Source organism: Lissotriton helveticus, chromosome 9, assembly GCF_964261635.1.
Source record: "Lissotriton helveticus chromosome 9, aLisHel1.1, whole genome shotgun sequence".
Classification (NCBI taxonomy): domain Eukaryota; kingdom Metazoa; phylum Chordata; class Amphibia; order Caudata; family Salamandridae; genus Lissotriton; species Lissotriton helveticus.
The window spans coordinates 1005418493-1005490581 of record NC_136070.1 but is presented as its reverse complement, the minus strand read 5'-3'; positions in this window follow the sequence as shown (position 1 = coordinate 1005490581).

Here is a 72089-nt window from a genome sequence, read left to right as displayed (position 1 = left end):
CGGGCAGGCCTAGCTCAGCACATGCACTCAGAGTGCGCACGCACTTTCCACTGGGACACAGTAAAAGTGCGCAGAATCCAAAAATCACCATCTCCAGGTCACCATTTCAAGCAAAAAGTCTAGGGGTGAACCTGCCCTAAGGGCCAAAGTCCAACATAACCCCCTTCCAGCCAAAACGCAGGGGAGAACAATCACCACCGTGATGGACTTCCCTGCTTGGGGCGATAGAACACGGACGCGGGCCCGCAACTGCAGGGACACCCTCCTGTTCTATGCCACGGTGAACCCATGGGATTCCTTCTAAACACACTGTCTGGACCAACTGGGCTACCCCACTGGCACTCCCAAGTTGTCCGCGGCCAGGACCAGGCCCTGGGCCACCCAGGTCCCACTGGTCCATGCCAATTCGCAGAGCGGGGGGTAGTAACCCCTGGCACATAGGAGCCATTTTCCACTCTTCCTGTCCGCAAGACAGGACTAGACTGCCACTGGTTCTCCAGCCTAAGGCCTACAACCTCAGGCGGACCAGGAGTCTCAGGGAAGGCTCTCCTCCCCTTACCTCTTCTTCTAGGGTTCCTCCTCCCTCTGCGAGGGGTACCCCTAGAACGCCATTCCAACCCAGGACTTATCCACTCAGGTTGCACCGGGGTCAGAGGTGGGCTCTCCCACCCTCTGCACCCCCTTCCAGAGGTCTGCCCTCTCCCACCTGGAGAAGTTCCTCTGGACGAAGAACCGGTCAGGACACTGGTTACAGTCGTCCTACCCTTCAGGTCAGGCTGATCCTGAACCTGGCCTCCCAACCTCTGGTCTAGAACCTTCGGTGGAACAATTGCCTGGCACTCCAGGACTTCTGGGGATTCACACGCAATCCCCCTGAGGCTAACAAATGTCACATCTGTTGCGTGACTGTCTGTCTGGCGCAGATCTCCCGCCCTCTGTCCACCTGACAGTGCGTGACGATCCCCCAGACCAGAAGTGGTGTTACCATGGTCACTACACGGGAACCTAGCCCAACTGGGTAGTCCCTGACCCACTGGTCCTTCCACTGGGGAACTCCCCCAATCACTCCTCACTCTGGACTCCTGTACCCTCCCTATCGGAGCGGTACTGCCAGACTCTAGAACCACAGGAGCTCTGGTTACAGACGCTCCAGGTCCTCTACTCACTAGGAGATCCTCCTCAACTGGGTTAACAGGACAGCCTAGGTCCCCAACCTGGTGTTCCCTCAAGAAACCACCCAGGTTCTGAGACAGGGCTTCGGGCCTCTGGGGGCTCTCAGCCACCCACTGACTCCTGCTCCACTGAGCCAGGCAGTCAGCCCCTCCACCCTTCTCACTATACTGGGACCTCGCTGGGCTACACTGAGCCTCTTCCACCACGCTGGGCTGGAAGATCCCTGACCCACTACTTTTGGAGTCACTCACCAATGACTCTACAGAACCTCTGGTCCCTTCCCAGTGGTCTGCTTCCTCTGCCAGCTCACATGGTTCAGACAATCCACACCCTAACAGGTGTTGGCGCAACCCTGGTGAACAACAACTGAGCAACTGCTCTCTGAGAAACATATCGAACAGTAGGTCCCAATCACATTTCGTGGGCTCCCGTACCCAATCACACAGGGCTTCACAACAGTCATCCTCAAAGTCTTCCCAAGACTGATGAGACGGTTTCCTAAGGTTCCTAAACCTCAACCTATTCTCCTCCTCTGGGGAAACAGGAACCATACTCTGGGAACTGGGACTTTCTAGACTGAGATTTAAATAGCTGCCACCACTGGACCCAACCCTCCCTGGGGGATCCAGACACTCAACACTGCGCGCAGGGGATAGTCTACCCTCCAGAGCTACTTCGCCTCTGGTGGAGGCCCTCTCAGCCTCCTCTATCCTTTCCTGCGCTAAGACCCTCTCGGTCTCTAGCTGTTGCTTCTTAACCTCCAGCTGTTGCCTTCTAATGCCCAGCTGTGCCATAGCCTGGGCATGCTCCAACCTGAGCTTTTCTAAAGCCAGCTGGTGCTCCCTTTCTCTCCTCCTATCTTCCAGCTCCTCTGGGGACAGGGAAAGGGATGAGGCGCTGCCTCCTAAACTGGACCCAGCAAGGGACTCCCTATCTATGGGGTCCTCACTATCTGCTGGCGTCCCTGTGCTATCATCTTCTTCCTCCTCAGACTCTTCAGGGCTCCCCTCTGACCCACCACCCTCATGGTGTGAGACCCGGGCCCTCTCCGCACTGTGCTCACGCTCCCAGTCCTCCTTCTGCCATTGGATCAGGTTACCCCTAAGTTGGGACTGGGTGTCTGACTCATTCACTGCAATGTCTCTCTCTTCGCAAAACTCTCTCAGTTCATGCAAAAACAGACCCCAGACATTAAAAGCAGACTCCATCTTGGCAAGATGATCACAGACACGTGCAACACAGGGGACTGAACAATCTGAAGTAAGAGGACACAATTCCAAAACTTCAACAATCTCCTTATCAAAGAGAACTCATACTCATGCGTCCAGGAAAACACACCATTCATCCACACACACCCTCCCCTCGGATCGGTAAGGCAGTTTCTACCACCCCTGACTTCTCAACCTGACCAAAAGCGACACAGGTACCAAACTCTGGAAGCAGGGCGGGGGACAAATGTACTGAACACAATCAAATGACACTCTTCAGGAGAAGAAACAATGGAATTTCAAAAACAATCCCCTAAAATGTGGTCATCTAAAATGCAGAGTTTTGTGGTATGGCCAGTTACTACTAAGGTACAACGCAAACACAAATCCTTATCCCGCCGCTTGCCGCCAATGTTGGAAATGGGATCCCCGGCTGGCCAGGGCTTTCGCCAAAGTCAGTCAGAGACCACCACACCCAAGTCAGGGCAAGGGAGTTACACGCCAAGATAACCCCTACTCACCCTCTAGGTAACGTGGCGCGAGCAGCAAGGCTAAACTTGGAGGCGATGTAGGCTAAGTATTTGCGCACGCACCCCAGCAACAACAACCAAAGGCCCACCACAAAGGAAACTCCACACAAGGTTATATAAAAATAGCCTTTGTATTACACCAAAACACATTAGATAAAACACACACTTTACAATGTGCCAGAGGCACGGGCAGAATTTACAAGGGATTATTTACAAGACAGGGCCACCTGGACCACTGTCAGGAATCAGAAGTAGCACTTTCAGAAATAGCACTTAGTACATAGAATATAGCACAAAATAGCACACAACCAGTAATCACTGGTAACCAGGATCACACTAGCACCACCTGTACTAGGGAGAAAACAACCACCTATGTATTACAATACCTGTAGGGGTGTAAGAGGAAAACACATGATGCAATGCATAACATTCATTCAGAGGTGTAAAGGCACATGACGCATAAACAATACATTCAGAGGTGCATAGAAAGTACAATTGCGCCAAACTCACGTAAGTCACCACCTGTGACTGTCCCTGTGTCCAAAGTGTCAGGGCCTAAACGTGGCAGTTGCCCACAAAGTGCTGGGCAACTGGAGCAGGGGAAGTTAGGGCAACGTTGGAGCCTCTCTGGGCTCGAAGAACCACCACTGTGGCACTGGTGAGCCTCTCTCAGGCTCTCTTACACAAGTAAGGGGGCTGCTGAGCCTCTCAGGGCTCCAGCAACAAAAGGTGCAGCCTCGCTGGGCTGTGGGGTCCCTCGCTCTGGGGACCCAAAGCAATGATGCTTGCCAAGAGCCTCGCTGGGCTGTGGGGTCCCCCTCTCTGGGGACCCAAAGGGATGAAGTTTGCCCAGAGCCTCGCTGGGCTCTAACTCAACTGGTGCCCCCGGGGCCCCTCGTGACTCAACAGGAGCGCTCCCACTCGTTGGAGCCTCTCTTAGGCTCGGGACGCGGTGCCGGCAATCGATCCTTGCAAGGCTTTGCAACAGAAAATGCCCCCAGAGCCTCTCTCAGGCTCCAAACACGTGGGCGCGAGGTCGCGCTGCCGAGGGCGGCAGGGGGGGGGCGGACACCGACAATGTGTCCCGGCGCCCCTCCCTCCAGAACGGCCACACTCACCGGCTGGTCTCCAGCGGAGGCGGGTCTCTCCCGCTGGTCCCGGGGCTCTCCTCTTCACACGGGAGCCTCGGGGACCCGGCCGGCAGCTTCTCTCTCCCCGGCTCGTCGGAGGAGGCGGGACTTCCGGTCGGCCTTTCCTGGGCCGCGCTGCGATTGGCCGGGCGCTTTACTACTTCCGGGTCGCCGCGGGCAGCGCGGCGGCTCGCTTCTAGGCAGGCAGGCGGCTTCCCAGATGATCCGAGGAGTGGGCTCCCTCGTAGATCGATAACCACGGGCACAACAAAGCGGCGAGGAGCGGGGTGGCACCCGCGCCGCCAAAGCAAATATAAAGCGAGGTAGGCACTCGCTAGGCCACCACGAGCAGGGTGGGCACCTGCACAGCAATTGGCGCCCTCCCAAGCGCTAGGCAGATAATCACAGCGCTCCAAGCGCTATAATTCAAAATAAAGCGCTCTCAGCGCTGGGGTGAAGGCACAGCGCTCCCAAGCGCTACAAGCCAAATAAAGCGCTCTTAAGCGCTATGAGTAAAATAAAGCGCTCCCAGGTGCCCTCAGCAAGCAGGGCAGATTCCCAGCAGTCCTTGGGCAGGCAGGGGGGACAAGGCTGGGCCCAGAGCCAGCACACTGGGTCTCCAGGCAGGGAGACAGCCCAAGTGGCGGTCCTCTGACCCAGCAGCAGCAACAGCCCCCTCAGGATCCTGGAAGAGAACAAACTCTGTGGGGACACAGCCCCATTTTTATACAGTGCATTCCTTTGTTCAAGGGTGCAGAGTGGGGGCGGAACCAGTCGCAGCTGGTTCTTGAGTACTCTGTTTACCTCAACCACCCTCTCTATTCACTGGCAGGGCTTGGGTCATTAGACACACCACAGGGGGGCGGAGCCAGCATTGTGTGGGGAAAACCCAGCCCATCCAGGACACAGGTACACTCCTCCCACACATCACTCATGCTAATCTCCCACTCACCACCGGGCAGACCCATCCAGACTTCCTGGAGCCTGGCATGCCAGCCAGCTCCAGCCAATCACACGCCAGCACCCTCACAGCACACGTACAGCCATGTCTAGAAATGGCGCTTCGCTACTAGACACATACATGCTGCATACACCATCTCGCAGCATTCACTCTCACGAGTTCACACATACCAGACTCAAGCCTGTACACCCCACGCATCAGGAACTACCAGGGACACATACATTCCCCATGCATTCCTATGGGCGGGCAGGCCTAGCTCAGCACATGCACTCAGAGTGCGCACGCACTTTCCACTGGGACACAGTAAAAGTGCGCAGAATCCAAAAATCACCATCTCCAGGTCACCATTTCAAGCAAAAAGTCTAGGGGTGAACCTGCCCTAAGGGCCAAAGTCCAACACCTTGTATGTGACCATTCACAATTTGCAAATGCTTTGTGCATACCAGTCACAATTAGCTCTTTCGGGGGGACGTTTATGTGTATTGCTTTTTCAGTTCTTATTTAGTATGGATCACAATTTTTGCGAAAGCAGGATTTTAATGCGTCTGTACATCGTGAGTTCTCCATTTTGCTTGCGTTAACTAGTTTATAACAGATTACTGAGTTGCACAAATGTTGCACATTACACATTCCTATGGTTTCGCTATGAGGTTGCCATCAGACCAGTATTTTCCTGGCCTTTCTGATATTTTCATATAAAGAAGAGTCAAATTATCAGGGAAATTATTCTAATCCAGAATTTTTCCCCTTTCAAATATAAACTGAAAACAACACACTCAACATGAAAACACTCCAAAATAATGTTAATGCAGACTAGAATTTTCCTAAATGAGAGATTAAAGTAAATGGAAACAGAATTGCTCTGATAAAAAGGAACACAGAGGATTGTACATAAACTGTTCCAGGACCAGCTCCTTGCTCTGTCAGAACTCAAACACATGCATCAATGATAGGTATTTTTCTATGAAAATAAGAGCAACCCTGTTTTGGTCTGGCACTAAAAAAGCAAAACAGGAGTCACTCAACCTCTGACAAGAATTTCAAGCTACTATTGGATGCAAGGCCTCCCCTTTTCCTGGGGCTCTTGGCAGGGCACTTGACAGCGCGTACTTTCAACCGGTGGTTGCCTGTGGGGGCCACCAAAACTTATTTTTGTGGACCAGCACTTATTTTTCCATATCAGATATTTACTGGGAGCAAGAAAGGGAAAAACACATAGGTCCGAAAGACAGAGGAAGAGACAGATAGCAAAACAGTCACCATGGGAGAAAGCAGGAACCTACGGAGCGAGGAAAGGGGGATGGGAGTGTCTGGTGGTGGATTAAAGCGCTTAGTATTGGGTGCACCAACATTTAATTGTACTTCTGAGCCGAGCTTCGGGCACCGGTCTGCTTTCTTTCTCCAATTAAGCACTGGCACATGACACTATGGAACTGAGATCTGAGTGAGAGAAGGTTACCTGGTTAATTTTAAACAAGTCTCAGAACAAAAGTTTAAGCAAGTCTTAGAACGACAGTTCAAGCAAGTCTTAGAACAACAATTTAAACAGGTCTTAGAATAACAGTTTAAGATTACATAATTTGTTTGAGACATGTAACTATTTGCTATTAAGCACATCATCTTGGTGGCAGTTTCTTATCAGCTGTCTACAACTGACTGAGCAAGATTAAGGGCCTGATATAGATATTGGCGGACAGGTTACTATACCACGACGGTGACGGATATCCTGTCCGCCAAAATATAAATCCCATAGGATATGATGGGATTCATATTTCGGCGGACAAGATATCGTTCACCGTTGTGATGGAGTGATCCGTTCGCCATGATCTAAATCAGGCCCTAAGATTTTCAGTTTAATTTAGGAAAATTCAGTCTGTGCTGGAAGATTAGTGCATTTGAAACCAGTTGCCAGTCTTGGTACTTGCCTGCGTTCTGTGCTGTTGCCTCACATTGCCATCACTTATTATTCTGGAGAGAACTTTGCCTAATGGCTAGAGCTGCCGATTTCGGAGCTAGGGAACCGGGTTCGAGTCTCAGCGTGGCTCAGCATCCTGTGATTCTGTGGAAAATCAGGCTGCCTTCCAAATGAGTGTGTCCTTAACTGGTGCTATAAGCACCGGTGCTGAGGATTAGGTGCCGGTGCTGAGCGCCTTCAAGCACCTGCTCAAATTAAGCACTGCAAGGAACCAATTCAGTTCCGACAATGTGGTTTAGGTTGATTTCTGAAGTACAGGAAGTGTTTTTTTCTGCATGTTTTATTAAGTTTGTGTTTTTTTCTAAATGTTGATTAATGTATGCATGCTGCTAATGTTTCTATTTGCTGTTTTCTCAAATAGGTTTTTTAGTGCAGCTCTGTAGGTCCACATAGACAAAAATCGACCATTTCACCGGTCAATTCTGAATGTTTTGGGGAGTGAGGCTCAGTGAGAGTGAAAGGAGCTGAATTACAATGTGAATAATACCTGGCAAACTTTGACTTGGGACCGGACATGAAGCAAAAAGTGCATGCATAGTGTGGACATTGCTCAGTGGAACGCTAGCAGCACTTTTAGTCAGGGCACGAGTCGGGTGTCCACGCGGGTGGACGGCGTTCCCCCACTTCTTTCACCGGTTGGATGCCGTCCACCCTGCCAAGAAGTTGGGCTCCACTGAAAAAGATGCTGAATTCGCCCCGGTGTAATTTCCAAACACCAGGACACATTCAGCAGTGCCTGCACGTTGTTGTCTACTTTCGATCCCAACGTGCAGGCGGGGACGGGGCTCTCTTATTTCTGACTTCTGCTGGTCCTTAACAAAGGCTGAGTCTGAGAGGTCATCAGGCCTCCTTTTGTTTGCGTTTCCTGACTGGCAGCTGTCAGGGGGCTCACACCTGATGCAAATGCAGCAGAGGGGAAACAAAGGCTCGCACCTTGTTAGCACTTCACACATACTTAAGAAAGGCAGCTTTTTACTTTGTTCAGGCTCTGTTTAGGAGATTTGCATGCACTGTTAGAACGTCAGATGTGTTGATCTTTCCCAGTATTTTCACAAAATAAACAGCATTTATATAAGCTTACTACCCTTGAGGAGGCATTGTAATAATTTAAATATCACTATTTCTTTTAAAGCACTATGGCTATAGAGAGCTTAACGCTGACAAAAGGTAACATTTTTTATGTGTGGCGTACAAAAATGTGAATCTTCTGCTTAAATCAGGAGGGTTTGCAAGTATACTCGAAATGTGCTCAAATGTACTCATGATACACCTGCTAAACATATATGTGAGGGCGTAGGATCTGATATCACTTCTTGTGATGCCAGTTCCTGTGATGTCACGTGCTGTGATGTCACGCGCGTGATGTTACACGCTGCGATGACACTTACATACTGATTAACTAGGTTGGTCCCCCCAATTCTTTTTTTAGGACTTGTGTCCTGCTTTTAGTTGATCTTCCTTGTTGTTCTCATATTTCATTTCATTTTGATAAAGTTGAATATAGGATCTTTCCTCAACCTCCCCACTTTTCCTAATTTCATGTTCACCAGTTTTCATTTCGTAAACTGGAGGAAAGGAGCATTGCATTTACAAATGTAGTCTTTTTTACAGCTCTAGGGAATATACTACATTTCAAACAGTTTGTGACCTTCTCAGGCTGCCAAACTGGTTTTGTTTGGTTCTTTCAGTGTGACCTTCTCAGGCTCCCTGCCTTTGTGTATAGTGATGCTTCTCACAGCAGACAGCTCTTGGGCTGGCTCTTGGCTGGACTACCCACAACATGAGCACAATGATGTGTGAGATCTGTGCACAAGGCATTCATTATCTTTTCTAAAGCAGTAATTAGGGGCTTTTGATGGGCAGGCCTGGCATGGCATAGAAACGTCCTCACATTGAACATCTGAAACTACAGTCCTGCCTTTCACTCCTAACATCTACCATATAGCAGAGATTGGAAAGAATTAATCAGCACCTCCTTGCTAACAGGGTTTGTAGAATTACTTAAATTTGCCCTGTCTACATTCTCCTCCTTTCACTGTCAGGGCTTCCACCCTCCAGTTACAGGAATGCAGGTAATAGTCATTGTCTGAGAAGCTATCCTTATTCCCATTTTGTGCCATGCCACAGCCAGGAGCACCCCATACAGATCCCACTTCACTTTGGTAATTAATACTGTCAGACAAACTTTGGGGCATATCATCAAGGGCAGTATCGCCGCTTTAGCTGCACTTTTTGCCACTAAAGCGGCGATAATCTTTACGCCCTATCAGCATGGACACGTTAGCACGTGCTTCCATGCCTTTTCGCCATTTCCCTGAACGCCCAGCTGTGCATCTCTAATGATATGCAAAGTGGGCGTTCCTCCCCCAAATAACGTTTGAAATGTCGCTAACCGACATTTCTCCTATCATCAATCTGAACACTAACCCGCAGAGCGATAAGAAAAGTATTGCTAACCGCGGTTATCGCTACTTTCCTTACGCCTCCTTTCAGTCTGACTTAGCCATTATATCCAATGGAAGGTGGATATAATGGCTAAGTCTGCCCTGCCCTATTATCAATCTATCACCAAGCATTGTGCGATTATCGCTGGATTCCCAGCGATAATCGCACATTTGGCAGCTTGCGCATGGGATTTTATAGATTTGGAGATAAGCGTTGCTGATAGCGATGAAATCCTGCGATAGCGGCGATAATTATCCTCGCGCTAAGCGCGCTGATTGATAATTATCGCCGGCCCTTGCTGATATGCCCCTTTGAGTGTGATCATGAAAGGACATCCGCTCCAGCATTTGCAGAATCTCCTTTTTGATGTTTGGATTATTTACCCTGTATTCTCTTTCACGTTGCTTTGATTATGAGGTTACTCCTGCCTTTGAGTGTAGCCTAAATTGCTTGATATTTCCTTATATATGTGCCTAGGCGTTACTTTATGCTTCTAGCACTAGAACTGATCAGTTCTTCTTCTTCAGCTAATATGGTGGTAGCCTGATTTTAGTGTCTAGCAAAGTACCTAATATAGTATTATTTTACACGCAAATAGTGTTGTTTCTTTCTCCTGCTTTGAAGCCGCCCGTGTTTCACAGTACAGGCGGCAACCCGCCTGCACTTTTAAAGTCAATGTGCCAACTGACAGCTTCTTTGCCTCTGCACCCGCATCTGTAATACGGCGCAGAGGCAAAGGGATTCCCTCATTAGCATGGGGCCATATCATGGGGCCATGTCCCCTTGCAAATGAGGGAACACCCTCTGAGGAGAGCACTGGCACTTTATTTATTTATTTATTTAGAAAGTTTTATAGAGCGCGAACAAGATCCTTGCGGATATCAGAGCGCTTTACAGTAAGTACATACATCAATTAAATGCAAGCCAAACATATATAAATAATATCTTATAAAAGTAAAGTAGTAAGGTACAACACAGAACTATCCTGTTGAGTCAGGTAAAGGGTAGATATAATATCTAGGATGCCTAGATGGTTTCTTGTCATAATAAGGATTAGTAGTGAAGGTACGTTTGGTCTCGAAATTTCTTTGGACCTTGCTCTGGTGAATTACACAGACAGTTTAGAAAAATTTCCCTCTACCAGACATCTGTATGGGCTTAGTTGAATGGAAATAAGGTTTTAGAGGGGCAGCGCCCAGCTGATGCATCTCCACTAAGACATTTTCTTGACTGCCTCCAAGGGTAGCTGAAGGTCCAGGACCTCAGCCAACCTCCGCATTGGCAACAGCAAAAGAGGCTTCCTCCTCCACAGTCACAGCATGAGGAGATACCAAGCCAGTGAGGTGTCCAAACCACTTGAATTGGCCAGTTCCTCATACCAGCTGTCCTATGGTTCCTCCGGGGTGACGGTATCCATAAGGGTCCTCAGACCCCTCCCAATCGTCTTGCTCGCCAGACCTATCCCACAAGTGTCTGAGGCCCTTTCTGTAAAACCAAAATGCCTGTGGGCACGGAAAGCGGGCGCAAGAGCATGTTGTGCCCCCAGGGACTACCATAATACGGCCCCTGATTGTTGCCTCTTGTTGTCTTTCAAATGAACCTCCCCTTAATTTCTATCCTCTAAATGCCTCCTCTCTCTCTGAGCACAGCCCACTCTAAGTCACATGCTTGTTTGCTTGAATCCCTAATATTGTATTTTTGAAAGTGTGCACACCACATCTCAAAGATCACCTCTCTTTTTTGAAGTCAAACCCCTGCAATCTAACAGCTTCTAATCTCCTGCAGCTCATCTATTATTATTTGCATGAATTCACATTTACCATCCCACCAATGTTCACACAAAAAAATATTTAAACTAGCATATAGAAACTGGAGTAAATGCATGGAATGTTTTCTTTAAGAGCTCAAGACTAATAACCAACAATAACCTCTGAGAAAACCATGGGGATCAGAGGAGTGTATTCTCAGGTGTACAGTGCTTCAACACCTCATCAGAGGTCTGGGTAGTAAGAACACTATAAATGCAATGACAAAACAATACAATATATAATTCACTGTCCCCATTAATACTTATAAAATAACAAAGCAATTAGGCAGTTAGTTCAATTTCATTCAGACTACATGACATTTCCTTATACTGCTTGACACTCGTACTCACGTAAAACTAAAATGCTAAGGGTCATGTCCGTTACCCAGTCTACACACTGGCAATAACCTTCCCATCACTGCCTGAACATGCATGGAACACGAGAAGAAGAGATTTGTCACATGTCACTGGCCAACAGAGGATGTTAATTTAGTCCACCACGGCAGGTCTTAACAAGCTACATCTTGACATCTCACAATACTACCAATGTCTATCCCTCCAGATCTTTCCACCATGTCTTACTCCAACCTATGCAAATGTTTCAGAATGGGTATTACTAGCAGTAACCAGCTAAATAGGCTACAAGCATAAGAAATACCATACAAGAACCTGCAGAGCTGTTCAAAGCTTCCAGTTTACTGAAAAACATAAACTGCACACCTCTCACTCATACATCCATGGGCCTCATTTATGAGGCTGTGCATAACATTTATGCAGCCAGTGCGTCACTTTTTGTGACGCACCAGTGGCGTAAAAAATGCGCCTTGTTGCGCCATATTTACAAAGTGACGCATCTAGGAAGATGCGTCACTTTGTAAACCCCTGCGCCCAATTATACCTGCGCCAGGTATATTGTATGCAGGGGGGGGCGTTTTGACGCAAGAAAAGGTCATGGAAGTGACCCAGTGAAATCTATAAGATTTCACTGCGCCACTTCTAGGACACAAATGTGTCAATTTCTTATGCCTGCCTCACAGGCCGCAGGCGTAAGACTGACGTAGACCCTTCCACATGGGGCTTGCCCCATGTGAAAGAACACATTGCTGGAGTTGCGTCACTTTTGTGACACACTCCAGCAATGCGTCACTTTTGCGCCATTTTGCGCTATAACTCCTTGCGGCATGATGCGTCATACTGTAAATATGACGCATCATTGGTGTCGCAAGGAGGGCGCAATGAAAAGTGACGCTTCGCTGCTTTCACGCAGCGATGCATCACTTTTCATAAATGAGGCCCCATATATTTATTTACATTCATTACACTGCTAAACACTGTGTCTCATAATACAATATCCACATCTCAGTGGTCACAATGCATGACAAGCCAACACGTTCCTCATAGGATCAAAACAAAGACAACACACTTCCAACCACGTAGCCTACATGGTGCAGTATTCTACGTATGCAGGCAAACACTTCAGCACCTGCCGTTGGGGTAGCAATTGCTATTAAATGTTGGTACACAATGCAATATAACTCAACCGTCGCAAGTTTATTACTTATTACCATCGTTCTTCAGGCTGGGAATTTGAGTCTGCTGTGACACAGTTCAACTTTGCATGCAATTAATATGGGAATCTATAAAAGTTATGAATGTGGTTCCGGTCACAGTTGGAGGTACCGACGGACAGAGCGGGGCCTCTCTATCCGAGCCGTTGCCGGGTGAGGTGAGGCTTGACTCCCACACAATGCTGGGAAAGGACTGAATTCTACATGGTTGTTGTACCAGATACGGTAGGGTGGCCGATTTGGCCACATAATTCAACTTACCTTGACAACCGTGCCATAAAGTTGGTTTTTGATTTCTCTTATTTCATAATATAGTGAACTCATAGATGTTGCAGTAGCCGTTTTTACAGCCTGGCCCTGACGAATGCCTGTAAATTATACATCATAGGCTTACTTGACAGTGATATTGTCACACTGTTGCCACATCTGTTTTAATCTGACGTCCAGGGAGATACTAATAAACACATTTTTTCTACCTTGACCGCCATTTTAATCACATATTTTTTCCTTGAGCACTGCACCCTATCAGTACGACTCATCTTCTTTCAGCATGGGAACTGTTGGCACCAAGCTAATACATTGGAGCTTGGCTACATAAGCACCTGCTGATAAGGTCCTAGATGACGAGGTTCCGCCAAATGGGTGGGCTGATAGGATTCTTTCATCATTGATGGACCCTCACCGTCAGTCGTGATAGAGGTGTGAGTTGGTTCTCGTGGTTACTTCTTCTTCACTCATAGACCTCTTAGTTTTTCTCTGTTGTTATTGTGGTACAATAGGTCACATATAATTAGAGATAAAATTGAATGCCGTTGATTTTACATTTTTATGACAGATTTCCCATGACTAAAATATATTTTAATGTATTTTCGCAAACCTGGGGTTCAGTATTTAAAAACTGCTGTTTATGAAACAAATTAGGAATGTTTTATGGAGAATTTTAATTAGATGTTATATATTCTAACAAATGGTTTCATTTTATGGATGTTATACTTGTATGGATGCAGATACTAGATGCAGCTGAACAAAAAAAAATGCCATTGAACGCTTAAACTCCACCTAGGCCAAGGGGAAGCTGCGATACTGTGCACACTCCTAATTATGATACGAGACTGCCACCATTAAGGAGGACCTGAGAAATCTCCATATACGCACTTGGAAAGGGTTCTCAATAACGTCTCCATAGTAGTACCACCCAGACAGAATATGAAGCCGGGCAGAACGCATAAATTACATTGAGAACTTTGTGTAAGTAAGAACAAAGCAATTTTTACTTGATAGCAATTTAACGGTTTTAACCTTTTAAGGAGCTATGAATTTTTGGAAATGTGTAATTTTATCTTATCATGATTTTATTGTATTGCAATGGTTTTAAGTAACTATGCAATTGTAATAAATTCAAATTCAAATTCAAATACTTTTATGGCTTTTCGCTGAAATAAAGTAAATATTGATTGGAACTGCTATGGTTCATCTTCAAAGTAATTTGTTGACATAGTTTTAGTATTAAATCTTTTTTATTGAGAAAAGAAAGACATCAAAGGCGGTACAGCGGCTCACATTCGAAGTGGCATGGGCCCATCGGTGATAATACAGGCATGTAGGCAGTTCTGGAACAAGCTCCACTTAGTTGCATTTATACACAGCAAGCCGCCTACAACCCAGCTGGGCCGGCCGCGTAGTAAAGGATCAGGAGCCATCTTTAGTTGCGTTATGACATAGAACAAAGGAAGAACAACCCCAACGAACCCCCGCCCAACACCTCCCGCCCCACCCCCCTCCCTGTCCATCGAGCAAATAAACAGCGGAAACCTAACAGCACTTCAAGGGTTGCACGGAGAATGTCTCATTTCTGAGATTTCGTCTTATGTGATTGTTTTGCGCGGTCTGCAAGAGGGGTATCTGCCAGTCGCAGCAATCGCAGGTAGCGGGGGCAGCTCAATTCCCTAAATTCCTCTGTGAGCAGGGTCAAGAATGGTCGCCAGAGTTCCGCGAACTCAGCACCCTTCCCTGCTTTTGCCAGCGACAACTTCTCCATACCCAGTATCATCCAGAGTCTATGCAGCCATCCAAGCTGCAGAGGGGGTTGAGTGTCTCGCCAGTGCGCCACAATGTTCTGTATCGCTGCCCCCAGTGCGATCGCTATAAGTCTCCCCCTCATGGACTTCAGGGGGTACATCAAGGGGTTGGGGAGGCCAAGCAGCACATAGGCGGGGAATCGGGGAAGTTGCGTGTCTAGGTGCATGTCTATTAGATCTAAAATGGAGGTCCAGTAAGGTCGTAAGCGGTCACAACTCCATAGCAGGTGTTCTAGTGTGCCGAGGCCCCCGCATTCTCTCCAGCAGCGGTCACTGGCTCGGGGGTCCCAGCGGTGTAGGCGCTCGGGGGTGTGGTACCAATAGGTGGCGACTTTGGTCAGTGTTTCAGTTAGGCCCATGTGGTAGGCTGAGTGTCTGGCTCTGTGGTATATGCCCTCCCACTCCTTCCGTGTGAGCTCTCTCCCCAGATCTCTCTCCCACCGGGTTCTCCCAGCATTGTATGAATGGATGTTGGTGAGGAGTAAGTGTTGGTACAAATCGGAAAGCAGCTTTTTGTCAGAAGTGCGTGTCAGCAGCCATTTTTCGTACGGCGTGAGGAGTCGTTGCGCTCCAGGCATAATGGACGGGTGTAGGACCCAGTGACGGACCTGCAGATAGGGCAGGCGGTCCGTCTCCGGTATGCCGTAGTCCTCCTTCACCTTCTTGAAGGGAAGGATGCCGTTGAGGTCAAACATGTGTCCCACTGCTCTGCAAGGTGTCTTCCTCCAAGTCTCAAACGCCTGCGGGTCGAGACCCGGGGAAAAATCTGGGTTGCCGAAGATCGGTGTCATAGGGGAGGGGAACGAGGTGAGACCCCGCCGCACCGCCGCGTTGTCCCATGTGGTCAGGACCATGCTTGTGATCTGCGACGCATAGAGGTTGGGCGGTCTGTGGTGGCGTGGTAAGAACGGGACGCCCTGGAGCGGTCGACCCGCCACCGCCTGGTCCTGGAAGAGCCAGTGTTTGCTGGATTCCAGTTGGTGCCATTCTACCAGCGTGCGTAACTGGGCAGCCTGAAAATATAAAGCGAGATTGGGTATTCCTACTCCGCCATGCACAGGGGGAAGCGTAGCGATCAGATGCTTAAAGCGTGGATGGCGGCCATTCCAGATATAGCGAGCCAAGTCTGATTGTGTCTTTTGGAGCCAACCAGCTGGTGGGCGGAGGGGAAGGGTCTGGAAGATATAGAGAATCTGCGGCAGCAGGGTCATTTTAGTGGCCGCTATGCGTCCCAGCCAGGAGAGTGTGAGGTGTTTCCATCTCCTAAGTTCCTCGCCGAGGCACGAGCTGAGCCTCTCGTAGTTGGCGTTTGCCGTTTCCCGCACAGTCGGCGCCAATAGGACTCCCAGGTACTAGATGGGAGAGTCCGGCCATTGTAAGTCAAATTCAGCCTTAGCTTCCGTCAGTACCTCCGTCGGTAAGGATATGTTAAGGGCCACCGACTTCCCTAGATTGACTTTGAAGCCCGAGGCCAGCGCAAATGTATGGAGCTCCACAAAGAGCGACCGCAGGGACTGCATCGGATTCATCAGAGAGAGTAGAACGTCGTCAGCGTAGAGGCTGACTTTATGCGTGTCACCGCCAAACGGGATGCCCTCAATTAGGTCGTGCTGTCGTATACGTTGCGCCAGTGGTTCCATGTATAACGCGAACAGTAGGGGGGAGAGCGGGCAGCCCTGCCTGGTACCACGTTCGATTGGGAATTGTGGGGAGGTGTGGCCATTGACTCTAACCGTTGCGGTCGGTTGCCGATAACAATTAAGAATACGGTTGCGGAGAGTCTCGCCCAGGCCGAACTTCTGCAGTGTCAAGTCTAAGTACGGCCAGTGCACCCGGTCGAACGCTTTCTCAGCGTAGATGGTGAGCAACATGCAACCCGGTTTCGTTCGGGACCCCGCCTCTATTAAGTGAAGGACACGGCTAGTATTATCACTGGTTTGCCGTTGCGGAATAAACCCGGCTTGGTCGGGTTCCACCAGTTGCGTCATATATGGGGCAAGTCTGCTCGCGATGATTCCCGTGTAGAGCTTGAGGTCAATATTTAACAGGGAGATCTGTCTGTAGGAGCCACACCGGGTGGGATCCCGGCCTGCCTTGGGGATCACTGAGATCGCGGCTTCTAGGAGGTCTGGAGGGATAGCACGGGGCCAATCGAAGGTGTTAAAGAGGTCACGCAGCAATGGGGCTACTTGCGGGCAAAACGCCTTGTAGAAGGCCGCAGAGTAGCCGTCTGGCCCCGGGGATTTACCCAGTTTGAGGCGGGATATCGCCGATATCACCTCTTCCAAGCCTATTGGGCGGTCGAGGAATTCCGCCTGCGCCTCATTCAAGGAGGGAAGGGTTGCGCCCCTCAAGTAGTCGCTGCCCGCCTGCAGGTCCAGCCGGTCCGCTGCGTAGAGGTCAGCGTAGAAGTCCCCAAAGGCAGCGGCAATGGTCGTATCCTCTGTGATTGGGTCACCGCTGCCGTGCTGGAGAGTCCGAACGTGCTGCCTCTGTTGCTGCTCCCGTAGCCGGCTCGCCAGCAGTCTGCCGCAGCGGTCCCCACCTGTGTAATATGCATGGCGTAGCCGCAGGGCGGCATATTCAGCCACATCTTGATCCAGGGCTGCAAGCATCTTCCGTTCTGCGCATAGCTGACGCCACGCTCGTGCCGCCCCCGTACGCTGATGCATTTGTTCCCGCTCCGCCACACGTTGGGTGATCTCGGCCCGCTTTCGTGCACGTTCCTTGTTGTTGGCCGCAGCCAGTGAAATGAATTCGCCCCGGAGGACTGCCTTGAGCGCCGCCCACTGGGTGGCCTTCGTGGTATCCCCATTAGCATTATGGACTAGAAACTGACCGAGGGACGTCTTGATTCGCTCCAGCACCACCGGGCTCTGCAATAGGTTATCGCGCAGGCGCCAATGTCGTCGGGGTCCGGGCGTGGTTGGCATCGAGAAGGACGCCACCACCGGGGAATGGTCTGACAGGGAAGCGGGCTGTATCTCTACGTTACGCGCGCGAGATGCTAATTGAGAGGAGCACAAAAAGTAGTCGAGCCTTGCGTATGTTTTGTGAGCTGCTGAGTAGTAAGTGTACGCTGTGGTCTGTGGGTGTGCATGCCGCCACAGGTCAATGAGACCTAGGTCCGCCAGGAGAGTGTGACCCGCTGCTGAGAGCGCCCCCACCTGGCCAGAGCGGTGGCCCGATCGGTCCCCTGTATTGTGAAACACTAGGTTAAGGTCACCCCCCAGTAATAAGTGTGAATGTGTGTTGGCCGTTACCGTCTCGAGGGCCCTGTGGAAAAATGCCTCTTGTCCCTCGTTAGGTGCGTATATGGACCCTATCAGGAGGGACTGACCGGCGACGAGGAAACGGTGTGCCAGTAGTCTGCCTTTGATCTCAGCCTCTTTTTGTAGAACCCGACCCCCAAAGGACTTGGCCACCAGGATCGCCACACCAGCCACTTTCTTGTGTGCAGAGGAGAAAAATTGCCATGGGAAGGAGCGGGATTTAAGTCTATGATGGTCTTTGGGAAGTAAGTGTGTTTCCTGTAAGAGGCAGATGTCCGCCCCTGAATGTTCAAGGAGAGAGAGGATCGCTTTGCATTTGACCGGATTATTCAGACCTCTCACGTTGAGAGATAGAATGGTCAGTGGTCGAGCCATGTTGAGGCTTCAGGTGGAGCACCTGCTTTGTGCACTCGTATCTCGTAGGCGAGAAAGGAAGAAGAACCCCGCTCAGAACTCGTGGACAGGGAGGACCCCCCACCCGCTCTCCCCACCCACCCACTCCACCCCCCGCACTCCCCCAACTCCCCCGACACCTCTCCCAGCCCCACCCGGATCCCCCCCTAACCCCAACAAGTAACTCTGGAGAAACAGTCCAGTTCCCCCCCCAACCGTAGTAATGTCCAAGTCCGGTCCCATTAAGGAACAAGTCTGTGGAAGGTTACCTGAGTGGACGTCCAGCCACCAGGCCCCCCCCCTCACCCCCCTCCCCAGAGTCCCGTACCTGCTAAATGAAGGATGCTGAAGTGTTCTCCCCCTGAGAGTGTCTCAGGCTGTCGGTGCGGTGTCTCGGGCTACCTCCTGCACCGCGCTGACCATGTCTGCTCTGATGGTTTGTGCGTCTGGCCGCACACCAGGTCCCGACGATCGACGTCGCAAGACCTGTTGCCAGCCACCCCTGGTGGGTCGCCGCGGCGGCGGCGTGGATGCGTCCTCCTCCGTGTCCGTGATCCCCAACACCCCGCAGGTGTCCTGAAGGGAGCGAAGCTGATGCAGGATCCCGTTCCACCTGAAGATGATGCGGAAGGGGTGGCCCCATGCATACGGTGTATCATGGTCCCTCAGGAAATCCGTAGCAACTTTAAAGGACTTACGTTTTTCGAGCGTTATGGCGGATAGGTCCTGATAGAGGGCCACAGGATGTCCTCGAAATTGTAAAGGCTGCTTCTTCCTGGCCTCGCTGAGGATACGTTCCTTGAGCGGATAATCTGGGAGAAAGGCTAGGATGTCCGGCGGTGGCGCCGAGGCCCGTCTCGCAAGCCCCACATGGTGAGCCCTGTCTATCCGGATTTGGAAGTCAGCGGGTTCGCCCAGGATGTCGCGGAACAAGTCCTGTAGGTAGCTCGCCACGTCGGCGCCCTCTTCTTTGGATGGCACGCCTCGGACCCGAATGTTGTTTCGGCGGGACCTGTTTTCAAGGTCCTCGGCGTGAGCTTGGAGATCCAGTTGCTGGTCTTTTAGGCGTATCATCTCCTGTTGCAACTGCGCCATCTCCTCATCTCTGGCGGTGTCAGCTCCCTCCATGGCGGCCACTCTCTCTCCGAGGCTGTCCACCTCTCTCCGCACTTCTCTAACTTCGCCCGCCACCTCCTGTTTCAGGGTCTGGAAATCCTCCCGAAGGGAGTTGAAGAGGGACTCCAGAAAGGAGCGGGTTATGGGTATATCACCTGAGCCGGCGTCGTGTGGAGCCGGCGATTGGCTCGGCGATGGATGTCCTTTGGCCGCTTTTGCCTGGGTTCTGTTCAACATCTCCGGGAGGGTCCGCTCGCCCTTCTTCCCTCCTCCCCGGCCGGCCATCTCGAGGGAGGCTCCAGTCACTCGGGGTTGACCGCCACCGCGGTGCTCCCGTTCTAGGTGCGTGCGGCGGCTGCGGGACCTCGTGGCTAGGCCGTGTAGGCCGCAGGTTGTCAACTCTCAGCCCGGTCCCCAAGATGGTCGGCGCGGAGAAGCAGCAAGGACTCAACGGTGGCCGTGTGGTTGGCGTGCCGTCCGCAGCGGCAGCGGTGGTGGTGGCGGCCAGTGGGCCACGAGTGTGGGCGCGAGGGCAGGAAGGCCGGGCCACGGCCGCCAAGTCAGTGTGCTCTGTGCGCGTTGGGGCTCAGCTGCCCGCTTCTCACTAATCCCCGGACGAGGAAGCAAGACTGCTCACCTCCAAGGTATCTGCGCCAGGACCTCCCCTCGAATCAGCCCGGCCCGTCAGCAAGGCCCAAGGCCGTTGTCCGGATCTGGGCTGGTGGGCGCCTGCAGGCCAAGATTGTCCCCTGCGCTGCGGCCTCAAAGCCGTGGAGGGCAGCAACCCGTCCAAGTCGGGCCTCGGTGCTTCAAGGTCCCCAGTCTCGTGTGCGCCCATGTAAAATGGCGGCTCCGGGACCCGGCCGGGTCCCTCTCTATCACTGCCTCTGTGCGGGACCGGTGCTCCGGAAAACTCAGGCGGGTGAGGTAGCGAGGGGGGGGGGGGCGGGCTAAGCTTCACAGGACTCTCCGGCGGCCGCCGTCGCAGATCACACCCGCCTTGGCCGAAGCAGCGGCCTCGATTGGAAGGTCGGGCGGCCGCTCCTGCCGCCGCCGGGCCCCGGTCCTCGCCCCAGCCACCGGGTTGCCTGGCGCCTCAGGGCCGAGCGCCGCTCCGCAGGTGTCCGCCCGATGCCAGGCGCAGGCGCCGATGGTGCTCGGCTGTCGCCCCCTCGGGAGGGCTCACCACTTGCCGCTCCGGGCGCCGCGTCGGGCCACCGTGCCTCCCGCCGTTCCACTCTGTCGTAGGCGCGCCGGGGCCCCCGATGGGTGATGGGGCCGTCCCGGTTCGCTGCTCTCGCTCCCGCCTTTCCCACGGTGTTACGGCGGGGGGAGAACGCTAGTGTGTTGGCTTGGGCTCAGACGGGTCAGAGGAGCTCCGGGGAGAAGCGACCGTCTACTTCGCCATCTTGGCCACGCCCCTTGTTGATATAGTTTTAATCAACTAAATAATTACATAATTCATTCATTTACAGACTGAGCATCTACAGACACAAGCGGCTTGAAAACTCAGGACACACTTGTAAATGCAGTACTGACTGGGCACATCAGGGTGTAGAATACAAAGACTGCAATATTCTGAAAACAAATTCGATAGTGTTGACATATGTTACATACAGGAGTAGATGGGTCCTTAATGAAACAAACACTCACAGGAGTAAAGTAAGAGCACTGGCAAAGTCAATTAGTCTTTTGGCTTTGTCAATGCATGTTTTATTTTGTCATAGTTTTTATAAAACATTGTTTGGCAATATTAAAATAACAATTGAAAAAAGCAAGCATCTTTTTTGGTCTCAAGAAACACACAATGACATGGTAGTCCTTGGGACAGAAGGGGGCTATGTTTTGTCTGGATGTGCTCCTTGGGAAAGAGCTGAATTTCATCATGCACAGTGTAGTTAGCAAATGGCGAAAGTAACCTGACCCTTTTGCGGTGCTGTAACATTTACTAGATAGAAAAATATTTGAATGTCACAACAATAGACCAATGAATGAAGAGGGTTGGCAGAGAGTCCCTATATATAAGTATAGTATATATATTTAATTTTATTAAAATTAAAATATTTTGGCTAACGCCAGACCTAAAAAAAGATCTCAAAAGATGGTGCACATACCTATATGGGTGCAAAAACATAATATACTGATGAAACATGAGCTGCACATTGGATTACCTCACAGAACAGTACATACAACACATAAATATCTGCATTCACATGTCACAGGCCTTACGTGGCGGAGTAGATTTTCCATAAGAGGTGCACACCGTAGACTTCCAGTGGTGAGTATTATGTGCACTGTCTTGTACTGGACTCTTCTCATGGTAGAGAACATGCCTTTGGTGCCCTGGTGCTCTGACAAACCTCTTATGCAATGAATCTCACCAGTACCATGTAAAAGGCCCAAGGAGTGGGGTGCACATGTTTTCACAATAAATAAATATCATGGTATAAGGCACAGAAGAGTCATCACCATGTTCACTTTTTTAACTTGATTTATAGTATAGGTATGATTTCATGCTCTTTGTACATTGAGGTAAGGAACCAAGTAAAATCATATTAAATAAATCAATGAAACATATGAAAGTTAGGCTTTGTTGAAATTGTTTCTGTAAAAACATATACTCCCTAGAGAGGTGTGTTTTGGTCATAAATATGATCAGAGTATACATTCAATCCTCTTTATATAATATTTTTATAAATTTTTACACCATCAGCTATGCGCACAATATAAGTTGGCTAAACATTTTCGAACCTTTATTAACCCAATACATTGAGTGGGGGTTTCTTTGGGCGTTCTTATTTTGTATATTAATCATCGATATTATTATACAATACCAAATGTATCATCCAAGCCATAAGCATGGTGTCCTTCCTCCTCCTCCTCCTCCTTTACACCTCTCTTCATAAGTTTTGCATATTGCCTGGGGTTCATTTACAAGGTGATTGAGCATAGTATTAAATATATTATCGCAACCTGAGGCCTATAGGGTCGCTGTATCGCATGATTCTTCAGTGCAGCCTGCCAAATCACAGTCATGCATTCAATGAGAATGGGAGATAAATTCAGCTCCGCCGGTAGAGTTGGCAGAGTCTTGGGCGCTCGAGTTCTGACCAAATTCTGCCAATTGCCGCGTGACAGAGTTTTTCCACGAGTGCGGCTCGCCAACGGTAAGATGGTAAGCGAGAATTAATATCCGCTAGTGCGTTTTTTCCATCGCTAGGGGGACCTGGTGATTTTTTACCAGCGGGGGCAGTCGCAACCGTTTACAAAGAGAAAGCTACTGCTCAAGTAGGAAATCTACCTGAGCGGCAGCAAATAAGCAGCGCCCTCTGGTGCGCCGCTTGGTTCCATTCACATTGATTTTGCAGCACGCAACCAGCCCCTGGCACTAAAAATCAGTACGACGTGCCGATTTCCTCCCGTTCATGGAACTCTGCAGAATCTCACAGTTTCTTATAACTCCGCAGAGTAAAACTCCGCAAGTTCCGCCCATCCCTAATTTCGACCCATGATACTTAAGTCAGAGAACAGCAGCAGATTCAATATCTCCCTTGATATTCCTCATTCGAAAATGAGTTATTGTTATTCATAGCTATCCAGTGTGTCACATGTTGGAATGGGGCCATCTGGAAGTATCTGGGGAGCATTCTAGAGTATTAAATACACTCTTAAAGAATGAGCTAGTAAGAATATCTAATCGACTCCTCCAAATGTTTATCTAGCCAATTTAGCTTGAATTTATAAATATTTATCCTATGAACATTGTTGTTTTCCTCTCCTTTTTAAAGATTGTATACCCTGTTATTTCAGTGTAATTTATTTGATATATTGTCTTCTAGAGTATCTCAGTAACAGTAAGTACCGACTGCAGCAATTACCTCCATGACTTAAAGGCATCTTTAATATTAGTATTGGGCAATATCAGAAAGTAAATCAATAAGTCAATAGTTTTAGGGGGCATGTGGGACATTCACAAAGGCATATATGAATGGTGACACTAATACAATTGTCATTATTGGTGTCCTGCCAGCAGGGCCGGACTGGGAACCGTAACCGGCCCTGGCAAACTGCTCGGCCGACCCCCAGGGTGGGGGTAAGGGGGGTGCCGCCAAGCTGTTTGCTAGGGCTGGTTTTGGACGATTTTATTACAGGGGGCCGATATTGCTGGCCCCGATAAAAACGGCCCCCCATGGTCTCAAACCGGCCCCTACACTGGTGGCCCAACAGGGAAACGCCCAGTGACCGCTATGGTCAGTCCCTCCCTGCCTGCCAGACTTTGATATTGGAGGTCCACTTCTCTAATTACCCAAGTATGGTGACCAGATAGAGTCACCTTACTTGGATAATTATACTTTCCTGGGTTGTACCCATTTTAATGCATGAACACTGAACTGAATAGAGTGTCGACTTAAACTGGATTCAGTGATAATTTTGGATCAGGATCATTAAGTGGGAAAACCACAGACATGATCAGGTTCTTGCACAAAAAACAGTTCCTGATATTGTTCCACAATATCCAGTGCTTGCCATAAATTGACCTGTGGTCCAGTAAAATGCAGTAAAATGCTATCTCGACATAAGCAATGTGTCTGCTTAATACTATACTCCCCAGTATTGCTACTCTATACAAAAACAGTTGAGGGTTTAGGGTATCTGAACAGGAAAACCACCACCTGGTACTCCACCCGTAACATATATTTCTAGACCTGAGTTATCCACTTTTCTCATTTGCTGGGTAAGGAGGCTTGCATATGTCTTTACCAGTGGCTCGAGTGGATTGTGTTCAGAGGTTACATTGACAAGATGTCCAGGGTCAGTGCAGCATCCTTAGAGTTTGTAACGCCTGCTTTTTCTATCGGTGATTACAACTCTGGACTGGAATCACTGATCGGTACACGCTTCCCTTGCTCAAGTAGTCTTGCTGGCACCCCATAGGAATAATATCCACCACCTGTACTCTTGCAAAAAGTATTAAAAGATGCTACGGTTTTTTACTGACTAAATGCGTGTCACTGTTTGGAATGTTTGCTGACTCACAGTCCATGGCCCTTTACCTTCAGATGCAGACCTTTTAGTAAAGGCTTTGTTAGGGCGAGCTAGGGATGAAACCTTCACAGTAGGTAATAATTCCTAAGAAGCGCCTCACTTCAGTCATTTTCTGAGGTGCTGATGCATATCAGTAACCCCTATGGGCCTGCTAAGAGACTATTTGTTGTGAAATCAAATCAATTTCAGGCTATGCTATAGGCCCTCACACTACTCGCTGTGAAGCACATGTCTTTTTTTGGTGCATTCTTAACCACACGATTAGGTATGCATGATGTTTACTTTCGAATGTTGCATAGATCAAGCACTGCTCATGCCTTGTAAACTGGTAGAGGTAATGATGAACCGCGAATCCTCATGAAAATCACTGAGATCAAGATCAGAGGACCAGAGGACCCTTTTTAGGTCTCGGCCTAGCGTACACTGTGCAGCAGTGCTGCGCAGCCGAGATTTAATGTTTACAGTATTGGGGGCTTAAACCCGCCCCTCTTCTCCATTGGCTGGCCTCGTAAATGCTGGCCAGCCATTGGAGGAGAGGGGCATCACTCCATTTAAGTCCCGTCTTTTTGGGATAGAGGGGTGTGTTTTTGCTCTTCTTTCTCTCCCTGACGTCATCGGGAGAGAGCACGCCCCTCATCACGCTGCCTGCACGCGGAGTCGGCCCTCTGATTGGTGTTCCTTATTAACCAATCAGAGGGCCAACTGGCGCATGCAGGCAGAATGATGAGGGGCAGAAATATGAACCCTGCAGGGTCATTTCGATGTTCGTGAACGGGTGGGTTTGAAGAGGACAGAATAAGGTCACTTATAGGCAGGGCAAGCATGAGTATAAACCTATGCAAAAGGCACTGAAGAGAGAGCACGGGCAGACCTGGGGCAGTGAAGGGCTTGTGCACTGTAAAACAGCCGTAAGGGCTGTACTGCTGGCCCCAGCCTGCCTATGCATCCGTGACAATATGCACGTGATCCCCGGCCACATGCAAAGTATGACCATGGCACAATGCACATGCACGCGTGATGCTGTGCATTGTGCACATCAAGTAACCCCAAGTCACACGCACATATAATTTAGGCTTGCAAACTAATCCCAGATCGCACACCAAACAAATGTGTGTCATTCAAACTGCACACATATACCTGACTTAATCTATGCACAGTGCGCATAGTACAGAGTGCAAGGCAGTGTGCACACATTTCTCAGGTAGCGCCTACACATTACTGTAAATAGGAATTAAGGTGGAGAGTTCGCCAGCGCTCCCTGCCGTGACCCCGGCTCCTGACAGCGGCTTGTGCGCTCTCGCCCCCTCACTCTCCTGTCTCTGGACATGTTGCCTCTCTGTATCGGTGATTTTGCAGCTATGTCAGCACGTTATGTAGTTGGCCCTTCCCGGCGCTGTACCCTCCCTCCCCATGCCCGCACATAGTTGCCCATCTCCGTGTCCTTCCTGCTGCCCCATCATTGTGTCTTGTTGCCACTCTCCCTGCCTCCTGTTGCCTCTTGTTATGTCCTGTTACCCCTCTGTGTGACCAGCTGGGCTTCTCTCGGATTTTGCTGGGTTACTCCTTTCCCTGTGTCTCATACCCCCCTCCCCCCCTGGGCCCTGTTGCCCCTTGCCCTGTGACCCTGGGGCGTGCCTCGTTGCCCGTCCCCGGTGTCATGCTCTGTCGCCCCTGCTTACCGCTCTCTCTCGCGGGCTCTGTCTCTCCACTCTGCGCCTGTCTCACTTGCCCGCTGCCAGGGTCCCATCTTTGGACCCCCTCGGTCCAGTGAGCCCGGGGTCAGAGGCTCCGTACCTGTCCGCAGGGCTCTAGTCGCTGCCTGTCCGGGGCTCCCGTGCCGCCCGGGCCCCTCCTGCTGCCATCTCCGCCCTCAGGTGAGGCGCCCTTGAGCGGTGTCCCTCTGAGGCGATGTCCCGGGTGAGCGGGCACCGGCTGAAGCGAAGCCCCTGTCGGGGGAGTCCTGAAGAGGTGGCGCGGAGGCTTCTTCCCGGCTCAGGTGAGCGCTCTGTGTGAGTGAGGGCAGAGTAGAGAGGTGGGGCCAGGTGAGAGCTCTCCCCGACCCTCCCGGCTCACTGACATCCCATCTCCTGTGTCTCCCTCGCGCTGCCTCTGTGGTGACTCTGTCGCCCACTGCTGTGCTTTACAGTCCCACTATTATGATTAACTTTATGCCAAGAGCTCCCCTCTCTTCCCGGCATTAACTACATTGCATTGTAAATGCTTGTTTAATATATGTCGCTCCTATCTTAATTCCTTTTACACTTTGGAGCATATATTGAACAGGGTTCTGAAAAGATGCAGTCACTAATTTTACTTTATAATTAATGTGTAGTCAGTCAATCAAAATCTAAATTTATTGGGGTCATGGTCAATTACTATTGCCATCATTTTTAAAACAAAAGCATATAAAACATAATTGTAAAATTCCAGCTCATCTCAATGCCTTAAGAATCAGCAATTCTTTCAATACAAAAATACATATAGACAAATGCCCCATATTTTTCTTTCCAACCATGTGTAAGCATTTCACAACTGCACTTATTACCTCGAGTAAGAGCATAGTACATTACAATCGTAGTGCTCTCTCGATCATTCTGATATCAAATTTCATTAAAATCGGTTTTAAAAATCTTCACCTTTCCCCTATAAAAAAACCTGCAGTCTAATAAGATATGCATACTTGTAAATTTCATATTCATACCATAGTTGTAATATCCACCAGCTTTCCAGATAGAATTGGATAACTTCATATCAGACTAGGTTGGGTTTATTCCCAGTCCAAATTTTAGAAACCTACATCACATACCTTGGTCTGGCAGTCCAGACGTATTAGGATACACGTACACATTACACCACGAGTCAATAATAATCCAGACAGACATCTTAAATCGTACAAAACCTCAAATCATGATCTGTAGGTAGTTCTTCTGTTTTCATAATACAATCAAGAGATTTTCATTGGTAATTCTGGAGTGGGAGAGCATAGAGAGAGCAAAATCTAAGTTTTCTTTATATGCTCTCTTACACTTGCAGCCCACTGTAACTCACATTAAAAAGCTCCTTCGTACAAAAATGGCCATTTATATCCCCCCCATTCAATAGTAGCCTATCCCAGAATATTATCATCAATTTCATTGAGGTAAAATGCCAAGGAAACCAGTTTTAATTCTGTCCATATTGTTTGCACCATTGATGATTGAGTGACGTTTGCAAGTCTTTTCAGACACTGTTCTTCCAGCCTATTTCAGTCTTGATACCCACTCATATAAAAACAAATTACCATTCCATAGAGATATTGTACCTTAAACACTTGCAAGACCCGAAGCATGTTGGGTTCTCAATAATCCCTGTAAAACATATATAGCCCTAATTAATACACTTGAAGTTGCCTGTGATATAACAGAATTCAAGTGCTATTTTCAGTCTAAGTTTGATACAAAGGTAATTCCAAGGTACCTATCAGATGTAACTTATTCCACTCTTATTTTATTAATAAACAATTGGTGCTTTAGGTTGCAGCCTACCAGACAGTGCAGCAGTCTAGTTTACTAAAGTCATCATGGGGACATTCAGAAAGTTGACCTAGGAATGCATTCCTTCCATTGCTTACTATTGGCTTTGTGGTTTTCAACTCACATTTTCTGGCTATTTACTAGCTTTATTTGCTTTAGGCTGTCCAGCTCAAGTTCGTCCCTCCTGTTACCCAAATCGTGTTTACTGTATTCTTCCAAAAAACGTGCTTTCTGTAAACAGGCCTTTAAATCATGTTCTTATCTTGTCACATTTGCTGTGCATTCAAAGGCAGAGGTCAAATGTTAGGATGTGTCTTCCAGGGAGATTGATGTTTATTTTTCTTTCTCTGACTTCAAAGTGAGTGGATTTATGTGACAATCATGCTGGCTAGTGGGGTTTGCTTGCATACAACAAAATGTAAATGTCTGTAAATGGACTGTGCTATAAAATCAATACATTAAGTGATGACATTTCCACGCATGATTGTTTGTGCGCTGTATACTTTTATCAGTAAAACTGTATGTGAGTGCAAATGTAAAGGTCATTTCAATTGAAGATGTGTTGTCTGTGATGGTAGTACACCACCATACCATTCATACTCCACGTTACCCTACTGTACTGTACTCTGCACCTCTCCACACCATGCCACTCCACTCCACGCTGCATCACTACACTCTTCTCTACAGCACTATACTCTACGCCTCTCTACTCTACACCACTCCACTCTACTCTATGCCAATGCACTCTACCCTTCACTAGTCTGCTATGCACCCCTGCACTATTTGCTACTCACTCTACACCACTCTGCGCCACTCCACTCTATGCTACCCTACTCTGAAACACTGCACTCTATGGGGCATATTATCAAGGACCGGTGTTAAAATTATCGCCGTTTTATCGGCAGGAAACTGCCGATAAAACGGCGATAATGGGCATGATAATACGCCCTTGTTAATTGCCATAGAAGCCCATGTTAACATCAGAACATGGGCTTCTATGGGAATTAACAAGGGCGTATTATCAAGCCCATTATCGCCTTTTTATCGGCAGTTTCCTGCCGATAAAACGGCGATAATTTTAACACCGGTCCTTGATAATATGCCCCCCCTGTCACTGCACTCTACACCAATGCACTCCACACCACTTTACTCAAAAGCCATGCACTCTACGCCAATCTACTCTGCACCAAATCACTCAACGCCACTATACTCTATACCCAGTGGCGTAACACAGGCCTCCGCAGCCCTCGCGGTGCTGGGGGCCCAAGTTCCAGGGGGCCTCATCAGCACAGTACTCTGGCCGGTGAGCTATCGATTGAGTCTGGAGAGGGCCCCTTTAAGTACTTTGCAGGGGTCCCCCTAAAGTTTTGTAACGCCAGTGTCTATACCATTCTATTCAACTCTGTGTCACTGCAATCTACACCCCTCTCTGCTACTCTGCAGCGCTATTCTCTACACCAATCTACTCTACACAGCTCTACACGACTGCACTCTCCGACAGTATACTCTGCAACACTGCACTCTCTGCACTCTACTTTATGTCACTCTATACCACTGAACTCTACAACACTGAACTTTAAGCTACTCAACACTAAGCCACTAAACTCTACGCCACTGAAATCTACGCCAATGCAGTCTATGGCAATCCACACTAAACTACTCAAATCTACTCTGCACCACTGCACTCTACAACACTCTACTCTAGACTGCTGCAATTTATGGCACTTTACTCTAGTCTGAAACAGTCTACTCTGCCACTGCAGTCTATGCCACTCTATTTCACTCTGCACCACTTCACACCATGCCACACCACACTATGTCAATGCACTCTATACCACTTTACTCAAAACCAATACAATCTACACCACTGCACTCTACGCCAATCTACTCTGCACCATTGCACTGTAAGCCACTGTACTGTATGCCACTGCACTCTACAACACTCTACTTTACACCACTGCACTATGTCACTTTACTCTGCACCACTGCACGCCACCGCAGTCTATACCAATGTACTGTACGCCACTCTACTTTGCAGCACTGCACGCTTTGCCACTGAACTCTCTGCCACTGAACTCTGTGCCACTCTACTCTGTGACACTTTACTCTATGCCACTGCACCCTACTCTGTCCCAGTCCCCGCCACTCTTCTGCACTCAATGCCAATGCACTCCATGCCACTCTAATCTACTGTATACCACTGCTCTCTGACTGTGCACTTTACGCCACTCCACTCTGGGCCTCCCTAATCTACTCTGCATCAATCTACTTTATGCCAGTGCACTCTACCCCACTCTACTTTGCACCACAACATTCTTCGCCATAGCACTCTACCACTCCATACCACTCCACTCTGCAATACTGCAGTTTGCGTCAGTGCACTCTGCACCACTACTCTATATCACTCCACTCTATGCTTTACACCACTTCATTCTACTCTGAAACAATCTACTCTATGCCACTGTACTCCATGCCACTACACTTTACGCCACTCTACTCCTTTTTGCGCAACTCCACTCTATGCCACTGCAATCAACGCTGTTCCACTCTACTCGACGCCACTCTACTCTATGCCACTCTACTCTATGCCACTGCTCTCTACGCCATTACTTAATGGCAATGGACTTTAGCCTGCACCACTCCACTCTACTCTGAAACAGTCTACTCTAGGCCACTGCATTCGATGGCACTCTTCACCACTTCACTCAACATCATTATACTACACGCTATGCCACATTTTGCCACTGCACTCTTCGCTATGCCACTGTACTCTATGCCATTTCATTCTACCCTACTTTACTCAAAACCAATGCACCCGAAGTCACTGTACCTATGAAAACTACTTTGCACCACTGCACTTTATGCCCCATAATCTATAGAAATTCAACTCTATGCCACTGCACTCTACACTACTGCACGCTAAGTCACTCTACGTCATTGCACTCTACATCACTGCACTCTACGCCACTTTATTCTACTCTGCATCAGTGTACTCTATGTTACAGCTCTCTACACCACTCTAGACCACTGCACTCTACGACACTGGAATCTACTCTACTCTGCATGACTGCATTCTACACCACTGCACTCTATTGCATTCTACGCCACTGCACCAATCTACTCTATGCCAATGCAGTCTACAACACTCTACTCTGCAGCCCGTCACTCTTATGCCACTGCACTCTACCCTGTACCACTCCACTTTACCCTGCACCACTCAACTCCAGGCCACTTCCCTCTCTGTCACTCTACTCTGCAACACTGCTCTCTCCACCACTTAACTCTACGCCAATCTACCCTGCATCGCTCCACTCTATGCCACTCTAATCTACTGTGTACCACTGCACTCTATGACACTCTACATCACTGCACTCTACGCAACTTCACTGTACTCTGAAACAATCTAGTCTAATGCCACTGCAGTCTACGCCACTCTATTCCACTCTGTGCCAATCCAAACTATGACACTCAATACTAAACCACTCAATTTTATGCCACTGCACTCTATACCACTGCACTTTACACCAATGCTTTCTACACCACTTTACTTGAAACCAATACACTCTACGCCAATGCACTCCATATCAATCTACTCAGCACCACTGCACTGTATCCCACTATACTCTATGACACTACACTTTATGGCACTCTCACTTGACTCTGCACCACTCTACACCACTGCACTCTACAACAATGCACTCTATGACACTCTACATCACTGCACACTGCTACACTTAACTCTGCGGCACTGCACTCTCTGCCACTGAACTCTATGCCACACTACTCTGTGCCACTTTACTGTGCGCCACTCTATGCCACTCTACTGCACTCTACGCCATTGCACTCCAGGCCACTATAATCTACTGTGCACTCCTGCACTCTATGACACTGCACTCTACACCACTCCAGTCTAAGCCACTCCACTGCACTCTGCAACACTGCACTCTACAACAGTACTCTCTATGCCACTACTCTATACCACTTCACTCTACCTGAAACAATCCATTTTACTCCACTGCACTCTGCTACTCTACTCCACTCTGCACCACTTCACTCTATGGCCACTGCAATCAGTGATGTGCCAGTCTACTCTACACCACTCTACTGTATGCCACTGTGCTCTACCCTGCACCACTATGCTCTACTCTGCTCCACTCTAATCTGAAGCAATATACTCTATGCCACTGCACTCTATGCCACTGCACTATGCCACAATGTACACCACTGCAGTCTACGCTGTGCCACTGTACTCTAAACCACTGCAATCTACGCCAATGCACTCTACACCACTTTACTCAAAACCAATGCAGCCTACGTCAACTACTTTGCACCACTGCACTTTACACCACTATACTCTACAACATTCAACTCTGTGCCATTGCACTCTATGCCACTGCATGCTACATTCTCTACACCTCTGCAATCTATGTCACTGCACTCTACGCCACTCTATTCTACTCTGCACCACTGTACTCTCTGTCACTGGTCTCTGCACCACTTTACCCTGCATCACTCTACCCTGCATCACTCTATTCTGCACTTCTCTACTCTGCACCACTCTACAGCCGTGCACTCTATGACCCTGCATTCTGACACGCTACTCTGCATGACTGCACTCTATGCCACTGCACTCTACTCTGCCCCACTCAGCTCTATGACATTCTACTGCACTCGACACCACTGCACTCTACACCACTACACTCTACACCACTATTCTACAGCACTGCAATCTACGCCACTCTACTCCACATCTCTGCGCTCTAACCTCCACCATTCAGCTCTATGCCACGTCACTTCACACCAATCTATTCAACTCTGCGCTACTCTTCTCTACTCTGTGCCACTCCACTCAATGCCATTGCACTCTACGCCACTGCAATCTACTCAGCACCGCTCTACTATATGCCACTGCACTCTATGCTACTCTATGTCACTGCACTCAATGCCAATGCACTCTAAACCACTTTACTCAAAACCAAAGCGCTTTTCGCCACTGCAGTCTATGCCAATGTACTCTACATCACTGTACTTTATGCCACTTCACTCAAAGCCACTCTACCCCACACTACTACACTACACTTTACAACACTCCACGATACTCTACTCTATGATACTTTACTCCCTTAAACTCTGCTCCACTGACACTCTACTCCACTCTCTGCCGCTTCACTCTACAGCACTCTACTCCACTATGTGCCATTCACTACTCCACTCTAGGATGCTCTAAGCAACTCCCTCTATGCCACTCCATGCTACTTTACTTAACTCTATTCTGACACACTACTCCACCCACTCTACTTCACTCCACTCTATGCTACTCCTCTCAATGCCAATCTATCCTGCTGTACACCATTCCACTCAACAACACTCTACTCCTCTCTACACAACACCCTCGATGCCACTCAACTCTATTGTACACCACTCCAAGACACTATATGCCACTCCATTCTAAGACACTCTACTCAAACTCCACTCTAAGACACTCTACTTCACTCTGACACTGTGCTCCACACTACACCACGCAACTCTGCACCCTTCCACTCTACAACAGTCTACTCCCTTCACAACACTCCACAACATTGTACGTTACTCCAGGACACTCCACTTCACTCCACACCACTGAACTCTCTTATACGCCACTCCACAACATTCCACTCTACACCACCTTAGGACACTCCACGCCACTCTGCTTTATCCTACTAACGCTAAGCCATGCTGAACAGCAGAACTCTGGCATACAACATTGCTAAAACATATTGGCCATGCCAATAGCTCTTGCATGGGCAAGACCTATTGGCTTTGCCAATGCTTATTTTGTTTTTACGCCCAAATCCCATACGTTTTTCTCCATATTTATGATCAGTTTTTTTCTTTTCACTATATTCATTGAAACCATCCAATTTACTTTGCAACCCTATTTGAGATACATCCATAATTACCAGATTCTTTTCATATAGAAGACAAGGTATATGTCGTCCTCAAGTTTTTAGAAAAAATGCCTGGACACTCAAAAGAATTGAAGGCAGCTTCATTAAATTATTATTGTTGGATAGTTTAATCTCTTTATTAAACAGGAATTCCAAGCTTTTGATGTATCACTTCTAATCTTCTGGAATGTTCTCAAGTTTCAATATACACAAAGTGCCAGGTAGATAAACTGCAGTGCTTCAGCTGAGTATTGAGCTCTTGCGGGTTTGTTACAAAAATATTTGCATCTTCCCATGAGGACCCTGAGTTCTGATGTCTCCTCTTTGTAACGCTAGTTCCACTCCAGCTTAGCCGCAGGTTTGTGCTGCGGATTGCAGAAGCAATGACCTGTCCTTCAACTCGCTGAGCAGTGCCACTGACATGACATCAATGAATGCTTTGTTGTCTATGAGGGGTCATCACATCTGGTCTTTGAATTTTAACTTTGAACTTCAGATGATCCCGCTCTTGCCTCATCTCTATCTTGGTTAAGAACAAATATTTCTTCATACTCCTTGTCATCGATGTCCAAAGATAAGGGCGAAATGGCCTCTGTGGGATAATAATACATGTGCCTTGCGGCATGACATTGTTTGTTCTTGCTTTAAGGCTCTGCAAACTGTTGCAAAATATATGTTCATGCGGCATGCCAAAACTGGCATCCTCTTTCCAGACAGGTTACTTCATGTGAGAAAAAGCCAGCAGAGTAACCAGTCTTTCTTTAACGTAGCACATTCCACAATATCATTATTCTGAACAGGTGTTACACTAGTGCTTTCTATGCAGTGACTCTAACCATTACCCATCCATGTTTAGGTCTCACCTTGACAGTGCATCTACTGTTCTTTGAGACCTTTTGTTTTCTATCAGTGAGCTTAGAGACTGCCCATTGCTTACCATTGGTTTACCTCATTGTCACTCTTATTTGCTTGCTTCTTACTGGTCAGCTGCCATAAGGTTCCTTCCTCTTCATTCATTTTTCTCTCAATTGGAGCATGGATGCATTACTTGTGTCCTTCCACTAATCTTTCATTGTAGCCATTACTTTTTTCTTTGGAGCTAAGCACTCTACCAGAGTGTGTCTTTTTCAGTTGGCTCTCTTGTATATTCCTCCCCCTATGTGTTCCTCAACTGTACGCCACCCTCCCTCCTTCTGTTCTCCATGTTGGCCTGCCTTCCCACTCTCTCCGTCCCTGCCTGCCTTGTCCGTGTTGGCTTTCACTCATCCTCCCTCCGTTTGTTGTCTGTGTTGCATTGCACCCTCCCTTCCTCACTCCATTTGCTGTCCATGTTGGCTTGCACCTAACTTCCCTCCCTCTCTTCCTCTGTCTGTTTGTTTTCTATGTTGGCTTACCCTCATCCTCCTTCTCTTTGATCGTTGTCTGTGTTGGCTTGCCCCACCCTCCCTCCCTCCCTCTCTTCATTGTCTGTGTTGCCTTGACCTCTCCCTCCGCTGTCCTTGTTGGCCTTCCCACACGCTATACAAAGAACACCATTATGACATGGACACCACTGACTGTGTCATATCGCTTTTTTCCCCTCACTCCATCTGCCCTCCATGTTGCCCCCTCACTCCTTGTTGCCTTTCGCCCCACTCTCCCTCCCACCAGCAATACAAAAACGGTGAACTTCCCCAACATTTACTGTCAGAATATCCATGGGGTGATAATACTGCGCTACAAATGCTTCCAGAGTTTTTGACTCAAAGGTACTTGAATAGACCAATCCAGCTGTTGAATGAATAAATATAGCACTAAAGACACCTTGAAGATGTATCCTTTTGTTTAGAGAAAGAACAACGGTGGAGGATTCCCAACAGAACAGCACCTAGTCAAATATTCTCCCAAAGTTAATTTAGACCCACACTGTAGTACATGGGACAATATGTGTGCACACTTCAAAAACACCCACCGTTACAATGTTGGTTCAAAACATGAACTATGAAATACTTTAAACAAGGTCAAGGTGCACCACTTCAATGTTTACAGAAACTGTTAACTTTGATAAGGTTAACAGAAATAATCACATCAGTTATTACTTGTGTTCTTTAAGAGTTCTTTTATTCAATTCAGTTGAAAATGAAAAGCACACACAGGAGCTACAGCCGACGCGTTTCGTCCTCTTGGGACTTCTTCAGGGCAAAATGAATCATAAGATAATGTTCTTAGGTCTTCTCCCGTGGTTATTGGGTACGTGGGTATATCCGTGACGTTCTATTATGCTGAAAGGGGCATCATGTTTGACAAAAAGTTCTTAGTGGAGGAATCTGGTCTGTCAGAGCCGTTCTTGTTAATAGGCGGTGTGTATCTATTTGTAGTCACGTTCAGCCAATACACTCATAAATTGAGAGGTGTTTCAATATTGGGCATATAATTCTCATCAAAGTATAGATGATAGTCCAAATAGTGCTGGAACCAGAGTAGTAAGCAAGGAATGAAGTTCTGTCTGTCTATTATTATTTGCTTGTTGTAGGGGAAATATATGTTAATCCTCCTGCTTGGGCACTCCTAATAAAGTGAGCTAAAGCATCCCCTGGTTCCTAGATCAGCATGCAATACGACGTCCTCCTCCGTCAGGTACCGGCAAAAAAAGATGTATCCTTTTACTGAAGAAATGACAGCGCGAGGATTGAGGAACGGTGAGAGTGCCGCCTGGGAAGTACTCGATCATAACAAGATGGACCATAAATTCAGCTCAAAAGCTGGACATGCAGGAATTAGACACAGTCTGAGCCCCTGGTGGCTGTTACCATACCTTTAAACCATTTGAATCTCAAAGGAGGGTGCTATTAACTACTTTTGTCGGTAATTCCATCGCAATGAATGGAGATTAACCACATTTTCCAGGGTGAGGAAGGTTTTCAGGAGGGCGATCACATTGAAGCCTACGGGACTCTTGCTTCATGAAGGGTGTAATTGAGTCCTGTAGTGTGACACCCTACAAATGCAGGCGAGTTGAGAAGTATGTTGTTCTCCTAGGGATCTTGATTCCCACACTGTTTTGCAGAATGAGTTTGACGGATCCAATGGCAAACAGCAGTTGGGGACCTGGGAGATGGATATAAAGTTGGTTATGTCAACAGAGAGGGCCACTAACTGTGTGTGGGAAACATCCTTTAGAACGCGGTGTTTACACCGCAGAGCCTTTAGAACGCTGCCATTACAACGCAAGTCGTTACTACGACTTGCGCTGGATGGCGCTGTAGGGCAAGGAATGTTGTATGTTGAATGTTTATATTTTATATTCCAACACCTTCCCTACTGTTACGTGGACTGGTATTGGAATATAAAATATAAAATTATAAGATTCCGAAATCCGCGCCCTCCAACGCAAGTCGTTGTAACGACTTGCGTTGTAATGCCCGCGTTGTCAAGTACCGCGATCTTTTAGATCGCGTTATACTGACATACATCCCTGTGGAAAGGCTTGGGAAAAAAGACTCTTTGTCAGTGCTAGCTCCAGTGTTGACAGGATGCCTGTGATGGGCCTTGACAGGATCTTGGCACAGGAGTGGCGGTTGCCTCTTTGCAGCTGGAGATAGTATGGGGTGGCTGTATCTAAACGGCATTAATCTTCCTCCATGGTCAGGGAGGTACTCCAGCCAAGGGAAGTTGCGGTGACCAGGAAATAGAGTAGCTGGGAGGTCACTGCAATGACGGAAGGCCAGCTTTTACCTTGATCTTGATGCCCCTCACTGTAGGTAGAAGCCAATATGAGCGTGCCCGGGGTATGGCCCAGCTTTGAACGGTTGTTGTGGGCACATCCCCCACAAGGGCATCACCTTCATGTTTTCCACTTTTGGAGTGCAATTTTGGCCAACTCCTCCAGTTTCCCAGTAAAGGCCTTTGGCCCTCATGTATTCTGCTTTTGTGCTTGTGTAGGGAAAAGCAAACTTTTGTTTTATGTGGTTACTTCCTGCCAGAATAACAGGTAAAGGTACAAGTTGTCGATAGGACTTTGCACTTGAGCATTACTTAGTACACCATAATCTATCCCCCCAGCCTTCCCCAAGGTGCAAATGGGTTCAGGGCTTGTCTGCGGCCCTTGTTCCACTCAAGGGCACCACATGTAATAAGGACATACATCTGTTATTTAATAATGCATTTTTAAAGTATGTGCTGTTTACAGTATCCACCAGAATACTGGCTTATGTAATTATTACCGGAAACAAACATTTTTGATTTGGTTTGACTCTTAAACCCTCTTAATGTGGAATGTCTATCCAGCCTTGCAATCGTTTTGTCCCTAATAACATACTGAATGCTTTCACTAGACTACCGTGAGTTCTCTCATCCTGCAGGCCTTCTACACCCTTCAAAACATTGTCCCCCTCACTTGACTTCTAAGGGATCATCCAGTACCAACACCTGACTTTATCCTTGGAGCAGACTCAGTAAGCTGAGAGGTATAGGTTTGGACTGATCTGTAGGGTCATAGCAACCATCTGCCTCGTAACAAGCTGAATAAATATTTGTTTAGGGCATGAAACATTGGTCCAGTCTGCATCTTGCAGTGGGATTGAATTACAGGGCCATTGCTATCACAGTCCTGGGCCCATTGTTGATGTCACCAGGACCCAAGGGTGTGAGGAGAGGGGCACTGCATACCACCTGCGACTCTCTTGTATTACCTAAATGGATGGAGGGCATGTCTTCCCTGCTTATATTAGTGCTCAGAGCATCCACGCTACCAGGGTCAGACAGGAAACCATAATAAACCCTATGAAAAATATGTGTTCCACAGTGCAGAAGGCCACTAATATTTCCCACCACCCATCAGCACAGGAAGTTACTTCACTGGATCTCCCATCATCCATCTGCACAGGAAGTGACATAATTGGACTTCCCTTCATCCATCTGCGCAGGAAGGGACATAATTGGTTTCCCACCAAAACCGCCTTAAAAAGAAACCACACAAGAGAACTCACTTTCCCATCACTCACCAGCACAGAAGGGGACATCACTGGATTTCCCATCACCCAACTGCACAGAAAGTGACATCACTGGTTTCCTGCCTAAGGTGCTCTGCACTCCTTCCCCCTCCCAGGACCTCTTTAATGGCACCTTTAACATAGATGTGCATCGGATACACCTGGACCCTGCCCATTGTCAGGAACCCTGCTTTTTTTCCCCTTAACCACAGCTACCCTCCTGCTGCCCTCTGTGCTCTCAAACCTGGCCCCAACTTACCGCACTGCTGCCACGTCACACAACATAAAAGGAGTGTTCATGTGCCTTCTGCAAGCTCTCATGCACTCTCCCACATCTCAGATCCACCACTCTTGCGCCAACAGCATGTAGCACTCTACTCGCTCACACAAACCAGCCACCACCCACACAATACCCCCACACCATCATGCATGCTCTTCAACACCCACTTGCTCACCAAACATGTCACAGATGTATAGGACCTCCTGCATGATCACACTAAAGACCTGTTCTTTCTAACAGAAACATGGCTAAACCCAGTCTCTGCACCGGATATTGTTACAGCCATCAACAAGACTGCCAAGGAAGACCACAAGCACAAGCCAGAGGTGGAGTCACCATCATATTCAAAGATACCATCAGTCACACCACCTACACGGACACTTCCACCAGCTACATGTAACACCTAATGTTCAAGATACCCATCACAGCCAACTTCTCCCTAGGCGGATTCCTCATATACAGACCACCAGGATCCATCACCAATTCCACCAGCACATCACGGACTTCGTCTCACCCTCATTAACTCCAGCACGTTCATACTCTATGGAGACCTTAACTTCTAACGAGTGCACCGAATCGAACTCTACAGCCCTTCTAGAAAACTTTCTAAACCTTGGCCTCACCAAGCACGTTACTGAACCCACCTACACTTCTGGACATCTATTGGATCTGATTTTCTCCTCAATCAGCACATCACAGTAGACAAGCCAGCAACTATGACCTAGACAGATCATACTCTCATCGGTTTGAGCATACCTATCCTGCACCACCATAGACCTACCAGCACTGGAACCACGCGCCGTAGCTGGAAAAGCATCACCAAGAGGAATAGGATTTCACCCTTTCCAGAAAACCCCGCGAGAACACCAGCAACTTGCCATCAAGCACCAGCTGGATGACTGGAGGTGCCGGCATCCTGGCTCCACGTAAGTTCAACTAGAGAACTAAGACGATACCACCAGCAGATACGGAACACCAAGCACCCAGCTTTTGCAGATCACATTGACACTGGTAAATGCATGACCCTTGAAAGAGAAGACATGGTAGCCCTCATTCTCCTGGACCTCTCTACAGCATTTGATATAGTCTTACGCCCCATCCATATCAGGTATGAGATTGTCATCCAAGAACCGGTTCTCCACTGGATATACTCATTTTTAACGGATAGAACACAAGTTGTCAGCCTGGCACCTAACTCCGCGCAAGCCTGCATACTCATTGGTGGAAAGTCTCAAGGTTCATCACTCAGCCCCACCCTTTTCAAATGCATACATGATCCCTCCAGCCAACCTCATCCACACACAGTGCCAACATCCTCTCCTAGGCCAATGACTTGCAGCTACGACCCCAACACAAGAAACAAGTTCATCACCTGCATGACCGAAGCCGCTATCTGGATGAAATCTATCTGTCTCAAGCTCAATACCGACAAGATGGGAGTAGTGATCTTCCGCAAGAACATCTCACCATGGGACTCCAACTGGTGGCCAGCTGAACTCGGACCCACACCAGCATCCATGCCAGGTATCTTGGAATAATCATTGACAACACTGTATCTTACTTCCACACTATGAAGATGCTATGGAAGATCTTTAAATGGCTTCCATGCAACACTAGAAAAATTGTCACACGCCCTAGTCACCAGAAAGTTGGACTACGGGAACACCCTCTATCCTGGGATCACCAAGCAACTCACTAGAAAACTACAAACCTTCCAGAGTTTGGCAGCCAGACATCCTCAACCTCCCACACAGAACTCACATCACACCACACCTCAGGGCGCGCCACTGGTTTCTGATACACCAACACGATCATTTCAAACTCCTCACACACACATTCAAGACACTGCACAACTTACGCCCTACTCACCCAACAGTTGCATCTCCTTCCACCAACCACCCAGACACTTCTGCTCTGCAGGACTCCTACTTACACACATCCCACGCATACACAGAACCAGATCAGGGTGGACGATCTAAAGCGTGGAACGGCCTCCCAGTCCACATCAGAGTCTCCTCCTCTCTTCTTGACTTCTGCAAGGCATAGGCAGGGACAGGCACACACATACTCACGCGGGTGATAGTGCGCTTTACAAATACACATAACTGATTAAGGACATAGCGGCATGGTTGGCAGTCACAGCCCAACCTGCTCTGAAACCAGCCATCTATAGCTTGCCACAGTAGAAGACTGGCCAGTTCAGCCCTGCTTACTTCACCGCTCATAAGAAAAAATGCTTTTCAGTTATGTTGCCACATGGCTGACTTTTTATTTTTTTTACCCCACCCAGAATGTTTAAATCCAAGCCATTTAGAATATTGAGAAAAGCAATGAAATGTGGTACTCAATCTCTTTCTTCCCTTCTGAAACAAGAACCTAAACAGGGAATAGCTAAAAAAACAAAAGCAGTACTTCAGAGCTCTCTACACCATTTCAGAATGACTATTAGATGATACAGAAGGAAACTTGCAATGTGAAATAAGAATCCTGACAATTGTACAGCAATCCTTTTGGTCTTGGCCATTCCAGGAGAGCAAAAGTAAATAAACGTCTGGCATCTTTCTTAAGATAAAGGTGGCAAGGCTGTTTTCGCATGAAGTTTGGCTTTAACACCTAGGAGCCTTCTTGTTATTTTATCCATAACACATTGTCCTGGTATTGTGATTGGGTAACTCGCGTCCAAGGAACACAGCAGTACAGCTACGGTGAGGGAAAGTCCGAAAGCCTAATGGGATTCTTGGCTCTGAAAACCCGACGGGTGTGGGCTCAAAAACCCATCTTCTCCCTCCCCAGGCCTTCGCTCAGCGGCAACCAATCACGTCAAGTTTTGGAAGGCGCTCAACGGCCTTGAGCTTTAGTCGGCCACAAATCACTTTTTTCCCCCCTCTTCGCGATGTTCTGTGGAAAGGATCCTTGGAATGCGGCCCGGCCTCGCCTTCCTGCGCGCGCCCCATAAAAGGCCATGGCGGCGCGATCGGAGACGCAAGCAAGAAGTCGACGTCTTCACGGAGGAAGCAGCGGCGGAGCCAGGCCAAGCCGCACGGGAGCGGCAAGGCCATTACAGCCAAAAAGCAGAAGCGAAAGAGGAAGAAACCCCACGGGGAAGTTCACTGAGTTACAACATGTTCCTGCGCAAATGAAAAAAAAAAACATGGGGGCGGGTGGGGAAGGGGAAGAAAGTGGTATGTAGTGTTAACACTCCTGGCAAAGACATGAGAATAATTAAAGTTTTCTGACAGCTGCCACTTCTGACGCCGTTGGACCGGAAGCCCTAAAGGCAGAATCAGCCGGAAAAAAGCACAGAACATTAGATATAACGTCCTCATTCATCTATAAACTATACACTAACGGTGTTACACACAAAGCAAATGTTAAAAGCGACGTAACATGTATGAATTTCAATAGAAAGTTCAAGTGGTCCATCTTTTTAGTGTCAAAAGACACTCATTGCCAAGTGCATATGTCGAGTAAAATACTTTACGTATATTTGGTGTGAACTGGTGGGAGATTTATAAAGTATTTTAATATGCATGCCAACATTGGGAACAGACTCCCGATTGTAAACGTAAAATGGCCTAATAACTGGCTTTCTCCAGCTTAAAAGTATTTATTTAATAGTTTACTTTTAGAGCACAGCACACTGCCTTTTGGCCACTTCAAAGTGCTTTGGTTTTGACAAAGGCTGCATGGACAAAGGGACGGTGTAGACTAGACACAATCAGGCTGTTAGGGATGTAATATCGGGATGCATTCTAGTGGTTGGGGTGGAGCCAGGGAAGGAACAGGAACAGGAGGAGCTGTGGGACGGGCTAGGGACAGTTAGTGTAGGGACGAGGTCGAATGCTGAAGTCCGGAATAAAGGCTCTGTGAAAACACCGTCTGTGTCTGTCATTAATTAGTAGCAGGATGCTACAGCTGGCGACGAGGGTGGGATGGTAGTGCTGTGCAAGTGCACTACCTCCCGAGCGATATCTGGACCCAGCGTGTAAGCCTAATTGGGTGGAGTCGCCGTCGCGACGATAATGCCCTGCATTGCTGTCTGTTCATGAAGCACGGGCCGTGAGCGGAAGGAGCTCTGGCAGCGCGTCCCTGGCCGAGGCTCTACGAGTGGAAAGTCGTTGTGAGCGTGGCCGTTGTGAGCGCTAGAGAAGCGCTGAAGTCTGGGTGCCTACCCCAGCTTCGAAGAGGATCGGCGCAAGACTGAAGGGAGAAAAGACACCGAGGACGGGAGCCCACCCCGGTCCTACCTGTGTCCCAAGAAGCGTCTGGAGACTCATCTGCGTTGAGGAGCAGTGGTCCTGGCCTCCGCAATCGTCCTATTGCCTGCTATCGGTCCGGTGAGTGAACATCGGCTTGGAAGCAGCAGAAAGAGCCAAATCTCGGCGGAAACGAGATTTCCACTACAGCGGCCATCTTAGAGTCAGGCAGTTTTGCTCCCATCCCCTGTCAGGGATCCAGGGCGGCCATCTTTAAGTCAGGCAAGCAAAGTTTTGAAATGAGCAGTGACAAAAACAAGCAACAAGCATTGACAAACAAAGAAAACAAGCACTGACAACTGTAATAAGACAAGCATTGGTAAATGCAAGATAGATAAGCACATGCAAATGCAAGGGATAGAATAAGAAAGTAAGCACGAGCAAAAGCAACTGTAAAGACAAACAAGCACAAGTAAGGACAACAATAAAGTAAACAAACACGAGCAACTGCAAGAGAGCAAAGTTAACAAACCTGAGTAAATGCAAAAGGGAAATAAAGAACGAGAACAAGCTAAGGCAAGAGAGGAAACAAGTACACGAGCAAATGCAAAAAAGTACAACAAAACGAGCATGAGAAATGCAAGATACAAATAAAGACAACGATAAACACAAACAAACACTAATACAAGTGACCAAAAGAGGAATGAACAAAAGTGACTGTTAGCAACGAGCACTGGCAAAGGCAAGATTTACAGCGCACCAAGCCCAAGCAAGTACCAGAAACAAGCGAAGATCGCACTGAGTATAAACAAGCACAAGCAAATGCAAGCCTCGACGTAAACAAGCACAAGCCCACACAAATCTTGAATGAAACCAACACAAGCAAATGCAAATCCAGAACGCTACAAGCACGAGCCGACACAGACCCGAACATACCAAGCACGGACAAATACAAGTCCCGAAGTCAGTCAGCACAAGCAAGTGCACATCGTGAATGCACCAAGCAGATACAGATCCTGAACGTAACAAACACGAGCAAAGGCAAGTACCGAAGTAAACTTACAGCACCACGCGAAGGTAAATGATCAACAGTAAGAAGAGCTAAGAAAACAAATGATCCAGAGCAGGAGTAAACAAATATCAAAGAAGCCTTCTCTCATCAACTAAGTGACTGGATAACCTGCACTGGTTTGGAACGAAATGCAAGAACAAGATGTCAACGTTGACACGTGTCATTGAGGAAGCGCCACCGACCACCTGCAATTAGCACGCAACACCAAAGAAAGCGGGAATTCGCTGAGCCACGAGTCACGCCTCGTGCAACTGAATGGTGGCCGTTTTGAATTCAGGAAATCCAAGCTTAACTCACTGAAGCATACCGAGACCGTCGCGCCAAGGGCGGACAACATACAGTAGTCACCCGGGAGCGGCGAATCTTACCACAATCAAAGGAAACGACCAAACAAAGGCTCTCGCCCGAGGAGGGTCGGCAAAAGAAGACAGGAAGCAAAGTGAACAGTCCCGTAACATTGTCATACTAGCACATTCCACCATCATGTCAGTGAGAAAAGAAACACACAAGTCCAATCCCTGCATTGAAGTACCACCCCCAGTGACACAGACTGACATGCAGAGTTTGGGTCCCAAATGGAACCGGTAGCTGGAGTCACTGGACGATTTTCTTGACGCAATCGGTGAACGAAGAGATGGAAAATGTCTGACACTACTCCTCCAGCTGGTGGGTCATGAGGGCCGACGCTTAATCAGAACATTCTCTGACAAGGACACAGAGACATATGAAAGACTCCAAGAGAAGCTACGTGCCTATTTCAACGCACAGGCAGACATGGATCATGATCGCATGGCCTTCAACACAGCACGGCAGAAACCAGGAGAACTATTGCCAAACTTCATCACCCGGTTGCAAAGTCTGGTACAATGCTGCCATTTTAACACCTTTACAAATGAGGAAGCTGTTCGGCTCCAGATAATCGAAGGATGCTCAAGTCCTGTCACGAAGCGCAAGATCCTTTGAGGGCACTGGTCGCTAAAGGAAATCATCAGGAAGGCCGAAGTTGGAGTGCGGGTCAAAGCAAGAGTCAGATCAAAGGAACTGCACCCGACTGCAAGACACCAAGATACCCGGAAAGGAACATCCCTCATGTCTGGGAATAAAGATCAAGCAACAAACAAAACAAGAAAGAGGGAGAGTGAAGGCAGGCCAGAAATGAGACAGCGGGAGAGACAAAGTCATGAATACTCTGACAGAGACATGAAACACTTCAAGTCAACGATACGAAAGACAACCTCAAGGAGTTGCTCACCCTCAAGGAGTCATTCAGAGTATGGCACAACCTATTCTGACGAGGATGAAGCGTCAAGTGGGACAGATCACACCCATGGACAAGATGACAGCCTGCACCACAAGCGGGTAAGAAAGACAAACTATAGAAGATTGGACCAATCATGTCAACACTGGAATTCGGCGCACAAACAACCCCGAGCATCCCACTATTCGCCAAATTCTGCAGATGAGTCCGAGGAAGCATCAAGCTGTGGGACACATCATCCCCATGGCATGGATGCCAGTGCACCAAACAAACGAGAAGACGAAGCAAACCACATAAAGCGGAGTGACTCACTCAGACACCGGAGAGGCGGAGATAAATGCACTCATGACACTCGAGACAACGAGGAAACTGAGAGGAGGACATTATCATAATACGAGCGAGGCAGAGACGAAGTACCCTGGGATCAAACACCAGAAATAAACATGTGGTTAGCAATCAACCTCTCCAGTGAGATGGCACCGAAGCCACTTCAAGAAAGGTACCTAGAGAAACATCCCAACGAGAACTCCGACGCTAGGAGCGGTTCGTCACTGCCTACCTGTGTCAGAAATCTACCATTCGAGACACACCCAAAGGAACGTTCTCGAAGGAAATCAGCACAAGACTCCTCCGATTCAGAAAGCATGTCTGTTCGATCCCTCTGGTCGACCGAATCATGTTTCCGACAACGTCCGTGGCATCAATCGCTCGAACACACTATTGAATCAAAGGACATTCTTCCCGTCAAGGGCAACACATCTCACACCAATGCCTCCGAAGACAACATCACACCACAAGACAATCTGTCAGGTCAGTCACAGGTGTGTCGAGACATAAAGAACATACCGTCACCCCTGATGGGGTCAGCGAGGCTGACCCAAAGGACCTACCGAATGAAAACAGATATAAGGGACATTACACACAGGATGAGAAAGGACTATCCAGTCACTCCTCAACAAAAACTTGACATGTTGACAGAGACAAATCATCATCAGACGAGAGAGAAACCTGCACATGTTCAGACAGTCAAAGGGTTCACCAGTCCCAAACGCGAGTGGGAGCGGGTGAATCAACCAGCGGCAGCAAATGAGTTCCTGGATCAAACCAGGATGATCTTTCCAAACGGTGTATCAACATCTGGTATGCATGACGCTGAACCGGGGGACGGTACTGCCCTCGACTGGACAAGACAAAAGGAAGTAAAATTATATGCCGGTGCTCGGAAGAGAACCAGAACAACATCCTCCCACAAAGGAAATCACGAGTCAATTGAACAAGAGCCCCAAAGGAAGACAGACTGCTGCCATCACGCGGAGCCCTTCATGGTCACCTCACGAAGGGAAATCATGATCGCCCCGGAGACTGAAGATGAGTGGACAACCCAGAATCCTATGGGAAACCGCTATGAATCTGGGAACAAGAAAATCACACGAGACATCTCGCAATCTCAAAGACGCACCCCTGTAGTCAAAGAGACTTTTGTCGAGGCAAGAGAAAGCCACACCATGGAACTGGACACGCGTCCTCATAGCTTAAACGGGCGACCTGCAGACCCGCGTGGCTGATTGAGGAACTACAGACATGGTGGGCGCTAAACTTATTTTGTTAACAAGGGGGGAGATGTAATATCGGGATGCATTCTAGTGGTTGGGGTGGAGCCAGGGAAGGAACAGGAACAGGAGGAGCTGTGGGACGGGCTAGGGACAGTTAGTGTAGGGACGAGGTCGAATGCTGAAGTCCGGAATAAAGGCTCAGTGAAAACACCGTCTGTGTCTGTCATTAATTAGTAGCAGGATGCTACAAGGGAGAGCCTCCGTCCAATGTTCTTCAGTTGTGAACCTCAGTATTGGATTCAGTTAAACCAGACCCTGTACAGTTCAGTCTTCAGATGCATCCTGAAGGCTTGTGTTCATGACATTTCACGATCTAGAGTGCTGGACTCACTGGTGTCTGCCTTCCTGTTTCCAGTGCTTGAAAGCTTGTTGGCTGAGCAAGAACCGTCTCATCTGCAGGGTGCATTGACTTAGTCAGCGTAGTGTTGGGTCTATTTCTCCAGGTACCCTGCCCTTTTGTCTCAGTCGAAAGCAATAGGTAGAATACTGAACTTGAGTCTCGCGCGTAGCAATTAAGGCTGGTTTTATGTGGTGTTGCAATCATTTCTATAACCGCATTTCAGGAGCCAAGTTGTGTTGTCTTTGCAACATGTTGATAGGTCTGTTTTGGAACCTGGAATAAATGATGGTCTCTATTTATGTAAACTTGAGGGCTTTCCTTCCCCTCAATTGAATAATTTTACAGAGCATGGAGAGCAGCACTTTGACACCTTAGATTGTCTAGGGTGTCAAAGTGCTGCTCTCAATACTCTGTAAGAAAGAATTATTCCACCATTATCCCTTAGGTTATCTCTTTCTGACAAATTTGGACATAGAAGAATCTTGTAAAAGGGGTAGTATCCCATATACAGGGTACTGGCATTTCTTACATAGAAACATCATATGGGACAAGTTTGCTTTTATGTGACAGTTTATTCCTGAGGCCATAGACAATGTGTTTTGGCTTTCACAGCCTTTCTCAAGTGCACGCCTATTTCCCAACAGAAACAAATAGTGCATGTCAACCAATAATCAAAATAGAGAACAGACCATATAGAAATACTGCAAAAAAGAAAATGACATCAGTGAATCCGCATAAATCAAGAACATCATAAAAAGACAATCTGTATACTGTTGTAATATTTTATTTGCTAAAAAATTTATCATAAAAGTAGATACAATTTCATCATAAAAGAATAACATTCATATTAATCATATCAAAATACAGAGACATAAAAAAAAGCGTATTACAATGCAAAGTTAATATATACAGTTAAAAAGGCCAGAGGACATAAAGTGCATTGGCATTCATTTCTTGATCAGCCAAATTGATTAATTAGTCTTAGTTTCCTACCCCATTCTCAATTGTATTAGCTTTGAGCGTATCTGCCAGGCTTTTCCCAGATACTTTGCAACTCCGCAAACGACCATCATGGATGTTGTATCTGTTGTCAGAATGCGAAGGGCCATCGTGTAGTGCCTCACTCCCATTTCCCTACATACTGGTTTTAGCCATCTTTTCCTAGCCCCCCTATAGGCACTACAGGCAAACAGGAAATGTGCTATGGACTCGGTGGGGTTTGCACATCCCGGGCAGGTAGCTTGGTGGGACAAGGAGGATTTCCAGCGCTTGGTAAATTCATGCAAGGGAAGTGTCCAATACCTCAATTTTAAAAAGAGAGTTCTATCTCTGGGTATTTTATTAAAATCTAAGAAGGGTTCCAGCTTCCTCACCGGTTTGTGCTCTAAAAACTGATCAGTTAAAACACCCCACCTAGTATCTTTTAGTTCCTTAGCCTGCACCCATTTCCAGTAAATTTTCCTAACCGTTTCTTTCGGGGGGTGGACTAGGATAACCACGCTTCACTCAACCCCAGATTAATGACCAACTGTCTCAATTTGTTCAGCCATACGATCTTCTTTGAGCTGTTCAGAGTGATAAGTTCGTCAAAAACTGCTGTGTAGTTTGCCAATTGCGGTGTCCTTCGCAGGCGCACCCAATATAATAACGGACGAAGGCAAACTATGTCTTTGATTGATCGTCGCCCCGTGTCGTGAAGAAGTGGTTTTAAAGGGGTAGAGAGCGGGAGACCAACAAGATCTCAAAAAAACTTGTTCTCAGCTTTAACTAGCTCTGCAGTATTGTCAAAACCCCATAATTCTGAGCCATAAACTGCAGCGGCTAATGCCTTCCCATCATAAATGGCTAGAGCAGGGGCGATGGGTCTACTAAAAGAGGCTTGATGGTCTCTTGAAATGGCTCCCAACACTCTTTTAAGATTTAAAAGCATTTTAGCCACATGGGTGTCCCATTTCATTCTCTTATTGACCCTTATTCCCAGGTAGTCAAAGGCATCCACCTCCTCTAGTATTGAACCATTGAGGGTAACATTAATCTTCCTAGATTTTTTGGTCTGGGACAGTACCATCAGTTTTGTTTTGGTGGTATTGATGATTAAGCCACGTTCTTCACAAAACAGGCTAAACATGTCTAGGAGTTTCTGGAGACCAGAGGGAATTTTAGACATCAGGAGGGTATCGTCCGCGAAGAGGAGGGTCGCTATCTTTTCGCCCGTATCTGTATACATACCTTCATAATGTTATGATTTCCTAAATCCTAAAGAAAGTATTGTTATTATAGTTCAGATGTCGGTGTCACTGTAAATTCAATTGCATCTCAGAATACATAGGTTAATTACTAATGATGAGTTGATATCCGAGATTTACCTAATAGTAATTCCATTATTGTCAGGTACAATCACCATAATTAATTGTATATGTAATTATTCAATGAAAAATTCCAATTAAATCATTACTAGGAAATGAGATTCGGATAACTATGTTAAATGAAACATCAATCTGTCCAAATGGGCTTGTAATGTAGCATATATGCTTTTCCCAATAATGTTTTAGTCACCATCCATTCTACATTGTACTTCATGACTACGGGTGTCATTCATATTGAAGAGAGTAATATCCTCAAATTGAGACATCATTATACTTTTCACATGTTGCCCCAGTGTGCTCCATGTAGCAGCAGCAATTGGAACTTAAATTATGCATCCATTATGGCAACATCATATGCATATGCTATACCATATAGTCATAAAGATACTATACACACAAGGAATGTTATACTCATCTGATTTATGTGTATCAAGTAATCCGATACCCACTCAATGGGAAATCATTTCACTGAATTTACAGAGGACAAAGATATGTCATCCTGTTTATCAAGTATGATAAATTCCATTATTTTAGAGGTACAGCAAGCTCCTCGCCCATGTTCAGACTGATAGGTGCTTTAGTATCCAAATAAATGATAAGAGATGCAACACCCTAATTCACCATAGAGGATAAGGCCTTTGATTTGAACACCCAACTGCTGGCAAGTATGGACATCGAGTCACTCTACACCAATACCCCTCACCATGAAGGACTCGAAGTGATCAAAAACCTCCTGCTTTCCAGACCCCAACCCACCAACATCCCAACTGAGTTCATCATGGACCTTCTTCGAATTGCCCTTCAAAACAATTATTTCCTGTATAAAAACACATACTACTTACAAATAAAAGGAGTATCCATGGGCGCCAGCATCGCGCCGAACTTTGCCATTTTGTTTGTCCACGATATGGAAAAAACAATCATCCTCAACCCCATCAATCCGTACCGATCGCAGATCGATTTATGGCGACGGTACATAGATGACATTCTCCTGATCTGGAATGGCACCCCTGATACTCTTTTACCCTTTGTTGATTGGCTTAACAACTCACAAGAACATCTTAAATTCACTAGTGAATACAAGACGAACGACTTACCTTTCCTTGACGTGGTTATCCATGCAGAAGATGGCGCACTTGGTACATCCCTCTACCGCAAACCGACAGAGCGTAACACACTGCTACATTACTCCAGCAACCACCCTAGAGGCCTACGCGACGGTTTACCGTATGGCCAATTCTTACGGATCCGCCGCAATTGTAAATGGCGAAAAGACTACTTTAGGGAGGCTGACATATTGGTCACCAAGCTCATTAACAGAGGTTACCCACGTCGCCTAGTGACAAAAGCCAAAAAACTTGCCTGGTACAACCACCGAGAGAACTTACTGACCCCGAACAGCAAAAAGACGTTAACCAGAATCCCTTTCGTTTCTACATTCAGCCCAGACAGCAACAAGATTAGTAAAATAATCAAGAAAAATTGGTCCCTCCTACGTGCCCAGAAACAGTTTCAAGAACCCCCCCTATTCTCCTACCAAAGGGGCCATAACATCGCCAACCATCTGGTACATGCTATCACCTGGCCCATCCAAACCTCGGACAAAAATACCATCACAACAGCCTGGGGCCTAGACCCTGTAGTGGGCCACTACAAATGCCAATCCTGTAGCGTGTGTGATCTCACCACCAACACCAAGGAATTCATCTACAATGGAATCACTCACAAACTCAATCACCACTCCAACTGTAAAACTCAAAATGTAATTTATGCTATTCGTTGCCCATGCGACCTCATTTACATCGGCCAGACCACCCAAATGGTGAAGCAGCGGATTATACAACATTAAAGTAGAATTAACTGCAAAGTTCTGACCGCCCCTCTGGTCACACATTTCCTTGAACAACAACATCTCGACACAGACCTGAGTTGGTTGGTAATTGAGAAACCGCAACTACCCATCAGGGGTGGTAATATATCCACTCTTTTGAACAAAGCAGAATGTAAATGGATTTCACGCGTCGATTCTGTAAATCATGGTGTCAACACACTCGATGACTGGAATATTACCATCACCGTCTAACACCAACCAAGACTTTCTGCAACTTTGCCCTACCCAACTGCTGTGTCGTTATACTCTCTCGGCTCCTGGTCACCCCCTCGGGGACCACTGCCCACCCCTGCCCCAGGGTTTCTTTTACACCATGTCCTTACAAACATCTACTAATACATGTATAACCATCATTTGCCCCACTACATCAAGATCGATGTACATTTCACAATTGTCTTAATCTATGTGGCGACTTTGTGCCTCCAATGTACACTATGTTGATGACAACCACACCAACTCTTTGGTTTTACTTTGAAATTGTAAATTAACCCCCTGGTTTTTATACCGCGTAACCTCTGTGACATTGTTCCTGCAATTACTGATGCAGTCACATGCTTTTCGATCCCATGTGTTTGGATGTTCATTATGTTCTAATGCGAACATTTTGCTGGCTTTGCGCTTTCCTTCCTGTCTGTCTACGTCCTACATGACGTTTCCACACCAGCTCTTCCTGGTTTATTCTGTTACCACGGTAACACTATGACACGTCTCCACCCCGCCCCGTCCCTCCCCAGCCACACCCCCGTCCCCAGCAGCCTATCCTAGGTTATTTACTATGTCCGTGTTTCACGGAGCCTCGCACTAACCGCGAGCTGCCCACCGATCCAGAGCCCTAAATGCCCTCGGCCGCCTTGATCTATTCAGGGATGCAAACCTTTCTGATCGCGCTACTCGGCTCATACCGGCGCGCACCGGTATTGATCTTAGCTATGTCTACCGTTTTCCTCCTATAACCTAAACGGCCCCCTGCCCTCTTCCCTTTTTTTCCCCCCGCAGGCGTGGCCCAATCTTCAAAGCCATTGACTGAGCGTTCCTCCCTCAGGTAATTGGTTTTATCTACCGAGCCCGTACGGTACCTTCTCACCCCTCCGACAACTAACAACCCTGTTTCCCTCATAGACGCCGCACCTTTTGATGAGACCAGGGCGTCCAGCGACTCACGGAATCCACACCACGTGAGCCAGTACGCCCTCACCACTTATCTTGCGCTGCGCTTAGTTCACTTATACCGAAGCAACCCTCAGTTGCCTCTCACTCCCTCACGCTACCGCGCACCTACGATGCCATCTAATTCACCTTGTGCCGAAGTAGCCTTCACGATGCCCTCAAGATCGCTTACACACATAGTACCTTATGTACTCGGTGGTAACTATTACCTTTCCTTGTCGGCCTCAGTACTGAGCCAGGTACATACCACAGCATCCCACCTCTTTACAAGTGCGACGGTGATCCACTTACTCGCGCGTCACCTGTCCCCTTTTGTCTGTTCATGCATGACCTGTTCACATGCCGACGATGTCCACTCACCCGCGCTGTGCACCAAACACCCCCCCTATACCACCTACTCCACCCGCCCCCCCACGTACTTGTCCCTTGTTAGTGCGTCTCTCCTCCACCCGCGCCCTTTTCCCTCCCCTTTCCTCCCCTGATTCTTTCCTTTTTTTCCCTCAGCACTGCTTAACATCGACAACCCTGTCCTGATGACGATCCCGACTCACGGGATCGAAACGCCGTCGACATCACAGCGCAATTTTAGGGCGCTCATTCACGTTTTGTGCTCCTGTATAACTGTTTATTCCACGATTTAAGTGAATTTAACTTAACCCTGCGGAGCCATCACTGTATTATTGTTCACGCTGTTCACTATTTAGCACTTGCGTCTTCACTTTCCACCAAGTGTATATATTCTTCACTCACCAAGTGCCCTCGGGTTGTCACATGATTTCCTCTGTACAGTGCTGTCTAACTATATTACCATGTGTAACACCCCTCTTTTACTTTGTTGATTAACATACCTTTAAATCATATGAGCCTCCTTGTCTCCTGTTTTTGTAATGCAGACTGCATACATTACATAACTGTCTTAAATTGAAACCTGTTGGGGAATGTTATTGTTCTAACTTCACACCCATCCCGACGTGGTCTATGGGTTTACTCCTGTTGTTCTTACACACCCTAATTCATAGCATTTTTCTCAATCTCCAACTTTTGCAGTTTTTTTGACAACAAAGAATTTTAACAGGACAGGATTACTATTGTGTTTTATTTGGAAATTTCCGGAAAAAGGGTATGTTACACCACAATTTTTAGTTGTGCGTAAATGTTGCAATATTCTTTTCTTTAATGATTGAATCGTGCTTTCCACGTACCGTAATACACATAGATATTCCAGAATGCATATGCAATAATCTGTCATATGGGTATAACTGCTCTTTACTTTCTATTACGGGATGTACATGTTTAGCAATTAGTAGTATGTCTGCAGTCTTACATTTACTGTACCTATGAAAGTCACTCATCATATTTAACCATATAGCCTCAGTTGATGTGTGGAAATGGCTATGAGCTAAGTAATCTGTGCAAGCTATTGCTCTCCTATGTTTGTCCTCATATCAATATAGCTCTGCAAATCTCAGAGCGCTTTTACTCTCTCTGTCTGCCTCGAAGTCTGTTGCACTCACTTTTGACCCAGACAGGCCTGATACCACTTCTAGGGCTAACCCCAGGAGCGATGTCATGGTGTATTCATAGGATAATGATGTTCTGTTAGAGATTCATCCCTCAGTACCTATCCACCTTATGAAGCCAGCCCACACCTTACAGGTCTTCCTAGTTTACATTCCATCTCCCTACGGCACGTTAACTTAGCCACTTCAATCCATTCCGTGACACAGGGACAGAGGATGGATCAGTCCCGCGTTTACAAATACCCCGCCTAGCTAGGAGCAGCAAGTAAAAAACATGGTTCCTTTGCATGCTGTTCAGAATATTGTGTGAAGGCTTATCAAGCCCCAAGAGGACTAAAACAGGGTTCAGGACTATAGTTGTACCCGTAATATGTCTTAAAATTGACTCAATGCCATTCCAGAAGTCCTTGATATCAGGGCAGGTGAAAAAGACAAGTTCTTCATCGGCTTTTAAAAAAACACACCTTCTGCACCTAGGGGTAGGCTGTGGTGCAAACTTGGCAATTCTTTGGGGGTGTCCAGTACAGTCTTTTGTAAGTGAAAAAAATATTTTTATTGAAGTTTGCAGGTATGACAACCGAGTATAGCAATTTCAAGGAGTCAAACCATATTGGTTGTATGTCTGTCCCCTGGAAGGTGTCTGTCCACACAGTGTGTGGTGACGTCAATTTCTTATCTTCCGCTTTTAAAAGATTCCAATACCAGGTGGCCTCCTCCTTGTTTTTAGATCTTACATCCTGGAGTGAGGCTTCAAATTCCCAATCCCCCAATCTCCAGGGTTAATGCCATAAACCAAGATGTTATCTACACATATTTAAATCTAGAAAGTCAATTGCCAGTTTTTGTTCTCAGGACTTCCCAAGGTAAAAAGCCCTCCACCATCATCAAATCCACCCAGGGGATTTTTCCTGCCTGCCTTAGAGGAAGACAGCCTTTCCTTCATGCACTCTAGAGTGCCTGGAGAGTCCCAGAATGGTGCAAAATCTGAGTAGTACCCAATGCTGAGTGCCTCACTCACCCAATACCAAAGAGTAAATGCTTCCTTTAAGACCTTCATCCTACCTTTTAAAAACATTTCAGAGCACAAAACGTGTGTAGAGAGCCAGCTTTGCTCTCCTGTATGTGACAGATACAAGTGTGCCGACCAGGAATTTAAGAATGGGGTCTGTCCTTAAGATGCCCCAGTGCCTAGTCATAAACCATCATCTCACATCTGTTTATGTATTGCTAAACTCAGTAATTAATCTAACCTGATTCTCAGGTGGTTTCCTATCCTCTTTGTGAAGAGTACTTCATCTTTTTTCTTGATGCCTACCTTTTCTTGAGCTTTTGTCAGTACTTAGTTGGGGTAACCTTTCTCCTGGAACCTACTCATTATGTTCCTCTACTAAAGTTCATAAAGTACATCAGTTGAACAGTTCAGTTTGGCCCTGAGCGATTTCCGATAGGGGATGCTCCACTTTGAATTCTTAGGATGGCAGTATGGGCATGTAGCATGCTGTTACCAGCAGTGCTTATCCTGAACAATTTTGTGGTGAGATGTTCCTCCGTTATCATAAAGAGAGTATCAAGATATTCTAAGTGATCTCTGCTGATCCTATAGGTAAAGCTGAGGGTAGGGACATTAATCTGTAATTTCCCCACAAATTCCTCTGCTTTCTTCTCACTGCCATCCAATATCAAAAACAGACCATCAATATACCTTACCCATAAAAAATATGGCAGGTATGTTATTCATGTTTCTCAATGCATACCACCTGCTTTTCTCACCAGGCCATGAATACATTTGCGAAGCTGGGAGCAAAGTAGGTGACCATTGCAGTTCCGGAGACCTGCCATTATTAGGTATCACCAAATAGGAAAATGTTCCTTTCCAAACTGAAAACCATAATTTCTCTCAACATCTTTGTGTGATCCAGTAACCTAACATATCTACTCTTCAAAAAGGAAACATATGCATCTATGCCTTGTTGCTGATTAATGAATCAATATAAAGTATTTACATCTAAAGTTATCATGCGATACTCATCTCCCCAGTGGATACCTTATTTCTTAGTGAGAAAGTCCTTTGTATCCCTTCAGTAGGTTGGGAAAGACAAAACGTGTAGGACAGAAAATGACTTTAAAATATGGTTGTAGGTTCAGGTAAACCACAATTAGCTGATAAAATTGGCCTCCCAGTGGTTTAGTGGTATATGCGCTTTGGGGAGAACAATAAATTGTAAGTGTTCCAGGATTGTTCATCCTAAGGTAATGGTATTCATCCTCATCAATCAAGCCTCCAATCAGTTAACGAATCATGGTAGTCAAGAATAGATATTTTGGATTCATACTGACCAATGAGGACGTAGCGCTTCTCATCTCTCAATTGTCTATGATCCTATTCACAATATATTTGTGTTGTTCATAATAACATTGTCTCAAAGCCCTTATCCGAGGGTTTGACAATAATGTTGGAATTTTTGGCTAATGTGCCTAATGCCTTGCTCTATTTAATGGGATCATATACTATTGCAAAATTTGTGTTCCCATCCCAAAGATGTTTGGATTCATGGATATTCAGTACACATGTATCAGCTGTATCAACATCAAGATGGAACATGGAAATTAAATCTTCAACATCATTAATATAGAGATCATTCACTGTCATCATTTGTAATCGCGTCCCCATAAATGATAGGTTCATATAATCTATGTAACTTAATCAATGGTAATTTACGGCAATGGGGAAAGAGGTCAATCCTGGATTGAGCACAATCAAAATGAGCTGTCAGGCAAAAGGAGAGGCCCATTTTCAGAACACTTCGGCCCAAATCAGTCAAAATACAATCTGATGAATTAATAATAGTTTGCTTTCAATAATTTTCTCTTCTTTTTTCCAAGACCTTGACCCTGGACCTTTCTCCTCCTCTCCTCATTTTCCTCATCCTCTGTCACTTCCTCAGCCTTTTGATTTGCCTATTTTTGGTGTCCCCTGATTTTGTTTGAGCAATTGGAACTCCTGTATAGAAGTCATTGGTTTACTTGTACCAACAGAGGGGCCTGATGTATCATCTACTCCAGAATTCCAATCCAAACTTGATGCTAAGGATGACACTTCCACACGATACATCAGTTTGTGCATGTCTTAGTTGTTGTCTGAGAGCATCTAAAATCCTTCCCTCTGTATAATCTTTTATATCCCTAAGGAACTTTCTTCTTTTCTTGTTCTTGATCTCCTCCTCATATATCCTTAGCCTCTCACTAAGTGCTGCCCAAAATTCCTTTACATATTTATCCTCCTTGTTTTAGTCAATATCTGATCTCGATTTTATGAACTCAGCTCTAGTTGTATCTAAGTCGATTTTTGCACAGATTATCAAAATTTCAAGCATTCCCTCACATGTCTTGGCCATATAATGTGCCCTTTCTTTAAGGAAGCCGGGATATGGGTTATCATAGGTTGGACCTATGAAGATACGTAAGCCCTGTGGTACCCTGTTGACCTCAATATAATTGTAGAATGAGAAAATCTCCTACCACATATTGATCTCACACTTGGATAATTTGTCATATTGTTTTAGTTTCTGTTTAATTGACATTCCACTGATGTTAAACTGGTATGCCCTGAATCAGGATCTTCATTGGCAGTGTTTTCATCAAATAGAAACCCCTTTAATTTGATTCTTATCCATCTCATTCATAGTAAGGTGGCACCTTAATTCACAGCAGATATCCAAAAATGTGGAGAGGCCTTTGTTCATACTTGTTCTCTCAAAAATAAATAGACGGAGTCCATATTCCAATTGGGCATCTAGTTACAAATTGCCATATCAGGTTAGCAGCCAATTAATTCCCAGCCAAAATCACATATATCACCCTCAGGGGTCAGTTAGATCACAAGAGATCACTTCAACAGATCTGAACGTGCAGTGGGCAGTGGCAGGAAACAATAAGTCAAATATTCATTATAATTGCAGTGGTATTTGATTTCTTTACTTTGGGGTCTTGTTGTCCTGCACGGACTCCCCGGGCGCCATCCTACTATGATCACAGCAAATCCACAATTGGTATTCTCTAAATATATGTTACAAGAGTTGCACTGGGAGTCAGCTGGTATCCAAGTACTTAGGAGTTCCTGGTATACGGCATTCAAACGGATCACAAACCGCTGATCCTTAGAGGGCTATTTCCATAGACAGTTGTTCGAGCTGGAGGAGGCGGGGGGAATCAGTGATTTGAATGTCCGTAGCCTCTTCCACAGAATGAGTCAATCGCATAAATCACCCTCAAGGGTATATTAGGCAACACAATATCTGAATGCACTGTGAGCATTGGGAGGAAACAGTCATTTAAAAATAGTTATAGTTATGATGGTATATTGGTTTATTTTCCTCGCAGTCTTTGAATATTCCACACATTTTCCTTTTAGTTGATAATGACACCTTACAATGTAGGAAACCACAAGAAACGCATAGAAACGAAAGCCACTACACAGGTGAGCATCTGATATCACGGACTCACGGATATCACGGAAGGGTTCCACAGCCGTATTAATACAGCGCTACAAGACCTCTGGGTAGAAGTGCGCTATATAAATACAAACACATTTACATTTACTCCTTGGGTGTCAGCCTCCGATCCTTGCAATAAATCCACAATTGGAATGTCCTGAATATGTGTCAACAAGAGTTGCATTGTCAGTCAGCCAGTGTCCAAGCACTTCCCAGTGCCCAGGACCCGACGCTCAACCAAACTACCAACCCCCGATTGTTAGAAGGCTATCTCCACATACTGTTGTACGAGCTGGGGGAGGTGGTGGAAATCGGTAATTTAAAAGTCCTTTGTCACTTCCACAGATTAGGCTGATCCCTTCCACCTATATGGTGGTGGTGCCATCAAATGGGTTGTGGAGCCCACCAACATGCCATTACTCCAAAAACAATAATAAGGCACTTCTCCATGGTGGTTATGATGCTTTATTTACAATGCCAAAGACAATGTGTATCTGCTTTCACAGCCTTTCTCAAGTGCAAGCCCAATTTTCCAACATAAACAAACAGTGCATGTTGATCAACTAATAATGAAAATAGACAACAGACTATATAAAAATACTCCAAAAATGAAAATGACTTCAATAAATCCCTGTAAATCAAGACAATCATAAAAAACAATCTTTAAATATATCTTCATAATGTTGTGATTTCCTAAGTCCAAAATAAAGGTTGGTTATTATAGTTACTATGTCAATGTCACTGTAAATTAATTTGCATCCCACAAATACATGGGTTAATTACTAATGATGTATTAATATTTGAATTTTACCTCATGGTAATTCCAGTATTGGCTAGTACAATAATCCTAATTAATTACATATGTAATTCATCAATGAAACATTTCCATTAAATCATTACTAAGATGGAATTAAGATAATAATGATAAATGAAAAATCCATCAGTCCAAATGGGATGTCTGAATTTTATTATTTTCTGTAATATGAATGGCAAGCGCAGTCATGAAATACAATGTAGAATGGTGACTATAAACATTATCGGGAACAGCATATAAGCTACATTGCAGGCCCATTTGGACACACTCTGTAGGAAGGTGGATACCTGACTATGGTTACCCCAGATTTTGTGCCTTGTGTTTAGCTGTTTTTCGACTTAGTTGCCCTAGGATCCTGCTAGCCAAGGTCCCAGGCTATCTGCTCTCTCTTAAACTGGACTCCATGTACCCTAGGTGCATAACTAAATTGGTACTGGACACCTTATCAGACCCTGTACAGTGCACTATAGGTGCCCAGGGCATAGGTGCATCCAAGGCCACCAGGGGCTGCAACATATCTTTTGCCATCCCTGGCTGGTCACTTAAATTGACACAACTGGCTGATCACTCAGCTGGGGCAAGGTGGTGTACTCACCCCTTGCTTAGATATAGTATACCTATGTCTAAACCTATATCTGGACACATATGCACCTATAAGTCACTCCTATGGCAGGCCTTTACAATCCTGGAGGCAGAGTGCTTGGTTTTATGTGAGATGGTGCTCTAGCATGAGCTGAGCCTGTCTGCAGTGTTCGGAACCATTTCCTTACTGCTGTTCCAGTGATACTGCCATACCATATACTCTTAAGTGCATTACAATCCTCGCGGTTAATGCTAACTTTGGTTTGGCTTTATCAAAACATGTCGTGTTTGGTGTTATACACTTTGGAATACTACCCCCTCGCCAGTTCTGGCGACGGGGGTAGCATTCCACCCTTCTAGAGGGAGAAGACATGTTACTTTACTTAAAACGCGGTTAATCCTAACCAGAGCCTCAGCATCACAAAATGGATGCTGCTGCCCCGACACAAGTCTGACCTCCTGCTGCTGACCGAAACTTGGCAGGGGAGGCCTGGACAAAGAGTTTCCTGTCACAGGGAGGTGCTACACCACCCCAGACAGGAGATAGTGTATTGGAGCAGGGAGGGTTGAAAGAAACTAGACACTGCCTGGGGCACACAGGTGGAGAGGTGTGGCTCACTGGTTAGAGGCGGCAGACCTATAAGCAGAGAACGGCCGGGGACCAGGGTTCAATTCCCGACGCGGCAGGGTCTTGGACCAGTGTCAACGGACTCGATAATTCTCGCCTCAGTGCCTACTCTAACCAGGGAACACACTCGGTAACTCTGGGCATTAAGCTTGCCTCATCTCTACAACGGCCCCCCACAGACGCCGGGGATGCCTGGTTTCACCCTGGAGATACCCAGAAAGGGACCATCTCACAGGGAAAACCAGGACGGGTTCCCCAGCGGTCTACAGCGCCAGGACACTCGGGTAGAGTAACAGTGCGCTTTACAAGTATCCCACATTTACATTTACATTTACACAAGGTGTCCCATGCAAAATCCAGTCAAACCGGTTCTGGGGCACTCCAGCCCCAGCTCTGGCGCGAAACTGGACAAAGGGAAAGGGGTGTAACCACCCCCTTCCTGGGTCCCACCCATAGGAGGGACCTAGCAGGTAATCCAGTCCCTTGATTTGGAATAAAGGTAGGAGCTGTGCTGATGCACATCAGATTATCCTGACTGAAACTTATGAAACAAAACTCTGGACCCTTCAACATCCCACTCGACGTGGAAGACTGAAGAATCTCCCTTGTGGTGAAGGAGTGACCAACCTGCGCAAACAGGCACCATCCAGCACCTCACCGTTTGCTTTGTTGCAGTTCCCGCCGGAACTCGAGCGACAGAGATCAACAAGACCCAGCGTGCCTGCCTTCTAACAGCCCGATCCACAGTCCCTGCAAAGCTGAGACCCGTGGAGGCGACCTGAAGCGTGGGTGCGGCCATCTTGGAAAAACTACGAAGCGCTGACCGTGCAGCTCCCGAGGCTCCCTCGTAGCTGTGCATTGGAGTTTGAGAAGCTCCAGCCCCGAGTAGCTTTTGCACCGAAGCTCACCCCTACACACTCATCGAGTGCTGGAGTGCTGCGTGGGGCCCTTTTGCATTTTCCTGCTTGACGCATTGGTCCGGTCGCTGGCCCGTTGGCTAGTGGCCCCAGTACCGATGAACCTTTGAATTTGCTCTGCTAGTCTGGTTGCTCCAGACTGGCCCTCGCTCCCCTGAAAAGGAGCAGCCGCTCAGACCTTGCTGGTCCGAGTAAGAAGCGATCTTCTAATCCTGGGTGGGTTGCATTTGCCAAGGCCTGTTGACTCCGATTCGGAAGCCGACGCCGCCGACAGCGAGAGCTTTTGTGGGACAGCTTGTGATTCTCTCCAGGACATCCTCGGTGCCCCAGAGTCCACGTGGCAGCGGAGACAAGCTTCACGACAACCACCTGATTGCGCCCGACATCGCCTGGTTCCTTCCTGGTTCAAGTTCAAGTTCAATCTTTATTATGTTTTGGAACTCCATAGAGGTCCACATAAAAGAAACACACAATACAAAACTCCATTCATTGCACAAAGACAATTTACAACCATTACCGCAATTCAAAGTAATTCATAGACACATACGCCATAGGCCATCCTTCAGAAAATATCTAAGAAACATTTAAAAAAATTAAAAATATTAAAACAGAATCTCTCATTTGGGGGGTTATATAAGGGAAACATAAAAGAATTAGCATTTAAGATACCCATTTGCAAGCATATTTGCCTTAACCATTTACAACGATATGGACGCAACACTGGACATATAAAGAGTACATGCATTCGATCTTGAGTGGACAGTTGGCAAAGATCGCAAATTGCAGGGACTCCGTACCATTTGAACAAAAGAATATTTAGAGGTAACAAGTCCTGCCTCAGGAGTAACCAGAATCTCCGGACGCCGTGGGGCAAATTCCAAGTAACGTAAGGTTGCACAAATTTTCTTGCAAATGAGTCAGTAAGGGGATTAACACCTTTCTTAACAAGGATTGAGGCGCTGTCTAATCTATAGCTAAGGTCCCAGGAGGCCTCTTTCAAGACAGACTTTAACTGGGTTGCGGATAAGGAAAAGAGAGTACTCTCTTCCAACTGCAGAAGCGATACAGCCTTTCTAAAATTATTAACAATTAAGAAATGTTCTCTTAAGCTTCCCAATAATTCTGCCTTTAAGAGGGATCTCATAGTCCCCTCTTCTCCTCTGGCTATGCTTGCGACCCAACGTACTACAGCTGCCAGGCCCTGCACCCAACTGCTGCGCAGGCAAAACTCAAGTCTGCAGGCAGCCACTGAACAGGCGGAATTAATAGAGATTATGCTTCTTAACAATTTTCCTTCAACCACATTTAAAAAATCCCAATGCTTTATATCGACTAGTTCCAATCCATACAAAAGGGTAGAGGGAACTTTTGCCCTGAAGACCTCCAGTAAATATGAGAAATGCCTTCTTCCCATTGCCGAGTACAATGCACTTACGCTTCTCCCTTGGGATATGGCTTTCCGGGCATTGTTATCGGTATAGGGTTTATCACTTAAAGTGTCTGAGATTAATTTTCCTAGGAAAACATAGCTCTTTACCACCTCAAGTTTATCACCTCCCACAGACCAGACAAAGCTCGCGAACTTATGTTTTTTCCGGCCTGAAATACGCATAATTTTGCTCTTAGATGCATTCATTTTTAAATAATGAGCTTCTGCATACAAATGTAGAGCATGGTGGCGTTTAGCGAGACCTTTAGGCATAAGATCCATTATTAAGATATCATCCGCATATAACAGACATGAGATGTGCTTTCCGCCCAAGACTGGTGCTATACCATCACAAGAGGAAAGTGAGGCGGGTAAATCTGCAATATATAGTGAAAAAAGCAGTGGGGCAAGGAGGCAACCTTGCTTAAGGCCATTAACTGAAGGGATAATCTTGGATAGTCCCCTATCTCCTCCTTGCAGAACCTGACACCATGTGTCTGTATGTAGCGCCTGGATCATATCTAGCAATTGAAGTGGCATACCCAAAGCGGATAGCTTTCTCCACAGCAGAGGGCGATCAACCTTATCGAATGCTGTGGAGAAGTCTATAAAGGCCACATACACTCTTCCGCCGCGTACCCTTATATATTTATCGGTAATAATCTGAAGGGCGGAGAGATTATCCAAGGTTCCATGCCCCTTGCAGAAGCCTACTTGTTCTAGTGGTAAAATTTGTTTTAGAACCACCCAATCATTAATTAGAGACAATAAGCATTTAGAGAAAACCTTCCCAATTGCGTCTAAGAGAGCTATTTGACGATAATTATTGGGAAGGTTTCTATCACCCTTTTTAAACATGGGCACCAAAATGCTCCCCTTCCAGGAATATGGAATAGATTTTTTAATATAACAGATCCTGAATAGAGGGAATAGAATTTTACTCCAGGATACTGGATCTTGTATCAGGACTGATATCGGGAGTTCATCCGGTCCCATAGCTCCTGATGGACGCATATCCCTAATAGCCAGTTCTATGGATGATTCGGAAGGGGATTCAATTGTGGAATTAATATCTTCCGCAATTCCCCTAAATTCCACTCGCAGGTCATTCTTGGCATACAAATTTAAGATGTAGTCTACCCAGGTTTGTTCCGAAATAGGAATTGGAAGGGGACGCACTCTTGTGCCACAGCCCTCCCCAATGAGAGTCCAGAACTGTCTAGAGTTCCCTTGGACAGCAGCCTCCCGCAAACCAATCCATAACGAATCCTCTTTTTCTTTTTTCATTTTTTTCTTTACCCTACTTCTCCTTCTTTTAAGGAGAGATATTTTCTGAGATCTCTCTGCTGCTCCACATATATATTGCTCCCTCACCAATTTGTTTATTTCCTTATTAAGGGAAACAACTGCTTTAGGGAGGGAGATTTTTTTTCTGATTAAATTAGATTTTTTTACAGCAGAGATAATCTCCTTCATAAAAGCCTCAAAAGAGGACAATTCCAACCCCTGCCAATTATCTAGGTTAGTTAAAGTTTTTTCAAGGATAGGCTCCAAACCCTTCATGGCTTTAAAATCCCAGAAACATCTTCCTGTTTTTTGAAAGGTGACCACGTCACCATTAAGCGACCAAGGGTCAGAATTAGGAGGATCTACTGAGAGAGTTAACATAATAACATTATGATCACTGAAGGTTGTTTCTACAACAACCAAATCCCTTAAAAGAGAAAAATTGCCGTGATCAACAATTATGTAGTCCAGAATAGATTTACTGTTGGAGGAGCTATGTGTGTAATTTGCAGGGACATCAGACGGAAGCCTACCGTTAGCTATGAGCCCCTCCGTAATGTACAATTCTTCCAACAGAAGTTTACCCCGTTTATTTGTTTTTATATTTCCTGGAAAAAGGGCTTGGGGAATCAACAGAGCCTCCTCTTTTGCTTTATTTCTAAAAAGCTCTAGACTGAGATTGGAAACTTTGCAATTTAAATCACCAACTAACAAAAAATTGGAGGAAGGAACTGTCTCCTTAATTTGTTTGATAAAAATAAAAACTTGCTTTAATACAATATTAAAATGATCGTCTGGCGGTATATAAGCATTTATTATCACAAAGGGATATCTTTCTCCCCTATTATCTACATTAGAAAGAGTCACTACCTGGAAAAGATTACTGGGGTCTACGTAGTGGGAAAAACTCCACTTTATTTTATTGGTCAGTAGGCACGCGATTCCCCCTTTTGCATGTCCCCTACTAGAGGGGGTAGCTGCCGCCTCCAACACAAAGTAATCTCTCCCTATATTCAATTTATCAATGCACCATGTTTCCTGGATGCAAATTACACTGGCATTCAAGGAAGAAAGGAACAATAATTTTTCCGGGTTATTGTTAATGCCAGCAGCATTCCAGGAAATAACAGTGAAGGAGCTGCTAAAGGTGAGAAAACAGTTTTGGGTTATCTGTCACCTTGGACGACAAGGCACCAGGTAACCAGTTCCATTGCTGTTCATTCTCAGTTATACCCCTATTTATTGTCATTGGAGCGGGGATAACATGTGAAACTAGCCTTTTCGTTTTTGAGACACAAATCTTTAGGTCCTCAAAAGGCTGAGAAAAGCCGGCTTGACCCAGGACCCGTTGATAGCCGTTCTCATAATGGTTATTAGCACATGTAGCTAAAAAAGGCACCACATCAATCCCCTGACTCTGGAAAGTTTCTGCTTTATTTAGAATAAGATTCACTATCAAATTGGAATAGAACCTTACCCTAATAAAAGACATGGATCCTGTTCCTAGTATTGTTACTAAATCGATATCATTTGATTTGATTAGTTTCAGACCCTCTATGTCCTTACAGCATTTCAACAAAAAAGATCTATTCAATACCAAATCGAGGTCAAATAATGGGACAAAATCCAAAATCAGTGAATCTGTATGGGATTCCATCATATTAATAGAAAAATTTTGACCAGACACTACCCCTTCTGCCAATGTATGGAAAGAAGGGGCAGTGGGGTTAAGAATGGTTGATACCACAGGAACAGGTTTTCTTATTTCCACTACAGGAAAGTGGACCATGGGCCTTTCTTTTTCTACGCCCGGTTCTCCCAAAATTGGATTAGAACAACTGGTAGTAATTTCATCGATTTTAGCAGAAGGCACCACAGTATTAAATGACAAAATATTTGAATCATGCCTCAAGATGCCGTTGTCGTTCTCCATCTTAGCAGGGGAGGAGTTATGGCAGGCTTGGGAGTCCTCGAAAAATATTTGTCTCTGCCTCCTCTTTTTGAATTTACGGAGAGGCTTCCTCTTTTTTCCTTTACTCTTTTTTTGTTTTCCCACTTTCTCCTCTATCTCCATCCCCTTAAAATCTGGGTCAAAAATGGGAAATAGTACCTTTTCGGCATTGGCATCAGACAATACAACACTTTTTTCCTCTATTGCAATACCTGGTTCAAAATCTGTTATACAATTATGAGCAGACGATTTGAAAACAGGGCATAATTCCTTCATAACAGGGGCAACTGGTATATTCTCAGATGGCAAACAAGGTGCATTAGCTGGTATTTTTTCATGGAGTAGTGTAGTACAGCGATCCGAACCGCCACTATTTTCTGAAGTTTTCAATATTAAAACCTTTAAAATTTGAGTAACAGATTCCAGTACACAGTCTGAACTGCCCACAAATTTACTCAGTAACTTTAGAATTGAAGATAACAAATGTTCCAAAGAGATCAGAAATTCTGATATAGGTTTCTCTGATGATTTTGAGCTAGGGTCATTTATAACCTCAATCCCCGTTATATTAAGCATCGGACTCTTTGACATATTAGTCTGAAAAGATAAATCTTGGGATTTGAGGGAAGGAGTACTACTATAAAGATGTAGACCAGAGGGGGTAGCGCCAATTGGGGTCTTTATAACGTCTAGTAATTTCCTAGACTCATCTACCAAATAGCGTTCACACAACTCTAAGTCAATATCCAAAGGCTGTGAATCCTCATTAATAACATCCCTCAACTTAGAGTGGCCTAATGAGACATTAGGAGTAATATTTTCAGATGTTAATGGCACCATAGTTTTATGATAATTATCCAGATTAGAGGCTGAACACTTATCATTCTCAGAGAATATAGGAGGAGATGATAAAACGCCCAAACTAGAATGTAAACTTACATTTAAATTTCCCAATTCCGTCTCCTTCTGTACCTGATCAGGCAATAGGTTATGCGAGGAGGTTGAACCGGTGCCCTTGTTAGAAACAGTCTTTTCCGGGAGCACCTTATCCACCGTTTTCTCCCATAACTGAAATATCTGATTTTGGCCCTTCAATTGAAAAGTTGAGGCCTTCTTGTTTCGGAGGGGGTTGGATCTAGTCTTAGCCGACGATCTTCCCCCCAACAATCTCCCAGATCTGAGCTTTTTTGCGGTCATATTACAGGCTATGTCGAACAAAAGGTAAAACAATACACAATGCCAGTAATCAAATTCAAATATGCTCAATGTTTGGTATAAAATGAAAGGCGAAGCAAATGACGCGCATCAGTTGAGTTACAAGTATTGCGGCAGTTGCCAAGGTCTATGAGGCTTGAATAGATAAAATAAAGTGATGGTTAGTAATAAGTGTTAATAAGTGGGCCCAGCCCTGCCTACTTCTGCCACTGAGGGCCACAGAGGACCCGCTCTTTGTCCGGTCTTCGTCCGCGCCTCTGTCCGCGCACGTCCCGCGTTCGCGTCTAGAGGCGGGGCTAAGTAGGAGGAGGAGGGGGCGGGAAGAGGCACCAGGTGCGCGCGATGTCCAGGCGCAAGCACCTCTGGGCCTCGCAGTCCCGCTCCCGCTGACCGATTCTGCGTCCCTCTCCCTCAGCAGCAACGCAAAAGCAGGAATGGAGCACACGGGCTCTTAGTTCCACACAGGGTTCCTCAAGATAGAGCAGTCTTCGTCCTAATAGCAGGGAAAGAGTTTCCTCAGTGTTTGCCAAAGAAACCACTGCGAGCGGCCTTCCTGGTCCCTGGCTAGTGACCCAGACTCTGTCCCCTCTGCTTTCAGGTACTCTACATCTTCTATCCACCCTTGGATCACACCGGACACTTCTCTTCTGGACGCCTGCAGCATCTTCATCTCCAGGCACCATAGATCTGCGTGACGAAACCCGACACATCTTTGCACCTGTGCACCCGCTTCCTGTGGGTGAGGTAACTCTTGAACGCCGGTGCTCCTGTAGTGGTTTACACCTCTAGTGTCTAAGTCTAAAGTTTTGTCCTTCTAGTCCAGTCGGAAGAACCTTAAAACTGTAACTCAATAGCTTTTACGCACCATTGACTTTGCATTGGTGCATGCGTGTGCTTTTAGCGCTGCACCCGAATCCCGCTGCCTACTCCCGTCCTAACTGCTGTTAGTCCAGTGTAGTCCCAGCGATTCCCAAGGCCCTAGGCCTTACCACTGATCGAATAGTGATACTTATACCACTTTTTTGATATATGGTTTGAGTGGCCACCGGCCTCATCCATAAACGTGCAACTTTCATATGTTATATTGTGCTTTTGTTTAAACGCTTGTGCTTCTTTACTCATAAAGAGTATTGGGGATTATTCTGAGAATAAATACATATATTTTTATAATATATAACTTGTGTGGTGTCCTTTCATTTGATATTACAGGATTGCATATGGTAAAACAGCTGGCTTCACATGTCCTCTTGAGTTAAGCCTTTAGGCTGCTTAGTCCATGCTACCCCTAGGATAGCTTGTCTTTTAAGGTTGACTTACAACCACCACCATAAGGGATTGTTTGGACTGATATAAGGTGCCCCCAGAATTGGAGACATCATACATCAGGCCAACTTCTCACACACTCATTTTTTATTTATCATTACTACCTTAATCTCTTTTTCTAGCAATGATTTAACTATGACTAACTGAACAAGGATTCTCGGGAGACAGCTGTTTTTCCAAGTCACAACAGAATAAACACCCTCTTAAAAGATCAGATGACATTAAGATTATGTACAATGTAAAAACAAAGAAAGGAAAGGAATAATAAAGGACATTTTATTGATATCTCTAAACATCAGTATACAAACACACTAACCTTAGTCAGACTTCATCGCCGCTGTTTTCCTTAACATAGCCACATTGTATTGGCCCCTTCTGAAATAATTAAAAAGAATATTGCATTTTCTTTCACATCATTACACTTGGTTGGTATTTTACTTTGTGGGCATGCAGGCTAATACATGTAGATCAGGGTTTATCTGTTTACAGCGAGGATGGTTTATTTATTTATGTCATTTATAGAGTGCCTGATTCACCCCGGTTGGGGTATCTCTACGCTATGGCCGCACTCGGGGACAGCAAGAGTAGGTGGATCAGAACAGTAAAGTTTTTAGTTTTATCCTAAAGGCCATGTAGAATGTCCAAAGGAAGTTGGTTCCACAGTTGAGGGGCTAGGAAGGAAAAAGCTTTGCCTCCTAATCTGGTTTGTTTCATACGCAGTACGACAAGGAGATCCTTGCCTCCTGATCGGAGAGTTCGTGAGGGAATATATCTGACCCGTTTGTCCACCAGATATCTAGGTCCCATTTTATTTAAGGCTTTAAACACCAAGTAGTTTTTTTTTAATGTACTTCTTTTACGTATGGGCAGCCATTGTAATTTGTTCTGGGGGGTGCACTGGTTACTAGGTGGGCCGCCATATTCTGGACCACTTGTAGACTGCTCTGGGAGGTTTCCTTTGTAGAGATCAGCAGGGCATTGCTGTAGTCCAGGTTATTTTACTTATTGGTGAAGCTGAAGCCTAATATACATAAAAATAGTAAAACGTTGACTGTATCCTAACTGCATAATTGAGGGGCAGTCCTAGTTGACTCCTCTGTCTACCTACTCTGGATTTACAGAGAAAATTGCCATCCACAAACACATATTGAAAAGGATTCACCATAGCCATAATCTAATACCAGAGGTCACTGCAGGAATCACTTTGGACTTCTAGGGAATAACAGAATTTCAAATTCATGGGAGGTGCCAAGATGGACGCCTGAGCATTTGTGGCTTCTCGTAGTTCCAGAACGGCCACAGAAATAGTTTCCCCCTTTAGATTCCCATAGCTAGTTCAAAACTCCTGGGGTGCAGCAAACAATGCCCAGTGAGCGGAGAACTTACAGAGGCTGGATAGCAGTGAGATACTGGGTCCCAGAGTGCAAGAAAAGATGGTGGTCTTGCCTGGGGGTGTCTGGAGACAATGATTGGCATAGATGCGCCTGAGGAAGTGGAGGTGTGTTTGCTGGGCAAGGAAACAGGCGAGTCTGCAATGCACTGCATCAAGGCCAATAATTAGTAATCGGTGAGTGCGGAGGCTGTTGAGAGTGAGTATGGAGGAGCGGGACAGCAGCCCTCTGGATACAAGCAGTGTAAGGAGTTCAAGTGATTGAGACCACTCCAGAGGAACTAATGCAGGCAGCCCTAGGTGAAGGTTGTAAAGGAAAGCGTGCCGACCCTGGGCCCCACTACTATGGAAACATTTGTGGGGTAAGGCAGTGCTTGTGTGGTGGTGATTGGGCTGGGCACCCAGGACCCAGATACTGAAATAAATTAAAATTGCTCATACATAGATGAACGGAAAGCACTTAGTCCTGTGCAGATTTTGTGAGTGGGAGGGAGGAAACAGAGAGGGGCCCAATGTGTACCGTGTGGGTGCTCTGCAATTGAAAATCAGATCAGAACAGGAAGGGGTGCTTGTTCTATGGTGGTGGGAAGATAAAAGACACACATGAGGGGTTTCCCTCAAAGTGCAAATTGACCTGAATGCATAGAAAAAAGGTTTGTTAGAAATGGCACAGGGCAGTAGAATGAGGAAACAGCCAAACCACAGTGATGTAAAGGCCCCATCTTAAACAGAGTTAAAACAATTGATATTGGAAGGAAATGGGGCAGTAACTGAAAAAATAGATGTTGTGGTAATTGCAGTTGCTTTACTGCGCCAGGAGATGGAGAACGCACAAAGGAGGTGGAGGACAGCATTGATGTTCTTGAAGACACAACTGGGACACACTGCTGTCAATTGACAGATCACAAGATGCGATTAAATTTGCATTAGGATAAACTGGCAGACTTGATAGACAGATCCAGGTGCAATAATGTTTGTAGTTTGGGTCTGCCAGAAGGAACAGAGACACAACCAATGGAAATGTTCTTAGAGTCCTTGTTGCTCACCCTCTGAAATCCTTTGAAGGGACATAAGAAATACAAATAGACAGAGCGCAAAGAACCCCAGGTAGAAAACCACATCCGGGTCCCCATCCCAGGATGATAATGGCGAGGGTGCAAAGATACGAGGATAACAGTTGCATTCTGGCAGCAGGACACTATTGAATACAATGGAAACAGAATTCCCTTCTACCCTGATTATGGAA